The sequence below is a fragment of the Pelophylax lessonae genome, assembly GCF_965119305.1.
Source record: "Pelophylax lessonae genome assembly, chromosome: 1".
In the NCBI taxonomy this organism is placed as follows: domain Eukaryota; kingdom Metazoa; phylum Chordata; class Amphibia; order Anura; family Ranidae; genus Pelophylax; species Pelophylax lessonae.
Window position 1 is genome coordinate 230,213,895 of NC_138768.1, and position 59,285 is coordinate 230,273,179.

Sequence of the window (59,285 nt, forward strand, 5' to 3'; positions counted from 1 at the left end):
TTATTGTAAAGCGCTGTGTAAATTGCTGGCGCTATAGAAATCCTTATTAATAATAATAATCGTCAAAATTAAAAGAAAGAAATGCTTGACATATATCACTCTGTGTGTAACGCATCCATATAAAATATATGAGTTTCACTTTTTGGATTGAATTACTGAAATAAAATTACTTTTTAATGATATTCTAATTTTTTGGGATGCATCTGTATAATGTATGGGGTTTCTGAGTAATTTGCGTCTGACAGCTGTGCAAATATCGTGGCATATAAAAAATGGCAACAGCTGGCATTTTATTCTCCAGGGCTTTTAGAAAATAAATAATGTTTGGGGTGTTCCAAGTCATTTTCTTGCATACCAATGCAGATTTTGCCATGTACAGTATGTGAGAAATGAGACGGTGGTTACAATGAGAGAGGTGTGGGCTGTAATGTGAGCGGGGAGGTTTGGCCCTGTGCGGCTCCCGTAGTTGTAGTTCTTCCTGTAGTAGAATTGTAGTTCCTGCTCGCTCCATGACTTGCAGGACGGAGATGACGGAGCCTGGTGGAGATCCATCTGTTATCACAATGCAAGATGTACAGCAGCTGATCGCTAAAAAGGACGAGCTGGAAGCTCAGATAAAGGCGTACTATGAGGTCCTGGAAGATGTGAGTCCCGCTGTGTCATTGGAATGTCTGTGTACTCAGCCTATTGTATGATCATATAGAGGCATATAGGGGCACAGAGGGCTGGGATCGCAGCATATAGGGGCACAGAGGTCTTCGATCGCAGCATATAGGGCACAGAGGTCTTCGATCGCAGCATATAGGGCACAGAGGTCTTCGATCGCAGCATATAGGGCACAGAGATCCTCGATCGCAGCATATAGGGCACAGAGGTCTTCGATCGCAGCATATAGTGGCACAGAGGGCTGGGATCGCAGCATATAGGGCACAGAGGTCTTCGATCGCAGGGTATAGGGGCACAGAGGTCTTCGATCGCAGCGTATAGGGGCACAGAGGGCTGCGATCGCAGTGTATAGGGGCACAGAGGGCTGCGATCGCAGCGTATAGGGGCACAGGGCTGTGGTTGCAGCATATAGGGGCACAGAGGTCTTCGATCGCAGCGTATAGGGGCACAGAGGGCTGCGATCGCAGTGTATAGGGGCACAGAGGGCTGCGATCGCAGCGTATAGGGGCACAGAGGGCTGCGATCGCAGCATATAGGGGCACAGAGGGCTGCGATCGCAGGGTATAGGGGCACAGAGGGCTGCGATCGCAGCGTATAGGGGCACAGAGGGCTGCGATCGCAGGGTATAGGGGCACAGAGGGCTGCGATCGCAGGGTATAGGGGCACAGAGGGCTGCGATCGCAGGGTATAGGGGCACAGAGGGCTGCGATCGCAGGGTATAGGGGCACAGAGGGCTGCGATCGCAGGGTATAGGGGCACAGAGGGCTGCGATCGCAGGGTATAGGGGCACAGAGGGCTGCGATTGCAGCATATAGAGAAACACGGCACATCCCACACCCTGATATTCAAGACTGTAGGGAGGTTGATTGCAGGTATTATAGTAGCATTGTCCTGTAACATGTTTTCAGGATAGCACTTAGTCATTGGATCACTAAAGCTAGGCTTAGACTTACATCTAAACGCACCGTTACTTTGAAAAGCAATCTGTGTTTGGATCACTTTTCAGAGACAATTGACAGGCAGTGATCGCAGTGTATAGGGGCACAGAGGGCTGCGATCGCAGCGTATAGGGGCACAGGGCTGTGGTTGCAGCATATAGGGGCACAGAGGTCTTCGATCGCAGCGTATAGGGGCACAGAGGGCTGCGATCGCAGTGTATAGGGGCACAGAGGGCTGCGATCACAGCGTATAGGGGCACAGAGGGCTGTGATCGCAGCGTATAGGGGCACAGAGGGCTGCGATCGCAGGGTATAGGGGCACAGAGGGCTGCGATCGCAGCGTATAGGGGCACAGAGGGCTGCGATCGCAGCGTATAGGGGCACAGAGGGCTGCGATCGCAGCATATAGGGGCACAGAGGGCTGCGATCGCAGGGTATAGGGGCACAGAGGGCTGCGATCGCAGCGTATAGGGGCACAGAGGGCTGCGATCGCAGGGTATAGGGGCACAGAGGGCTGCGATCGCAGGGTATAGGGGCACAGAGGGCTGCGATCGCAGGGTATAGGGGCACAGAGGGCTGCGATCGCAGGGTATAGGGGCACAGAGGGCTGCGATCGCAGGGTATAGGGGCACAGAGGGCTGCGATTGCAGCATATAGAGAAACACGGCACATCCCACACCCTGATATTCAAGACTGTAGGGAGGTTGATTGCAGGTATTATAGTAGCATTGTCCTGTAACATGTTTTCAGGATAGCACTTAGTCATTGGATCACTAAAGCTAGGCTTAGACTTACATCTAAACGCACCGTTACTTTGAAAAGCAATCTGTGTTTGGATCACTTTTCAGAGACAATTGACAGGCAGTGAGGAGGCAATCTGAGTCCTCCTCACCGCCTGTTTTATCCCCATTTTTGCCACACAAACGTGGATAGTCCACCTTTGCAGGGCGTTTGCAGCTCACGACCGTGGCATGGGAACACCCCTATTAGCTGCCATTGCAGCTTAACAACTTCAATACCGGGCACTTTCACCCATTCCTACCCAGGCCAATTATCAGCTTTCAGCGCTGTTACACTTTGAATGACAATTGCGTGGTCATGCAACCCTGTACCCATATGACATTTTTATCCTTTTTTTAACAGAGCTCTCTTTTGATGGTATTTATCACCACTGGAGTTTATTTTTTGTTAAACAAACGTAAAAAGACCGAAAATTGTGAAAGAGAAAAAGTTTTTCCTCGTTTCTGTTTTTTGCAAATACGAATTTTTTCTTGTGTGCTGATGAGCCTGCAATGATAGGCGGCACTGATGAGCCTGCACTGATAGGCGGCACTGATGAGCCTGCACTGATAGGCGGCACTGATGAGCCTGCACTGATAGGCGGCACTGATGAGCCTGCACTGATAGGCGGCACTGATGAGCCTGCACTGATAGGCGGCACTGATGAGCTTGCACTGATAGGCGGCACTGATGAGCCTGCACTGATAGGCGGCACTGATGGGCAATGATTAGGCGGCACTAATAAGTTGCACTGTTGTGGACTGATTGACACTGATGGGGCTGCACTGATAATGAGGGCACTGATGATCACTGCCCTGATTATCAGTGTAAAGAATAGCTTTACCGATTATCGGCTCTCCTTTCCTCACACAGAAACAGTGCATAAGGAAAGGACTGCCGATAACCAGCAAGTCTGTTTACATGTAATTGGCCCTTTACCGCGATCTGTGATCAGCTGTGTCCCAAGGACACAGAGGTCACAGAGCGCACCCGAGGGGGCGTGGTTCTGGGAAGACGTCTATGGGTGCCCTCCCAGAACTAGAGAGCCTCCATTTAGCTGTCTTTCGGCTATAGCACGGTACTAGAGTAGTTAATGGGGCAGCTGGAGGGTGTTAAAATGTGTCTCAACCATGTAATTTTAACAACCCCCAACTGCACATCTAAACTATTCTCACCAGTGGTTGGTGGGGTGGGAACACCACACAGTGATATCGCTGTTTTACCGCCCCCCAGCCAGTTCCCTTTATCTGCAAAGACAGCAGAGGGGTGTGAACACATGCCATGACTGTGATGGTTTACACCATGGCGTGGCAAACGTTTATTTCTGCTGTTATATACAGCGGGCAGTACCGCCCACTGAACACCTCAGCTGAATGGGGCACCCCACACCCGTGTGCAATGCTAGTACAGAGTTTGAGGGGTAAAGCAGGCGGTAAGGAGACTATACAAGGTCTCCTCCCCGCCTGTCGAATGATCTTTGAAGAGCGATCCGCGTTCAGAGAGTAACGCTAGTGTAAACTAGCCCATAAGGTTACCATACACATAACAGTCTGACCATACAATCTTTATACAATCAGCTTTAGTTTTACCACAACGATGTAATATGAGGACCTACCTAATCTTTCTAACGTATAACAAATCAGGCAGGCCTTCATTACATAGTCGTTGGTTGATCTACAATCAGACTGTAATGTGTGTGGTGAGCTTCAGTAGAGAGAAATGATGATCTCAGGGGTGTTTAGATACTAGTCCGAGTCTGCCAGGAAGCTGTCACCCCTACCTGGCCAATCATAGACAGCCAAAGGCATTACCCACCCCACAGCCACACGTATAATAGAAGTGCGTATACATGAGGTTGTGGGGCAGGGAATGCCCCAGCCGCTTATGGTTGGCCTAGTACAGTGACAACTTCCTGGAAGTCTCCTGGCATGTCTGTGCATGCATCAGATCTCCAATCAGGGCTGTCTTTAAGGCAGGGCAAAAGGGGCAGCTGCCCCGGGCCCAACCATTGTTGTTGAGCCCAAAGTAGCTGCCCCTTGAGCCCACACTGCCCGCAAATAGTTGATAAGTGGATTTGGGAGGGCCCCAGAACATGTTTGCCCAGGGTCAAATCGATATTAAAGATGGCCTTGTCTCCAATAAAGGTGATGATGCTGGAGAACAGAGCCGAGGGGAGAACCACTGCTTCAACCAAGACAACGCTAGACTATATTGTCTAGTATTCTGAGACTGGGATCAGTGTTAGGGTTCTTTCACACTGGCAATATTGTATACCACACTCTGAAAAGTGATCCACCATGGGCGTTATAGCAGCACTTTTTTTTTTCTACTTTTTTCTTCGCTTGCATTGCAGAACCATGGAGCAGCTGTGGGTGGGCCAAGTGTTTGGCTTGCGATTGCGGTCTCAATGGGCAAGTTTGCTAGTCAAAGTCTAATGCCTGAGCCATGTGCAGCCCGGGGGGAGGTTAAAACTGCAGCTCCCCCCAGCTGCCAATTTGAAAGGGCTGTTAGGAATTTTTGTTTTTTGAAGAGGAATTAGGCAGTAACTCTTTTAGCAGGATGGAAGAGTGATTGGGAATTAGTTTTCTCTATGTGGACATATTTTACAAAATTGAATACAATAATATTAAAGTGCAAGTTTGTAATCAAATTTTGCTTTAATTGCTAATTGCAATAGAGCTCTTGTACACAGGCCGCCTTGCGGGTGTATATCCTCTGCCCGGGCGGCCAGTGCTGTATCTTGGCCTAGGCCAACAAGGCCCAGGCCTAGGGCAGCACTTTGCAGGGGGCAGCAAAAAAGTTGATGGGGCTGCACTGATATGCTGCCCTGATGGGCACTAATAGACTCCACTGATGCCCACTGATGAGGCAAGACTGATAAGCAGCACTGATAGGGCTGCACTGATAAGGCAGCACTGATGGGCACTGATATGATGCACTGATAGGCTGCACTAATGGGCACTAAGAGGCTGCACTGGTTGCCACTTATGGGGCTGTACTGATGGCCACTGATGAGGCCGCACTGATATGATGCACTGATGAGGCTGCACTGATGGGCAGTAATGAGGCTGCACTGATGAAGCTGAACTTTTGGGAACTGATGAGGCTGCACTGATAGACTGTGGTTGTGGTCTGTGGTTTACAGGTGACAGAGCGGGTCATAAACAGGAAAGGGCGTGGCCTTTACAGGAAGGGGGTGGGTCATATTTAAATTAGGGGGTGCCCAAGTTTAGTCAGGCCTAGGGCAGCACAAAACCTAAATACACCACTGCGGGTAGCCCAGGTGCAGCTTGTGGTTGGCACGAATGGCTGCCGTGCTCATGTATATGGAGGTGCTATTGTAAACATGAGTACAGCATGTGGGTGTATGCAAAATATAGACATTTGTTTTTTGGGGATACCCCCCTTTATACTGTACTCTTGTTCTTGATAGCGTCACAAAGTATGGTGCCGCACAGCCATTCATGTCAACCACATGCTGCACGCCATCTCTGGGGTGCCCGAGCAGAGGAAATACACCAAGGAATATGCTGAACGGGCTCAGCCGGCTCATGTGTATGTGCCTTACATGACCTAAAATATGTGTTTACTGAAAACATGTTTTGCTTTCTCTTATACAGTATATAATATATTAACTTTGTGTATAAATTGATGTGCTTTATAATAGAGTTATGTGCCAATTCTTCATTCACAGCAAAAGAATATTGGAATGGATGGACCACTGGTGGACATTGAGGGTTACCCAAGGGCAGATGTAGACCTCCACCAAATTCGAACAGCACGGCATAACATTGTCTGTGAGTGTGTTCATAACTTTCCTTCTGTTCTGCTGCTAGCACTCCATTGGGATTCATTAGATCTTGTTTAGGTCTGGCTCACACTAGTGCAATTTCAGATGCAACTTCTGTCGCACAGAATCGCACAACGTTATTTTCAATGGTAAATGGCCGATGAAGACCAGGTTTGGCTGTTGTGCGGTTGTCCAGGGTACAGTCATCTGATGTAAACTTAGGCCCCTTTCACACAGGCGATCCGCCTGTCAGTTTTTCAGGTGGACTGGATCAGATGCTCTATGCATCCCTATGGGGCAGCAGATGTCAGCGGAGACATCTCCACTGATACCCGCTGCTATCTGATTCCGATCCTGTCCATGTAATCCCAACGGATGGAAACCCTATTTTCCATCCTCTGGCGTATTGGATCGGATGAGAACGGACAGGGGGTCTGTTCTCATCCGATTCCCCCATAGAGGACAGCGGGGATCTCACAGCTTCGTCTCTGCACACAGAGCCGAGACAAAGCTGTCATCCGCCTGCTCTGCGGGGATCGGCGGATGGATCCCCCGCTGAGCAAAACAGACTCCGTTCCGTGTGAAAGGACCCTTAGTCTGTAATTTTTAAGGCTAAGTTCACATGTGGGCATAACGGATCGCGGGCAGAATCACCGCGATTCTGCCCGCGATCCGGAAATCAATGTAAATCGCGAGACGCATGTGCGTTGCCTGTGATTTGCAATGGCACCCCAAACGCTGTGCAATGTTGCCGCGATTTCTGCCTGCCGCGCAAACAAAATCGCGGGACGCATGACGGCCAAAAAAAGGTACAAGAGCTTCCCGCGATTTTGTTTGGGCGATGTTACCGTGAAATCGCGGCAACATCGTATAGTGTTTGGGATGCCATTGCAAATCACGGGCAACGCACAGACGTCCCACGATTTGCATGATCGCGGGCAGAATCCCGGTGATTCTGCCCGCGATCCGCTATGCCCACATGTGAATGTAGCCTAAAGAATTCAATCCAATAACATGTTATAGTCCACCTAAAAATAATTTGATTAGTTATGGAGACATGGTAGTATGTTCAGTCACCCCTAAAGGTTCTTTGTACTCAACAAATATGCTATAGCCTTGTGCATGGCGGTGCCATTCAATGGGAATGGCTTCCCAACGCACAGCTACACATGGTAATCTACTATTGTGCTTTACTGTGTGTTTTCCAAACTTGGTGCATCTTGTTTTCAGCCTGTTGTGGTGCTTTGGCAGCACATTTAAGTGAATGAGCTGCCTTTATGCAACACAGTGGACCACCCTGGTTTGTGTGGGCCCTAAATATATATTATTTTAAAAAAATTTACTCCGTCTCTAAAGTTAAGAGATCAGCTAATATGCATATCAATTAGTTGTCTGTCTCCACTTTAATTTAAAGGGTATTTGCACATCTGGGACCCCTTCTCCCTCATACAAAGCACCTGGAATTACAGATGACATTGCCCACCCTGTCTAGGACCAACACAGATCCAATTAGTTTATTGTTGCAGAACTATGTACATATCATGTCAATTAGAATTGGCCACACGCAGGCCTTTTTTCCATTGTTCCATATGTGTATGATTCATGCAGATCCCACTTTGAATTACTAAAGTCACTTAAGTGTCAGCATGGCTGGGAAAAGGGGTGGGTAGGATGGGTGGTTGCCCTGGGTGCAATGGTTTATTGCAGGGATGGGGGCGCCCTGACCTTAACCATAAGCGAGGGGCACAGTTTGGCATCCTTGCCCTGGGCACTGGATGGCCTTCTCCTGGAGCGTCTGAACTCTTATGTAAAACTCCATGGAGATTCCACTCCAGTCTCCTTCTATGAAATACACTATATTACCAAAATTATTGGGACACCTGCCTTTACACACACATGAACTTTAATGGCATCCCAGTCTTAGTCCATAGGATTCAATATGGACTAGGGCCATCCTTTGCAGCTATAACAGCTTCAGCTCTTCGGGTAAGGCTGTCCACAAGGTTTAGGAGTGTCTATGGGAATGTTTCACCATTCTTCCAGAAGCACATTTGTGAGGTCAGGAACTGATGTTGGACGAGAAGGCCTGGCTCACAGTCTTTGCTCGTATTCATCCTAAAGGTGTTCTATCAGGTTGAGGTCAGGAATGTGTAGGCCAGTCAAGTTCCTCCATCCCCAAACTCGCTCATCCATGTCTTTATGGACCTTGCTTTGTGCACTGGTGCGCAGTCATGTTGGAACAGAAAGGGGCCATCCCCAAACTGTTCCCACAAAGTTGGGAACATAGTGTGGGAGATGGCATTTCACGGAATAAATCCTGGTGGCTGAATATGCTACAGCAGAGGGAGAGATGCCAAAGTGGGTGGTTGAACCTGTAGGAGTACTGTGAAAGAAAAAAATGTTTCAACTAGCCTGGCCCTCAATGCTTTGTGTGTCTAAATAAAGTAACTGTGTAAATGTTTCTTGATTTTGGAACAAGGCAAAAACATAATTGCTCATTTTTGTTACAAGGTTTGCAAAATGATCATAAAGCCATCATGAAAGACATTGAAGAAGCGTTGCACAGCTTACATGCACGGGACAAAGAAAAGACATTGAAAGATGAAGCAGAGGCCCAGGCTGAGGCACTACAACACAACCTGGAGCCTCCTGTGCCCTTTGCTAGAGTCGATGCTGTGACTCCAGGATCTCCAGCTAGCATGTCTGTAAGTTTATTATACTTACCAATTACACTTACTTTACTCAACGTTATCTTCTCTTTGGAATTAAGAAAGTCTTTTTGATGTAAGGGATCAATCACATGGGCTGCCCACCAAAATGTTTTGTTTTAGTATGCGGGCTGCTGTCAGTTTGCCATGCAGTCTCCTGGGCATCTGGATTCCCTGTTTCTGCATCACATCACACTATATATATATATATATATATATATATATATATATTTTTTTTTTTTATTATACTTTGGCCTATCCAGTCTTTTCTTTACAAGATGGAAACTTTTTATAGAGCGATCACTCTCAACTTCAGAAATCGCACAACTAATGACAGTTTAGATAAACTGGCTGGTACCACAAAGTAACCCTCTTAAACTCTTTGGGCAGATTGAAACTCCATTTATTCACCCCCCCCCCCCCAATTCAGAACCCATGACATTTATTAACTGTTAGTTACAGTTTGAAATTAAATCTATGTTGTATTTCTTTTTCTCCTGAGCCAACTAAACCATACATAGTTTTGTTTAACTTCATTTAATATTGATTGTTTTTTTTTTTTTTTTTCCCCTCGCTTAATTAATGTAATGTTTGATGTGGCTCTTATGAGCATCCTCCTATAAATGCCTTACTAAAGCAATCCAAATGCTATGGTACATTACCATAGTACATTATTCCTCCATGCTTCGAGACTAAACATAGTAATATCTCCAAAATCAGATATTATTTTGGTACCCAAACCTTTTGAAACGTTAAGAGCCGGTTCACACTGAGGCGATCCGACTAGCCGTTGCGACCTGTGAAGTCGCGGTGCACAGCGCGCACTGCGACCTCGGAGCGACATGCACGGACTTCATATCATTGAAGTCAATGCAGGTCGCTCCAGGTCGCCCCAAAGTAGTACAGGACCCTTTTTCTAAGTCAGAGCGACTTGTGTCACTCCTATTAGAACGGGTCCTGTGCTAATCTATGGCAGGCGACTTGTCAGGCGACCAAGTCGCCTGACAAGTCGCCCCAGTGTGAACCGGCTCTTAAACTCATGTGTTTACATACACCAGGAAATCCTAGAGAAAGTGACACAAAACAAAAAAATGAACATTCATAAAAAAAAGTCCATATATCATAGGGGACACCCAGGGTGCAGGGCAGACTAAACTGCAGGTGAAGCCTCCATCGACACCACAACACATCAGACCTCTTACCCCAAGATATGGACCACTAGAACATAGGTGGTAACACAAGCATTCCAGAAATCCTCTGACTTGTCTTTGGCCCATTGATAAGAAACAAATGGATCCTGTAGGCCCCTCTAAGTTAAATCTCTCCACAGGTCACATAAGTTAAAATGAGAAAGAACAACTCCTCATGATGCAGTATATCAAAATAGTCAGGAATTTATTGCTGACAAATGCAGAATTCTCACATGAAACCATGTAAAACAAGTGTGTCATACAGTGGAAAAGCTATCAATTACCAACCATCAAGATGGCCACGGTCGTGTTTGGAAAGTGACATGCGGTAAGCATAGTCAACGTGTTTCGTCCAATCAGAACGTTGTCAGAGGTGTACCGTCAGATTGCTTGTTATAGCTTCTTCTTTGTAATTTTATAATATATATTTTCTCTTACGTCCTCCGACAGTCGCCGCCTCTTCATATTCGTCACATATGGGGTATTAGACTTTGCTCCGAAGGAGTAGCTAGGCAACAGAATATGTTAACATTAAAGCTTTTAACATATCCCACCCTTAAGGGGTGGTCCCCTCAGTCAATACCCTCCTACTTCCTGCAACCATATCTCAGTTTCAATGTCTAGCTTGTCAGGAGTGGCTGGCTCTCTCTGTGCTGGGGCTTTGTGCCCCAGACTCTTTCTTCTTTTTTGATTTTTTGTTTGAGTTTTCTCTCTACCTTTACTTAGCTGTTCTTTTTGTCAGCATTAGTTAGTTCTTCTGATGAAGAGGATCATGCGGGCTGGGTCTCGGGCTGATCCCCCTGGTCGCAGGTCGTGGGTCAGTGGCTTCCCAGCCTGCCATCGAGCGTTCAGCCAGGTAACGCTCCTGGCACAGTGAACGACCCATCCCTGTTCGGTGCAGGGATGATTGGTGAGGTGGCTACCTCACTGGACGCTGTGCGGTTTCTGAACCCCCATTTTGTGCGTCTTGTATGCGACTCTCCCTGCCTCATGTGCAGCGGCTTGTTCACCTGTGCGGGTCCCCCACGCCATTGTGAGGTAAGTGTATCTATGTGGGGACCTGTCTGTCTGGGGGGGTGTCAGTCTGGGACTGTGTAACCTGCCTCTGTTCTCACTGTTTGTCTCCCTATCACTCGGCTGCATGCTGTGGGCTGCAAGGGGGGGGGGGGGGGAGCTGTGTGACACTATCTGTGTCAGCTTTGTCAGTGTGAGAAGCTGTGTGCTGTGGGGCATGTTTTGTGGCATGTTTGGGCACTATACAGCGATCGCTGCGGCGATCTACCATGTTTTTTTATATATGGATGAAATGTGTGCATTACTGTACTGTGGAGCGGCGGTTTCGGCGCCAAACGGCGCCATTTTGCCTACACTCGCTCCGGCCGCATGTTCTACATGCATGGCGGCCATTTTCTTGTAGCCTCCCATAGGCTTTGATAGAGCGCCCTGGTCTCATCACTTCCTCTTCTCCCGGGTACACCGATCGAGGCAGCAGCAGCGGCGAGGGTCTCCTCAGGTTATATCCTTCTTATCCATTGCCTGTGTCAGTTTTATTGTCCCTGTGGGGGTCTCATTGTGCTTGTGTGTGGTGCGGTGGGCTGCGCTCGCCGCGCTTGTTAAAGGGGCAGTTAACCCTTTATTATCCGGCATTTGATATTGGGGCAATGGATTCTCAGGAGGGCAAATTTCCTACCGCCTTGGTGGAAAGCCAGGGGACCGCTGTTTCCCCCTCAGGGGGGGATTTGGCCACTATTGTGGCTGGCCTTGCTGCTCAGGTGCAGATGCTGGTGGCTGCTCAATCTACTAAGAGACCCAGAGTTTCTCTTTCCTCTGATTCTGAGGGTGAAGGTGATGGGGCTGTTATGGCGGGGGTCTCCTTATCGGGGTCCCGCTCCTCCCTGGATCTAGTGGGGTCCGAGGTGGAGGCTGAAGTTGAAGGGGTTGATAATTCTCCCCCTGGCTCGCCTGAAGAGCTTGCAATCATGGATGAATTGATTGCTTCCATAAAACAAACGCTGCGTTTGCAGGATGAAGTGTGTCCCCTCGCTGCCTTGGCGGCTTATGGGACGCAGAGGAAACGCAGGACGCCGCAGGTTTTTCCCTGCAATGATGATTTTCAGCGCGCTGTTAAGGAACAATGGCGCAATCTACGCAAACCTTTTGCTGTGCCAAGTAGGTTCAAGCTGCGTTATCCTTTCTCGCCTTCCACTGATGAACGGTGGTGTGTGCCACCCCCGGTGGATCACGCAATTGCGGTTTTGAACAAATCCACTGCGATTCCTGCAGAGGATTCCCCAGTGTTCCGTGATGCCACGGATAGGAGATTGGAGTCTCTTGCCCGTCATACTTACTCTGTTACGGGTTCTATGCTTAAGGCTCTGTTTGCCTCTCTCATGGCGGCCCAGGCTGTTGCAAGTTGGACGTAGATGCTTAGGCGCGTCCTAGTGGCCGATTCGGCCTCGCCGGCGACCCTGGATATGGTGGATCAAATCCACCAGGGTGTCATGTATCTGTGTGATGCGGACTTGGACTTAGTCCCGTTGGCTGCACGTGTGCACAGCGTGGCGGGGTTGTCTCGCCGCCTGGTTTGGTTGAAATGTTGGTCGGTGGACCAATCTTCACGTAAGACCTTAGCCAATCTGCCTTATGATGGATCTCGCCTTTTTGGGGAGTCCTTGGATGTGTTGATTAAGGGGATCACCGGAGGTAAGAGCACTCTCTTGCCCCATTTCCCCAAGGCTAAGGGGGCTTCTGGGAAGAAGCATGCTAATTTTCGGCCCCCTCAGGGGTCCTTTCGTGCCTTTCGGTCGCACTACAAGGGCAAACCGTTCAAAGGTCAAGGCTCTCAGAAGAAGCCCTGGTCTGGGAAACAGAAGTCCGGTCAATCCGGATCCGCAGCCCATAACAGTGCGGCCTGAAGGGGCGCCCGCACCCAGTTTTGGGGTGGGGGGACGCTTGCTCGGTTTTCTTCAACCCTGGTTGGCCCGCGTGCGGGACAGATGGGTTCAGGAGATCGTTCGATCTGGTTACAAGATCGAGTTTCTCTCTCGGCCGGAGAGCAGATTTTTTCCCTCAGATCTTCAACTGTCTCCGGAGCGTTTACGGGACCTGCACCTGGCGGTGCGGGACCTGAGGGCTCAGGGAGTGGTGGTTCCGGTGCCTCATCGGGACAGATTTCGGGGGTTTTATTCCAATCTGTTCACCGTGCCAAGGAAGGAGGGCAAGGTTCGTCCAATTCTGGACTTGAAGGCTCTAAACCACTCGGTGCGGGTTCGCAAGTTCCGCATGGAATCCCTGCGGTCGGTGGTGGCTGCCCTGGTTCCGGGGGAATTCATGGCCTCCATCGATTTGAAGGATGCGTATCTTCACATCCCCATTTTCGAGGGTCACCAGAGGTACCTTCGATTCGCCATTGCGGAGGATCACTACCAGTTCGTGGCGTTGCTTTTTGGTCTCGCCTCGGCTCCGCGGGTTTTCACCAAGGTGCTTGCACCGGTTCTGGCATTATTGAGAGCCCAGGGCATTTCTGTCCTGGGGTATCTGGACGACATTCTGGTTCGGTCTGCGACCAGCCAGGGTCTGGAGAAGGACCTGTCTGTCACGATGCAAACTCTGCAGGAGTTTGGTTGGACGATAAATTTTCCAAAGTCGACACTGAGTCCGTCGGTTCGTCTTCCCTACCTGGGAATGATCCTGGACTCGGTGCAGGCGAAGGTCTTCCTGCCGGAAGACAAACTCAGAACTCTTCAGGAGGAAGTCAGGTCCCTCAGGGACGTTCCGCACTCGTCTCTGCGGACGTGCATGAGATGTCTGGGATTGATGGTCTTGGCCTTCGAGGCGATTCCCTTCGCCCAGTTTCACACGCGGGGTCTCCAAGCGGAGATCCTGTCCATGTGGGACGGGCGACCTCAATCTCTGGATCTTCAAATCTCGTTGAGTCATCGCACCAGAAGAGACCTTCTGTGGTGGCTCCAGTCCCCGATGGTGTCCGGGGGCAAGTCGTTTCGTCCTATCTCGTGGACGGTAATCACCACGGATGCCAGCCTGTCGGGCTGGGGTGGTGTTCTGGGCGTTCTGTCCGCCCAGGGAACTTGGTCGGAGGGGGAGTCCTCCCTTCCGATCAACATTCTGGAATTGCGTGCGATAAATCTCTGTCTTCATCGCTGGACGGACCGGCTGCAGGGCTGCCCGGTTCGGGTGCAGACGGACAACGCCACGGCGGTGGCCTACATCAACCACCAAGGGGGCACCAGGAGTGCCCGAGCGGCTCGAGAAGTGGCCGACATTCTGTCTTGGGCCAAGACTCATGTCCCGGCGATAACGGCGGTGCACTTTCCGGGGGTGGAAAACTGGCAGGCGGACTATCTGAGTCGCCAGACCCTGGATCAGGGGGAATGGTGTCTCCACCCGGCTGTCTTCCAGATGTTGTGCGCGAAGTGGGGTCTTCCAGATGTGGACCTGTTCGCGTCTCGTCTCAACAACAAGGTGAGAAGGTTCGTGGCAAGGACGCGCGACCCTCGGGCAGACGCGTCGGACGCGTTAGTGGCCCCGTGGCATCAGTACAAGCTGATGTACGCGTTTCCACCGATTCAGTTGCTGTCCAGGTGTAACGCTCCTGCGTTTTTATATGGTGTGGATTTTCAGCTGCAGAAATAGTTCCACGTCAGTAGTCATGTAAGAGATATGCTGAGATACCATTCCCAACCTCAATGACTCATCATGTGTGGAAGGTCTTATTTCAGCCAGTAAATACACACAATTAGCAAGCTGGTTCCTAGAGTGACTTTATGTATGTGGTAACACAATGATGAAGGTTGAGGGATAGGTTGAGTGGAGGTGGTAGGTGATAGACACTTGAAGGTGAGACAGTAGCAGATGGATGCAGGAAGGTTTAGCAATGTTGTATGATAGCAGATGATAGAATAGCAGGTGGACATACAAAAGAGATCAACCCAGTGCAGAAAAGTAGCAGTAGTCTCAAGAGCTAGCAATCTAGTTATGCAGATGTGATAAACAGTCTTTACTATGCAGAGCTAGATAGTGTAAGCTTAGTATAAGTTTATAGAGAATTCCCCTGCGGGGTACTTAGCACTATTAGCGATACAGCCGAAGGGTGGTTCAGGAGAGGCGGATGATCCAGTAGCGGGATACAGGGATCAACGCAGCGAGGTTCCGTCAGCGAAGTAAGCTTGCAAGCATGGAAGCTTCAAGCAAGGTTAGCATCCAGGTAAGGGTGTTTGAACGAACACATGTGAGTGAGAACCGGCGCTTTAAATAGCCATCTAGTCCGGCGCTGGGTGATGACAGCTCCAGTCTTAAAGGTGTATGCGCACCTTTCCAAAAGTAAATGGTGGGGCGCATACACTTGTGGAAAGTGTAATTTAGGGTACCAAAGGTACCGGAACATTACAATACCCCCTCCTTAAGGCCTGCTCCTGAAGGCCTCTGGAGCTGGTTTGTCTGGGTATCTCGCATGAAAATTGCGGATTAATCTAGGGGCATGTATGTCAGAGGTGTTTAGCCAGGTGTCGTCTTGGGGCCCATAGTTCTTCCATCGAACTAAGTACTGAAGTCTTCTTCTGTAGATATGAGAATCCAGAATCTCTTTTATCTCGTATTCTTCTCCACCTTCAACTTGTACAGGAGGGGGAGGTGGAATATTAGGCCTTATTCCTTGGTCCGGAACATGGGGTTTTAGTAGCGACACATGGAAAATGGGATGGATTTTTAGGTCCATTGGCAATGTAAGCTGCACTGCAGCTTTTCCAATAAGTTTCTTGATTGGGAAAGGTCCCAAGAACAGAGGTCCAAGCTTTTTGCTAGGGATCTTCAGTCTCAAGTTTTTTGTTGAGAGCCAAACGAGGTCCCCGATAGTATACTGTGGAGAAGGTCTTCTACGAAGATCATAGTACTTCTTTTGTTGACTGTGAGCGTGTGCAATGGTAGTATTTAGTAAACCCAGAGAATCCTTTATTTGGGTAAGATAGTCTGAGGCTACTGGGTTATTTGAAGGAAGGATGCGTGGAGGGAGAGTAGAGGGATGGAACCCACAGTTCAAGTAGAACGGACTCTGCTTGGTTGTACTGTGAGTTGCGTTGTTGTAGGCAAATTCTGCCAGGGGGAGAAGATCCAACCAATCATCCTGTTGGTAAGAAGTGTAACAACGTAAATACTGCTCGATGCATTGGTTGACTCTTTCAGTCTGTCCGTTGGTCTGCGGATGGTAAGGAGAAGTGAGCTTCCGCTCAATCCGTAGTATGTGACATAGTTCTTGCCAGAATTTAGAAATAAATTGGGATCCACGGTCAGACAAAAGAGTTTTTGGGATACCATGTAATCTGAAGACATGTTTCATCAGGAGTTCTGCCGTTTGTTTGGACGAAGGTAGTCTGCGAATAGCAATGAAATGTGCCATCTTTGTCAGATGGTCCACTGACACCAAGATGGTATTAAATCCTTTGGAAGGAGGCAATTCTACGATGAAGTCCAATGACAAAACCTCCCATGGAGTTTGGGGTATTGGTAGACTGCATAGTAGACCGGATGGTCTCGTAGTGTCAATTTTGGACCTGGCACAGACATTGCATGAAGAGACGAATTTTTGTATAGATGTTTTCATGTCAGGCCACCAGAATTGCAGAGAAATCAAATTGAAAGTCTTTGTCATACCCATATGTCCTGCCATAGGCACATCATGCGATAATTCCAAGATCTTGGTGCGTAGGGTAGGTGGTATGTAAAGTTTGTCGTTGTAGTAGAGGAAGCCTTCTGCATCGGTATTTAGTTGTGGTGGGGGTGAATCCAACCTTATACCATGCAGAACCTCTTCCTTCAAGGAACGGACAACTCCAATAATGCGTTTGTGAGGTATTATAGGAACGGAAGGAATTTCAAAGTAGTTTTCTTCAGTTAGTCGTGATAGTGCATCCGCCTTTTTGTTCTTATCTGCAGGTGTGTAGGTCACTAGGAAGTTAAACCTTAGAAAGAATAGTGACCATCGTACCTGTCGATGCGAGAGAGTTTTGCTAGTCTGAAGATATTGGAGGTTTTTATGGTCCGTGTATATAATTATTGGTAATTGGGTGCCTTCGAGTAAATGTCGCCAATTCTCCAGAGCCAATTTTATAGCAAGCAGTTCCTTTTCACCCACGGGGTAATTTATCTCGGGACTGCTCAGGGATTTAGAAAAAAAGGCGACTGGATGAAGTGGTGAAGTGGGGGTAGGTCGTTGGGAGAGTATTGCTCCTACTGCCAGGTTTGACGCATCTACCTCCAGAATGTATTGGAGGGATGGGTCTGGATGGCGTAATATGGGAGCGGAAGTAAACCTTGTCTTTAACAAGTGGAAAGCCTTATTTGCTTCTTCTGACCATTTAAATGGTATTTTTATGCTAGTGAGCTGTGTGAGGGGTCTCACAATAGCAGAAAAGTTTTTTATGAACTTCCTGTAGAAATTTGAAAATCCCAGGAATCGCTGTAGCGCCTTGCGTGTAGTTGGTGTAGGCCAATCCTGAATGCAGGATATTTTACTCATGTCCACCTCGATTCCTGTTTTGGATATGATGTAGCCTAGAAAGAGTACCTCATCTTTATGGAACAAACATTTCTTCAGCTTCACATAAAGATTATGTGCAAGCAATCTCGATAATACAAGTCTTACATGTCTTATGTGTTCAGACAGGGTCCGTGAATATATAAGTATATCGTCCAGATATACCACAACACAGACATCTAGTAAGTCTTTAAAAATATCGTTTATAAATCGTTGGAAAACTGCAGGGGCATTGCATAGGCCGAATGGCATCACAAGATATTCGAACAATCCGTATCTAGTTCTGAATGCAGTCTTCCATTCGTGTCCATCACGGATTCGAATGAGATTGTATGCTCCTTTCAGGTCTAATTTTGAAAAATAGGTAGCTCCACGCACCTGCTCAATGAGCTCAGGGATAAGCGGTAGAGGATAGCGATCTTTTATTGTGATAGCATTCAATTTCCTGTAGTCGATGATAGGTCTGAGACTTGAATCTTTATTGCGAACAAAAAAGAGTCCTGCTGCTGTGGAAGAAGTGGAAGGTCTAATAAAACCTTTTTCCAAGTTCTCATCCAAATAGGTTTTGAGATGGGCAAGTTCATCCTGTGAAAGAGGATAAACATGACCGAACGGCAATTTGCTATTTGGGAGTAGATCAATGCTACAATCATAGTCTTGATGAGGAGGTAATGTTTGAGCATTTTTCTCAGGAAAAACCTCAGAAAGATCCTGATAACATAGTGGTGCAATCTCATCTGTCACCACAGACAGAATCTTCCCGGAAAACGGGAGGTTACACGTTTCCTCGCAATAACAAGAAGGGAAGGTCAAGGACCGTTTCTTCCAATCTATGGTTGGTTGGTGTGTGTGCAACCAGGGAAGTCCCAACACAATGGGAAAGTGGGGTGAAGGTATTAAATCGAAGGTAGAAGTCTCCCTATGAGACTCGTTAATAGTGACTAGAAGTGCTTGTGTCTGATCGGTGATCGGACCAGAGGATAACGGAACACCGGTAATAAGACTTACTGAGACAGGTTTGAGTTTAGAAATAATAGGAATTTTATTTAAAGCAGCAAAACATATATCCATATAATTTCCACAAGATCCTGTGTCAATCATGGCCTTAGTAGTAATCCTGTTCTGGTCCCACTGTAATGTCAAAAAAACAGAAATGTAGGGGTTAGTGAATGAAGTTGTCAATCCTCCTAGAGAGACATGTGAACACTCACCCTTCTTTTTGTTGACTAGGGGACAGACGTTTATCTTGTGATCCGGGGATGCACAGTACAAGCAGAGATTTTCATTTCGTCTTTTGGCTTTTTCCATAGTTGATAGCGGTGGGCGTATGGTTCCTACCTCCATAGGAACGGCCAGACTCCGAGAGGAAACGGATAATGGCATTCCCATCTTTTCAGCCTTTCTTTCTCGTAGTCTTCTATCTATGGTAATACTGAGTTGTATTAATGCATCCAGGGTTTTTGGCAGATCCGCTCGGGCGAGCTCGTCCTTAACGGCTTCTGATAGGCCAAGCCTAAATTGGGTTTTCAGAGATGCATCATTCCATTCTGAATCAAGGGTCCATCTCTTGAACTCTGCGACAAAGTCTTCTACAGGCCTCCTTCCTTGTTTCAAGGATCTTAACTGAAGATCAGCAGTACTCTGCCTATTGGGGTCATCATATAGGCTAGTGAGCTCTGCCAGGAACAAGGCATAGGAGTTGAGAAGCTGGTCGTTTTTCTCAAAAAGAGAATCTGCCCAGGCTCGAGGATCGCTTGATAGGTAAGAAATAATAGTACAAACCTTAATGTGATCAGTAAGGTAGGTACGAGGTTTTAGCAAAAAAAGTAACTCGCATGCGTTTTTAAATTCGCGAAATTTTTTGCGATCGCCTGTAAATACCAAAGGGGGATTTATCTTGGGTTCAGGGGACTGAGCAGAGGTAAGTTGTGTCAGTCTAATTACCTGCTGCGACAGAGCCTGATTGTCTTCATTTAATTCAGCAAGTGCGTGTATTAACGCAGATACTTGCTGTTTTAATTGTGTCACCTGAGTGGTTATTTCTGCTGAATCCATTTTTAGGTTCGTTCAATCTGTAACGCTCCTGCGTTTTTATATGGTGTGGATTTTCAGCTGCAGAAATAGTTCCACGTCAGTAGCAATGTAAGAGATATGCTGAGATACCATTCCCAACCTCAATGACTCATCATGTGTGGAAGGTCTTATTTCAGCCAGTAAATACACACAATTAGCAAGCTGGTTCCTAGAGTGACTTTATGTATGTGGTAACACAATGATGAAGGTTGAGGGATAGGTTGAGTGGAGGTGGTAGGTGATAGACACTTGAAGGTGAGACAGTAGCAGATGGATGCAGGAAGGTTTAGCAATGTTGTATGATAGCAGATGATAGAATAGCAGGTGGACATACAAAAGAGATCAACCCAGTGCAGAAAAGTAGCAGTAGTCTCAAGAGCTAGCAATCTAGTTATGCAGATGTGATAAACAGTCTTTACTATGCAGAGCTAGATAGTGTAAGCTTAGTATAAGTTTATAGAGAATTCCCCTGCGGGGTACTTAGCACTATTAGCGATACAGCCGAAGGGTGGTTCAGGAGAGGCGGATGATCCAGTAGCGGGATACAGGGATCAACGCAGCGAGGTTCCGTCAGCGAAGTAAGCTTGCAAGCATGGAAGCTTCCAGCAAGGTTAGCATCCAGGTAAGGGTGTTTGAACGAACACATGTGAGTGAGAACCGGCGCTTTAAATAGCCATCTAGTCCGGCGCTGGGTGATGACAGCTCCAGTCTTAAAGGTGTATGCGCACCTTTCCAAAAGTAAATGGTGGGGCGCATACACTTGTGGAAAGTGTAATTTAGGGTACCAAAGGTACCGGAACATTACACCAGGTTCCTTCGCAGGTTACACTCGGAACGCAGCACGGTGATTCTTGGGGCACAGGACTGGCCTCGCCGGTCCTGGTACGCAGACCTCGTGAATCTGGCGGTCGACGCCCCGTGGCGTCTGCCTCTTCAAGACGATCTCCTGTCTCAAGGGCCGATATACCATCCTGCTTTACAGTCGCTGGCTTTGACGGCCTGACTGTTGAGACCGAGGTCCTGAAGGAGAAGGGTCTCTCCCCAGAGGTCGTTCATACCTTGATCAACGCGAGGAAGTCTTCCTCGGGGAAGGTTTATTACCGTACTTGGAAGGCCTATTTTGCCTGGTGTGAGTCCAGGGGGTTTTCACCCCGCACGTACTCGGTGTCCCGAGTGCTGTCCTTCCTTCAAACAGGTGTCGATCAGCGTTTAGCGCTGGCTACGATAAAGGGTCAGGTGTCTGCGCTGGCCGTTCTGTTTCAACGTCCCGTGGCTTCCAACTCCTTGGTTGGCACTTTTGTTCAGGGAGTGCGTCATCTGGTTCCTCCTAGGAGGGATCCTCTGCCCCCTTGGGACTTGAATCTCGTTCTATCTGTGTTACAACGTGCTCCTTTTGAACAGATCAGGGAGATCTCGTTGTCTATGTTGTCCAAAAAGTTTGCCTTTTTGGTTGCGATCACTTTGGCTCACAGAGTGTCGGAGCTGGCGGCTTTGTCCTGCAAGTATCCGTATCTGGTTATTCATTTGGATAAGGTGGTCTTACGACCTAATCCTTCTTTTCTTCCGAAGCGAGTTTCGGAATTCCATCTTAATGAGGATATTGTCTTGCCTTCGCTGTGCGCGAAGCCTACACATCCAAAGGAGGTGAGACTACATTCTTTGGATGTTCGGGCGATAAGGGTTTACCTTAAATCGACTGAGTCTTTTCGAAAGACGGACTCCTTGTTTGTTCTTCCTGAGGGTCCTCGGAAGGGCATGGCGGCGTCGGCCTCTACCATCGCCAAATGGATCAGGCAGACCATTGAACAGGCGTATGCCTTGCAGGGGAAGGTTCCCCCTGTGCCTGTGAAGGCGCACTCTACTAGATCTCTGTGTACGTCTTGGGCCTGTCGTCATGGGGTTTCTGTAGCCCAGGTGTGTAAGGCGGTGACCTGGTCGACCGTACACACTTTCACAAGATTCTACAAAGTAGATGTTCAGGCATCGGCGGATGCTTCTTTTGGCCGCAAGGTTCTTAGTGCGGCGATTCCCTAGGGTCCCTTGTTGGGGACCTCTGGCTGTTGGGATAAGTTTTTTATCCCCTGGTTCTTTGTCTTTTCCTGGGTTGTTGCTCCTGTTGAGCAATTATTTCTCCTGTAGCCCAGCTGGTTTCCTTCCTTTGGTAAGGTTCCTTTCTTTGATGCGGAGACTGCGTTGCCTTTCGGCGCGGATGCGTTTCCCACCCCTCATGTTTGCACTGCTTTGGGACGTCCCCATATGTGACGAATATGAAGAGGCGGCGACTGTCGGAGGACGTAAGAGAAAACGGAATTTTTGTAAAATCTTACCTGTAAAATTCCTTTCTCTGAGTCCTCCGACAGTCGCCGCCCCCGCCCCTCTTTTGGGGTTTGGTTGTATACTCTACTGCTATTCCACTGAAACTGAGATATGGTTGCAGGAAGTAGGAGGGTATTGACTGAGGGGACCACCCCTTGAGGGTGGGATATGTTAAAAGCTTTAATGTTACATATTCTGTTGCCTAGCTACTCCTTCAGAGCAAAGTCTAATACCCCATATGTGATGAATATGAAGAGGCGGCGACTGTCGGAGGACTCAGAGAAAGGAATTTTACAGGTAAGATTTTACAAAAATTCCGTTTTTTTATTTTCTTTTTGCTTATATTACTTTGTAATTTCTTGGAAAATAATAAAACTTAAAAAAAAAAAAAACACGCATAGATGTGAAGCAGGCCTTAGGACTGCTCTAAATAGTAAGATAAAATCTTAGGTTTAAAGGATAATTCTAGGTATGGATATTTTATACATAGTTACATTGGTTCAGCTTAAAACCAATGTAACTATGTACAGTATATATACAATACCTGGCTGATGCCCTTGGAAGATGGGAATCACTGTAGTAGACTTTGCTACCCCAGTGTTGTCTACTTTCTTCCAGGTCCTGTGCTGGGCAGCTGCTCACAACAGTGCCATTCAAAGAATGCTTCCTGCAAATGACTACAAAGTGTTCTTTGATGGGATGAGGTGGGGAGGCTAGGTGGTGATGTCACGCTCTCCACCTCATCCAATAAGAGAACGTTTGCAGTCATTGAGAAAATGCAAAGCATTCTGTGAATGGTACCCCTACTGAATGGCCGACCTGTGAATGGTGCCCCTACTGAATGGCCGACCTCCTAAGCAGAGGCGCAGTTGAGACATGAGACCTGGAAGCAAGTAGAGATCACAGGATTAGTGGTGTCTACTCAGTGATTTCCAGCTTCCAGGGGTATCAGCCAGGTATAGTAAATAACTATTTATAGATACCTTGGTCCAAAATAGACTACAGTATGTAAAAATTACCCATGTCTGGATTTATTCTTTAAAACTGGCCATAGACGGTTCAAATCTCAACCTGATCAGGGACTGACTGAGATTTGAACCATGTATGGGCAGGTTGATTGTTCCCAAGTTGATCAATCCTACCATCTATGGCCTGCCTAAGTCTATAAACCCAATTCCACTGATTTTTCTTTCTTTGTGAATGAGGTTGAATATTTTGTGCTGATGATGATTAATGAATGTTGATTATTGATATGCCCTTTAGATAATGAAGTGGGCAGTGCATGAGAGTTTAGCAGCCCTGTTCAGGTGTAATAGGACACATCAAGCCTAACTCTAATATTTAGTTTATCAGACTTGAAAAACCAGTATAAAGCGGTTCTGTGTGATAAGTATTTCACATCTGGACTTCATTTAAATTCTCTGTTCCTCTGACATCTGCTGAGGGGTGGTAAACGGCACAGCCTTCTGTATAATGCAGAGTCATGCTTCCAGCTAAGACCAATTTACTTTATTGACCATTCTTGATGGCTCTGGACGAAATACCCAACTGATACTGTAAGTAATTTGGGTGTATCATAATCCTATGGAATCATTTCTTTCCATCAACTAATGCAGTAGAAATAAGCCATTGTGATTTTTTTTTTTTTTTTAAATATGCAGAAACGACATCAAAAGACGTATTTCAAAGTATTCCTCAAGCCATTGTGAACAGAAACCTATTCAGCAATTTTTTTTTTTTTTAAGAATAAAATAAAGTTTATATATTAGGACAAAACCATTTTTTAGCTTTGGATACGGTAGGAAATTGTTAGAACCCATGAGATTTTATTTTGCTTCCAAGTAGATGTTAAGATACACTATACTACCAAAAGTATTGGGACACCTGCCTTTACACACACATGAACTTTAATGGATTCCCAGTCTTAGTCCGTAGGGCTCAATATTGAGTTGGCCCACCCTCTGCAGCTATAACAGCTTCAACTCTTCTGGGAAGGCTGTCCACAAGGTTTAGGAGTGTGTTTATGGGAATGTTTGACCATTCTTCCAGAAGCTAATTTGTGAAGTCAGGTACTGATGTGGACGAGAATGCCTGGCTCGCAGTCTCCACTTTAATTCATTCCAAAAGTGTTCTATCGGGTTGAGGTCAGAAATCTGTGCAGGCTAGTCAAATTCCTCCACCCCAAACTCACTCATCCATGTCTTTATGGACCTTGCTTTGTGCACTGGGGCGCAGTCATATTGGAACAGGAAGGGGCCATCCCGTACAAAGTTGGGAGCATAAAATTATCTAAAATGTCTTAGTGTGTTAACGCCTTAGGAGTTCCATTCACTGGAACAAAGGGGCCAAGCCCAACCATTGGAAGAACAAACCAATACCATAATCCCCCCTCCACCAAATGATTTGGACCAGCGCACGAAGCAAGGTCCATAAAGACATGGATGAGTGAGTTTGGAGTGGAGGAACTTGACTGGCCTGCACAGAGTCCTGACCTCAACCTGATAGAACACCTTTGGGATGAATTAGAGCGGAGACTGCGAGTCATGACTTCTCTCCAACATCAGTGATGGGGCGATAGCTTTGACAGAATTGAGGGTCCTTGCCTGACTGGTATATAAGCCTGTAGGGATTCTTTAGGAATTTTTTGGGTATCCCTTATGGAGTTATATGCACTTCCAATAACTTTTCCCACGGGTGCAATCTCTGTTTAGAGACAAAAATGCCTGAGGAGCTGCACAATTATGAGAGAAAGAGGGCCCTTCACTGGAGTATTATGGAAAGGGAATATGTCATGCAGTACATGCTTCTCATTGCCCATCAGGCAACCCCTTACAGATAAGTGGGCATTCCAGCATGTGATCTGAGAGTTATCACAATGTAAATGAATGTGTGCAATTAGGATTAGGGAGATTATTGCTGTTGTGAGTGGAAAGGTAGTGGAGGGGATTGGCATGGACTTGAATGGATCATTACCGTTTTGCAGGAGCAACATCCTATTCAAGTCAGAGCTGCATGATTAATAGTTTCAGAATCGCAATTCAACCCCCTCACGATCTTAATCCGGCATTTCCACCATTCAGTGCAGAGCAGTTCCCTGCTCACAGCTGACAGCTGTCCAAAAAAAAAAAAGATCCTGTTCCCTTAAAGCATGTTATACAGCACAGTGCTTGTGCTGTTTAATTTGGCCCCCTGTATCTCCAAAAAAACCTGGTTGATCCTTCCAGTTTCTGCTCTCCTACCTGTACACTGACCATGGTGTATCCTGGCTGCTGAGCCCTGACACCTTGGTCATACGTGCCTCTGTCATTCGCAACCCTGCACTGTCGTCCTCTCTGTTCCTCTCCCCCCTCCCCTCCCTGCCTGTCTGCTTGTCAGTGCCCGGCCCCTCCCCTCCAGCTGCTCTCCTAATTATTTTAATATTCTCTTATCCCCTCTGTCTTATAACATGAACTGCTCCTATGCCTGTGTTATAGAAAAAAATATGCAACCTGTACCTAAAGCTGAACGGCTCCCAGCAATCGCATGACCGCTCAGCTCTTTTTCTCCTCTTTTCCCCTCCTCCTCCACGGCTGACATCAGCTGCAGTGCTCGGGCCCGCCCACTGGAGCGTCAGCCGGGTACAGGAGAGATCTGAGAAGTCAGCAGAGTGTCAGGAGATGCTCGGATTTAGGTACCAATCTGCACATTTTTTCACATAACGCAGGCACAGGATTACTTGGTGTTCTATTACAGAGGGGATTAGATCATTTTATATAAGTGGTTTAACAACCACTTTAAAGACTAAGCCTTTTTCTGACATTTGTTGCTTACAAGTTAAAATCAGTATTTTTTTCTGGAAAATTACTTGGAACCCCCAAACATTATATACATTTTTTTTTAGCAGAGACCCTAGAGAATAAAATGGTCGTTGCAATACACTTTAGCTTTTTTTTTAATTCATTAACCACTTGCCGTCTGCTTACGTTGATAGTACTGCTGCAAAGTGGTCTGTTATCGTCTGACGACGTAGATCTACATCATCAGACACTCCCCTTTCTCGGCGGCGCGCTCCCGCTGTATTCAGTCACAGCGGGAGTCGGGCCAGGGGAGGAGCGGCGGCGATCGCTGCTGCTCTTCCCCGATCGTCGGGGATCTAGTGTGGAGATCCGCCTGCTTGTGTAAACACAAGCGGGCGGATCTCCTAAGTGACAGGCAGGGTCAGATTGCAGGGTTCAGCATAGCTGAACCCTGGATCTGTCCTTGTGTCACACAGTCACCTCCCCCCACACACGTCAGTAAGCACCAGGCATACATAAACCCCTCCCTCTCCAATAAAATTAACCCCTTCCCTGCCAGTGTCATTTTTACAGTAACAGTGCATATATATAGCACTGATTACTGCAGTAATGTCACTGGTACCCCCAAAAGTGTCAAAAATGTCAGTCAAGGGTCCGATCTGTCCGCCGCAATGTCGCAGTCCCGCAAAAAAAATCGCAGATCGCCGCCATTACTCGTTAAAAAAAAAAACACCAAAAATGACAGAAATCTTTCCCTTAGTTAGTAAACGCAATAACTTTTGCGCAAACCAATCAAAATACGCTTATTGTGAATTTTTTTTTACCACACATAGGTAGCAGAAAACAAATTAGCCAAAAATTTAAAAAAATTTAGATTTTTTACATTTTTTTGGGGGGGAATTTCAGATAAAAAATGGGAAAAATATTGTTTTTTCAAAATTTACGCTTTTTTTTTGTTTATAGCGCAAAAAGTAAAAATCGCACAGGTGATCAAATACCACCAAAAGAAAGCTCTGTTTGTGGGGGGAAAAAAAAGGACTTAAATTTAGTTTGGGTATGGCGTCGCACGACCGCGCAATTGTCAGTTAGTCGCACAGCGCCGAATCGCAAAAAGTGGCCCAGACGTAAGACCGCAAAATCCTCTAGTGGTAAAGTGATTAAACAGTTAGCCCAATTTTTTTTTTTTTTGTATAATGTGAAAGATGTTACGCTGAGAATTGTGATCTTTATTCTAAGCAAGAAAATTGTGATTCTCATTTTTTCAGAATCGTGCTGCTCTAATTCTAGTCTGTGTTGGATTAGTGCTTAGTTATGGGCAGCCTGGCACTATAATTATTAGCGTATAGCAGGGAGGATTGGGGATGGATATCTGGGGGGAGAGGGTATGGTTGTTGGAGGATTTCATACGTGGTAGTTTTTTATCTGTTTTCAAAGTATTTCCACATTTTCCAGGTTTCGCTGGTTTGATAGAAGCCTTGTTTTCCAAATAAGGGAATCTACATCACCAATACATCTGCTTCTCTTTAGGATGAACAACTTGGTAGATTTACAGCGTCCTGCTGCTGTACTACACACACATTGGATTCAAACTTAATTTTTCTTGCTAATAAAAGGCCAACACCTATACAAAGCACAAAGACTCAATCCCGTATTACACCACCAATATAGGATAATGTCTTAGCAGCAGCACCCAAAATAGAAATAAATATGGATCTTATTTCATGAAATTTCCAAATGTTATTTTACTGATGATAAAAAGATCAGTGTTCCAGCTGGTTCTAATATTGTGTACCAAGAACATTTCTAAAAACAATTTTTTTTTTTTCTTCATCCACACCAAGCATTACAGAATTGCTACTATAGATTACAGCCAAAGTTGTACAGTCTTGCTGACCCACTGTTCATACACGCTCGTCTAGAGGTGCACTAGATGGGAAATTTTGGTGCTGAAACGGAAAATGCAGGATGCGCTTGGCCGAAACCCGAAACTAAAAATCACAGTTAAAAAAAAAAAAAATGTATATTTTTTTTATATATAATTGTATTCAACTTTTTAATTAATATCATCAATTTCAATGAATATGAATTTATCGTCGGCCATTATTAGCACTTTTAGCGCAAGAAAAGCTTAACAAAAATATATCCCTTTAAATTCTATGTATGTCTTCACACTGGTCCGCTGCGCTTCCATTGTGGTTTTAAAAATCTTGCTTGCTTGCATTTTTGGTTAGTTAAGTCTGGGTTCACACTGGTGTGATATGTGATTTCACACCGCGTTGCTGTGCAGATCACATGTGATGTCTGTGTGATGCGATTTCAGCCATCCAAATTGTATGGCTGAAATCGCATCGCATTCACATAAAAATGGTGCTGGACCTTTTTTTTTTTTTTTGGTCCACACTGGAATTGGATCGCATGGGTGTTCACACCTATGCAACCTGATTCCTGCACCATTTGACAGTTCACTCTTCAATCTGACCTGGGGGTGTCATTAACTTTACATTGATGCCCCCAGCAGTTTGCAAATCTCAGTGTGAAGCAGTGTGCAATTTAGGTGCGATGCAGGAACCGGCACTGAATCGCAGGTTTATCCGCATCGCACCAGTGTAAACCGGGGCTTAAAAAAACGCACAAAAAAAGCACCCCTCCGTTAAAACGCATTGAAAACACAGCAAGAATGCATCATTAACACACCCATGTTACTTTTTAATGCGGTTTTTGAGTCGCATGACCTATGAAAAACACCCCATAAGCAGTCAAATAACGGTAAAGTCAGCACAAAATTGCAGCGAATTTGCAGTAAAATTTCAGCAACATTGCTGTGCATTCGCAGGAATATTGCATGCATTTTGGGTGCCATTATCGACACCCTTTTCTCTTATCGGTCGAATGCCAAAAACACCATTTTCATCCAAATATATTTTGGCGGCCAAAATTTCAGTGCATCTCTACTTTCATCCAAATCAGAAAAGCACATATAATTTGACATCTGTAGATTATCATGCTCTTCTCCCATTTATCATTTGAGGAAGCATCTGCCCACTGCTGCTACTGCCTGCAGGAGTGACATGAAGTCTCCATTCATGGAGATTTCCTACTGCTCTTCTTCATTGAGCTGGTCATCTTTCCTTTTCTTTTTTTTTTTTTGGCTGTGTCCTGAGCCTTCATAAATCAGTGCTGACTCTTCAGTCTGGTAGTCACCTGACTATTCGGTTTGACATAAGAGTCCTTGGGCTGATGATAGCCTCCTCCCTCCTAATTGCCCAGTTCCATGTCAGTCTCATACAACACACAATTCTGCCTTTGTAAGGCAGGTCAGTTCAATCCTTGAACGAACTGATTCGACTGGCACCGAGGACCAGGTTGTCCCTGGCTTTGATGGCTGAAAAAAACATTGAGTAAGTACTTTTTATGGTCGCCTACAAGGGATTCCAGCCTGTCAGGCTGGGAAGGACTCCTGGGCACTTTGCTGGTGCAGGGGACATGGATGTCCAAGGAATCTTGTCTTCCAATCAACATTCTGGAACTTAAGGAAATTTGATTGTCCCTGCAACATCGGGTATTACAGTTGCAGGGTCATTTGATCTGGATTCAACCATTAGGTATATCAACTATTAGGAAAGTACAAGAAGTTTTGTTGCAGCATCTCCTGTCCTGGGCAGAACTTACGGTAATGTTCCAGTCTTTTCTGCCATTTACATGCTAGGCATGGACAGTCAGCAGGCAGACTTCTTCCGTCAGCAATGACTGGACGTGGATAGTGGTCCCTAAGCCCGGACTGTTGCAAGACCTATGTCACAGTTGGGTGGGCATGAGATGTGGCCTTCCTGACCTCCAGGTTAAGCAATTAACTGAACAGGTTTGTCTTCAAGTACAAGGATCATCTGGCGAAAGTAGTAGAAGCTCTTTTCGCTCTTCAGGATTAGTACACACTGATCTATGCCTTCCCTTGAAACTCTTTCCTTATCTGAATTGCAGGATCAAGATGGAGGGCATTCCTATGATCCTTATAGCTCTGAACTACCCCAAGTGAATGTGGTACTCCAACCTGATAATACTTCAGGCAGACCTTCTGCAAACTATAACCAGCTTGTCTGGTTCTTCTGGCTCATAGACCAACTGACCGCCCTACTTCACGGTTGCTGGCTTTTTCAGTTATCGTTAACTTTTTATTAAAGATTATATGCTGGGTTTATTTTCATGTTTGTTGAAGCCCAGGTTCTGAGAGACGAGGTCATAGAAATATAGAAACATAGAATGTGTCGGCAGATAAGAACCATTTGGCCCATCTAGTCTGCCCAATATATCTGAAGCCTATGAATAGTCCCTGGCCCTATCTTGTATGAAGGATAGCCTTATGCCTATCCCATGCATGCTTAAACTCCTTTACTGTATTTGCAGCTACCACTTCTGCAGGAAGGTTATTCCATGCATCCACTACTCTCTCAGTAAAGTAATACTTCCTCATATTACTTTTAAACCTTTGCCCCTCTAATTTAAAACTGTGTCCTCTTGTGGTAGTTTTTCTTCTTTTAAATATGCTCTCCTCCTTTACCGAGTTGATTCCCTTTATGTATTTAAAAGTTTCTATCATATCCCCTCTGTCTCTTCTTTCTTCCAAGCTATACATGTTAAGGTCCTTTAACCTTTCCTGGTAAGTTTTTTTTTTTCCTGCAATCCATGTACTAGTTTAGTAGCTCTTCTCTGAACTCTCTCTAGAGTATCTATATCCTTCTGGAGATATGGCCTCCAGTACTGCGCACAATACTCCAAGTGCGGTCTCACCAGTGTTCTGTACAGCGGCATAAGCACTTCTCTCTTTCTACTGCTTATACCTCTCCCTATACATCCAAGCATTCTGCTGGCATTTCGTGCTGCTCTATTACATTGTCTTCCCACCTTTAAGTCTTCTGAAATAATTACTCCTAAATCCCTTTCCTCAGATACTGAGGTCAGGACTGTGTCAAATATTCTATATTCTGCCCTTGGGTTTTTACGCCCCAGGTGCATTATCTTGCACTTATCCACATTAAATTTCATTATGACCATTCTTCTAGTTTTCCTAAATCCTTTTCCATTTGGCGTTTCCCTCCAGGAACATCAACCCTGTTACATATCTTTGTGTCATCAGCAAAAAGACAAACCATCGAGGCCTTTTGCAATATCACTTATGAAGATATTAAACAAAATTGGTCCCAGTACAGATCCCTGAGGTACCCCACTGGTAACATGACCTTGTTCTGAATGTTCTCCATTGACTACAACTCTCTGTTGTCTGTCACTCAACCACTGCCTAATCCACTCAACAATATGGGAGTCCATGCTCAATGACTGCAGTTTATTGATAAGTCTTCTATGTGGGACAGTGTCAAAAGCCTTACTAAAATCTAGATATGCAATGTCTACTGCACCTCCACCGTCTATTATTTTAGTCACCCAGTCAAAAAAATCTATAAGATTTGTTTGACATGATCTCCCTGAAGTAAACCCATGTTGTTTTTCATCTTGCAATCCATGGGATTTAAGATGTTCCACAATCCTATCCTTTAATAGGGTTTCCATTAATTTGCCTACTATTGATGTCAGACTCACTGGTCTATAGTTGCTCGATTCCTCCCTACTACCTTTCTTGTGAATGGGCACGACATTTGCCAATTTCCAATCTTCCGGGATGACTCCTGTTACTAATGATTGGTTAAATAAATCTGTTAATGGTTTTGCCAGCTCATTAGTCATCCTTTCAAGTGGAGGTCCTTCTCCTTCTTTTTCTTCTGTAAAAACTGAACAGAAGTATTCATTAAGGCAGTCGGCTAGCCCTTTATTCTCTTCTACATACCTTCCGTCATTTGTTTTTAATTTAGTTATTCCTTGTTTTAATTTCCTTTTTTTCATTTATATATCTGAAGAATGTCTTATCCCCCTTTTTCATAGACTGAGCTAGTTTTTCTTCTTTTCATCTCTGAATCAGTGATTCCCAAAATGCTACAAGCTAGGAGGCCTACTACTCACAAGGGCTATCCCTGGTTGTTGTAGGCATACTTTGCTTGGTGCGAGGATTTCACCCCAGGAAATTCTACTTGGGATGAATACTTTCCTTTTCACAGAAGGGTCTGGACCAGCATTTGGGGCTTTAGTACTATCAAGGGTCAGGTCTCAACACTTGTGATCTTGTTACAGAGACTGCTGGCTTTCCAAACTTTGATCAAGACCTTTGTGCAGGATGTTTCTCATGTGGCTCCGCCTGTCCGCTTTCCTGAGTCGGGGATTTGAGTTTGGTTCTCTCGTCCTACCAAAAACTGCATTTTGAACCTATCAGGGATATTCCTCTTTCTGCTATCACTTACAAGATTGTGTTTGTTTGCTTGTTGCCATCGCCTCTGCGGGGTGAGTGTCTGAGCTGGCAAAGAACCCCTTCTGGTCTAACACAAAGACAAGATAGTGTTGAGGTCCAAAACTTCCTTCCCACCTAAATATAACAAAAAATGTGCTTGTTATTTGCTGTTTGTGCTAACAGAACAAGACGTCTTGTGTCCTCGCTGTAAAATCCTTGTCATGGATTCTACTGGGGTTAAAAGGATCTTGCCCTTCAGTGTTTATAATCATCCTCCTGGTACTTCTTTTCCACAAAACTAAAGCCCCGTACGCACGAGTAGAAATTCGGCCGGGAAATTTCGTCCGACCGATCTGCCGATTTTCGGCTTGTTAGTATGGTGCTTCCGACAACCGACTCCGACTTTTTGGGCGAAAAAATCCTGGTGTGCAGGCTATATAATTTTTGTCGACCATCAAAACACGTCCGATTTTCGTCTCATTAGTACAGATTTCGATGGGGAAAAATCTTATGAGCAAGACTAGGCATGCTCAGAGATGAAAGAACACAAAGAAAGCAATCCACATGACATCACTTCTGAAGTAGATCTCTGTCGTGCGGGAAAATTCATGTGCAGTCTAGAGCACATTCCAACCAACAGACACCACTCTGAACAAAAGACGGACGACCGGTCGGCGGAAATTAGTTGCGTGTGTACTAGGCTTTAGGGATGCCGGCAGTAGAAACAGTTATCTTGGGCTAGCCTTCAAATTTGTTTCTTAGTGTCTGATTTTCTTGTTGTGACAGTATAGCCCAATGGTACAAGACTTCTTGTGTTTACAGTGGACTGCAAAAAAAGTTTACAGTAAGTTTTTAAAACTCCCATTTTTATAAGTATAATCACTCTGGCGATTGATACTTTTTGGTTTAGTTGCTTAGGATTTGTTTTATGTGTTTGGCATCCACACTCTGTTGTAATGTTTCTGATGCAAACTCGTTATTCTAAGATTTCCCATTATTAATGTTAGTCTTATTGCTTTTTTATCTTATATTTTTTTCCAAAGGGGCTGCAGGTTGGAGATGAAATTACCGCATTTGGTTCAGTAAACTCGAAAAACTTCCAGAATTTACAGAATATTGCCACTGTAGTTCAGCACAGCGAGGGGGTAAGTGCACATGTTAAATTTTATACATTATCTGTGCCAAAATAAAAAGTCAGTTTTTATTTATTTATAACCAGAAATGCAATCCCGGGTGTACTCTTTGTAAATGTGATGCATTTCTAATGCATTCTTTACGTTGCCATTTGGCTTTTTACTACTGAAGCTGGTCACACAGGCAGATTTTTGTTTTTTTTTTTGTTTTTTTATGCACAGCCTGCAGGCTGAACGCATTCCTCCATCTAAGCTAAACAGTGCAGATGGACAAATCTCACACTATGGCTATTGTGTTCTGACAGCCGGCACTGCAGGCTGTCAAAACACCTGAACAGTGCCTGCTTTATTCTCACTGGCCCTACTCACTCTTTCAAATGTTATTGCTCTTCCAGGTGAAGTGAAAGGTGGTCATTACACAAATGTGCCCTTTCTTGTATACAGAATGGCTTGTTGGTATCACCAGGCCTTTTTTTCTGCCGGAATGTGGCGGAACGGCGTTCCGCCATTTCTGGCAGCCCTGTCCCCTCCATCATGTCCCTGAACGCAGAAGGCGGTAGAGAAAGTTTTTGCACTACTCCCTTCCTCCACCGGCTTCTGTGTCCTATTGCCAGGCACTCAGGACATGTGTAGAGCAGTGCATGTGTCAGTGGATGCCCTGGGTCCCCACACCCCGACCGCTGCATTTTTAAAATTTCTCTGGAGCTTTGGGAGCCGCGGCTCCTATCCCATCCAGCCCCACGGCTCCCATCCTGTCCTGTCCTGCCTCGCTTCGCCTGTCAGACTTGTGTAGCTCAGAGCCGAGTGAAGTGTTCTAAAACTCCAGCTTGGCTCTGTGTTACACAGGTCTGACAGGCGGGGCGGGACTGCACTGTGTTGGAAAAAAAGCCTGCATGCTCTTACCTGATCATTGACAGCTACTTCGCAAGCTATTTAGTGGAGGTGAGACTATAACTCAGAGGAGGTGAAAACTATAGAGGGAAAGGTAGAAAAGAATGGGGGGGGGGGAGTGTGATCTGTGGGGAGGCATCTGTGGGAAAGGTGACAGCTGTGAATTTGTGAAGAGGGGGGTGAAGTTGTGAGAGCTGGAAAGGGGGAGAGGTTGTGCAAAGCTAGAGCTGAGTAGTGGGGAGGGGGGGAAGGTGTTAAAGTGGCAAGAGCTTGGAAAGGAGGGTTGGCAGCTTGTTTAGAGGTGACAGGGGGTTAAGGTTAAATTTGGAGGGTTGAAGAGATGAGAGCTGTGGATTGGGGTAATCTGTAGATGGGGGTGCAGAAGTGAAATGTGGAAGGGGGGGTAGAGACAAGCTATAGTTGTGGACTAGGGGTGTAGGCTGTGGATGGGGGGCAGGAGGGGGGGTGCAGAGTTGAGTTGTTGACAGGGGGTACAAAGGTGAGTTGTGGAGAGTGATAAGGTAAATTGTGGACAGGGGTGCAGAATTGAGGGACAGGGAAAGAAGAGGTGTGCTGCCGATGGGGGGGGGGGGGAGAAGTGGTGAGCTGCGGAGGGGGGTAAAAGTTGTGAGCAGCAAATGGGGGGGGGGGGGGGTAATAGGCTGTGGCGGTTAGGAGGGGAAGAGCTGCGCACAGGGGAGAGAATTAGTGAGCTGCACACAGGGAAATAATTGGTGGGCTCTGCACAGGGGAAAGAAGAGGTGAGCTGCGCACAGGGGAAAGAAGAGGAGAGCGGTGGATGAGGGGCATAGGGGAGCTGTGGACTAGGGTTGTAGAGATGAGGTTTGAATGGGGGCCCAGGGGTGAGCAATAGATAGTTACATTGGGGAAGATATGTAAGTACTGTCCATTGTGCTGATTTTTATTTATTTTTTTCTGTGATACATACCTCATTACTGCAGAGTACACTTTCCTGAGCCCTGTGTGTTATGCGCTCCTAAGTGCGGTACTCTGTGCCTTTTGGGCTTAGGCAGATTTGGCACCACTTTACTTTTCTCCCAGCAGATGGACGGGGTTAGGGGCGGAGGGTTGGCTGGGGAGGGTGGGTTTCTGCACCTATTCTCTGAGAAAAAAACCCTGGGTATCCCCATCACCTAATTATGACTGAGATGTGCAACAGATAGGAAAATGTGAGGATTATTGTTAGTCCAGCTCAGAAAACACAAGCATCAAAGAAAATGAGCGCACACAGAACCATGTAAACATTACTATTATAGAAGTCTGAAATCCTTTTAAAAGCATATGGGAAGTATCTATGACATTTTTTGCATTCTCATAAAAAACAATAGTTTCCTAGCACAGTGCCCTGGGGATAACTTTACCCCCTAGATGCTGACCGCACGCAAATATGTGGCCTCTCAGGAGTTGGGCCGCGTATTTGTGTGCATAAGCACCGAGAGAGCTGTGCCGAAAATGTGTGCGCCCTTAGTGGTCCCGGTTGCTCATGAAAAGCTCCTGATTGCTTCTTACAATCGGGAGTTTTCCAATCATGTGACCACCGGGACAGCCAATGACGGCGATCACGAGCACCGCCTCCCAGAATGCCACTCCCCTTAAAGAACCGGCGGGAGCTGGGGCAAAGGGGTTAATAATCAACAACCTCCCCCAAACCTTCCCTTGAGATACAGTAGTTGTAACTGCTAGTACTCAATCCTGCTATCACTGACAACTCCGATCTCCACTGACAACTGGGAAGCAGCCAGAGTGTGTCCTCTATGACCTAGTGATCACATGCACCCTGGAGGCTTCACTGAAAAAACAAAATAGAAGCATTCAGCCTGCAGAGAAAGATTGCCGGGTTGAGGTCACCGCGCCATTCGTTTTAATTGTAACTGTCCAGTATTAAAAAAAAAAAAAAAAAAAGGTCAGATTAATTGAACAATGTGCCAATGGTTTTGAGTACACCCGTCTTGTGTTTGTTATTAATCTTGAATGTTCTATTTCCAGAGACCCTTAAGTGTGACAGTATTACGGGATGAAAAATCTGTTCATTTAGGATTAACCCCACAGCGATGGAGTGGAAAAGGACTTTTAGGGTATGTTCTGGAAAAAATAGTTCACTTATATAGATGATTGATTAAACAAGCTAAATCCAAGGTTTTTGTGATTTTAAAATGTATTTGTGTACCCCTTTAAAAAAAAAAAATCAATAAACAGACCTCTTTTCATGGTGTTTCCAAAAAATGAACATGCCATTTAGAAATGGATGTTACAATATGTAATCCTGGCTCCCCAAGGTAATAGTAAGAGTAATATTGCATGAGAAGCAACATACACACTGGCAGAATATATTCACTTTTTCTCTGACTGATAGCTACTTAAGCCACTTGTACGGCTCATCCAGTATGATCGACAGTGTGGTCATAAACACAGCTGGCAAGTTTTGTTCTGTGCACAGTGCATTGGGCAGCAGTTAATAAGTAAATGTAATTACTGTAGTTAACAGTAACCATGAGCTTTTGAATGTATTTCTTAAAGTTTTACTAAACTCAAGACCATGTATTCACTATATCTGGTCTTCCACAGCACATGGAACATGAAAATGCAATCATTTTAGTAAACATAAACTGCTAAATACCTTTTCTCATTAGCAGTTTTTGCGTGCGTGCAGGAGCCTAGTGGCCGTTCCCTTATAGCGCATGTGCCAGTGATGTCACTGGCTGCATGTACAGTAAATGTCTCCTAAACGGTGCACATTTAGAAGATATTTACACTACCTATAGGTAAGCCTATTATAGGCTTACTTATAGGTAAAATAAGTTGGAAGTTTACTTCTTCTTTAAAGTAAGTTCACTTTTTAAAAAAAAAATAAATAAATGCACATTTTTTTTTCAGGTAAAAAAATGTCCATTATTTTTTGTTGCAGAAGCCTGTAAAGCATTGCACCAGCGATCAGCACATCTCTGATGCCATGCAGGTCTCCTGCACACTGTCAATGTAGACTCCATGAACTACCACAGTACTGTGGGATGTTGGGGCTTGTAGTTCATTCAGGCACACAAAGCTGTGTGTATTAATGATGCTACTGTGTGGGCGGAGCCTCGTACGGCCGCGCTATTTTCAAACCGTAATAGCTCGTACTGCAGCCACAGGGAGGGGGGCAGCGGGTGGCGGCTGCAGCATTGGAAACACTTTACATATTACATGTTCCACCGTAAAATTGGGTGGAACATGTAACAAGTTCCTGAAGGTGAACTTGTCCTTTAAAGTATTACTAAACCCACATCATAAAAAATCCCTTTATTACATGCTGTTCATACTCCCACTGTCACTATGAGATTCGTTTTTGTATTCTGCAAAAAAACCTGGTTAATCCTGCTGTTCGCTGTCTCCACCTTCTATCCATTTCCCCAATTCAGCTAGGGATTTTGCAGAGCAGTGTTGGCAGCTCTGCACATGCTCAGTTTTCAGTGAGTTTCTATGCTGAGGATTTCCACCTATCACATCTGAGCAGCCCATGTGACTATAGAGTCACACACATGGATGTATACACATTGGTAAATAACAGTCCACTCCCTCCCTCCTCCATGCCCACTAACCAGCTAAACACAACAGGGGTGGGATATTACATATAAAAATTTTAGTTGGGATATTTCATGTAGATTGATGGAGGCTTCACCTCCCTCGTATTCTAAGACAGAGGCTGGAGGGGCGTGACACAGCCCGTGACTGGCAGAAATCCCCCCACACCATGTTATTGCCAAAAAAAATAATAAAGATTAGATTTCAAATATATATTTGTATACCAACACAGTTTATTGATATTGTTTATTTTTACTTTGTATTCCAAAGGCTTTTTTTTTTTTTTTCTAACGTGACCAGCAGCAGAGGACCGAAAGCTCCTCTTGCTTCTGTTTCCCTTCAGACATTCTGGGAAAGGTCTGGATCATGTGACAGCTGTATATTGATTAAGAAAAAGGTACTTTTCTTTTTCGTTCATTGACGGACACAGCGCTCCATATTCAGAACCATAGGATTACATTGCCCCCTACAGGAATAGGACACTAGGCAGAAAAAACAACTTGGCTATGCATGTGGGCAGCTGGTATACATCCCCCTCTCTGCTATTTCTCCCTTCAGTTTTTTTTTTTTGCCTAGTCCGGGGTAAAGACCTAGCTCCCTGCTGGGATCTTTGGTTCTGGCAATTTTTTCCTTTTAAATGGCAATTTTTCTCCTGGTGTTTTTCCTGTGAGATCTACAATCAACTGCTGGGCTGGGCAATGGGCTGGATAGTTAGATCCAGTGGTCCTCCCAGTCTGGCTGTCGAGTGCGTGCAGACCAGAGCTCCGCGCTAGGTCGGTCGAGACATAGCCCCACTGGACGGGGGCTGGCCTGCAAGTTAAAACGTCTCGCAACGTCGCTTACGACCGGTCCTGGCCCGAGTCTTGAGTTTTTTCTGGCCGACAGTCTTCGATTTCAGTGGTAAGGGGTTCTGTCTGGAGTGGTGCCCATCTGGTTTATGTGAGTTTGGGGAGTATGCTATTCCCCCCTCACCTCTTGGATGAGGTGAAAGGTGGACGTGGGCACTCGTCGGGAGGTTTGGACCTGCGGGTTCTACTCCTTGCCCCCCCCCCCTTCCCGGGGTAGTGCGGTGGGACAGTGGTGGACTTTGGTGGTGTGTGCAGCACAGTACCCTTTGTAGTGTATCTTCTGAAGAAGAAGACTGTCCCACCAGTGGTGCAACCTCCTGTTCCAAGGTTAAATAAGGCAACCATGATTCTGGTAGAGGAATCCCCGCCCTTTAAAGATTCAGCTGACAAAAAAGCGGAGTCTGTGGCCCACAACATGTTCACTATTGCTGGTTCGGCGTTATGGGCGGTCCTGGCCATTGCCTTGGTGTGGCAAACTCAAACTGAGTAGGCTAAATTTTTGCACCCGGGTCTGGGGGTGTGAGCAGATTCTCCCTGCCTTCATTGAGTTGGTGACTAGTTTATCCAGGGGCTGCAGTGTGTCTGCGATGCCTCTCTGGACTCAGCCCCCTTGAATTCTAAGCTTTCTGTTTCGACAGTGGTGCTTAGGCGTGTGTTGTGGCTTAAGTGTTGGTCTGCGGACAAAACCTCTAAAAAAAAGCTCTAACTGATTTGCCCTTTCAAGGCGATTGCCTGTTTGAGGCTACCCTGGATGACATCATTAAGAATCTCACAGGGGGAAAGAGCACTTTTCTTCCAGACTTTTCCTTCTCGGCACACACTAAGTTTTTTCGTTCATCGGGGTACACTGACCAGGGTTTAAAACCTTTCAAGCCCTCCTCGGGAGGTTCCAAGCGGCCCTGGTTTGGCAAGCTTAGAGTGGGTTTCTCTAGACCCGCGGACAAGGCCCCTTCAGCATGAAGGTGCGCTCTCACCCATGCATGGGGTGAGGAAGACGTCTTCACTGATTTTCCGGGCCGTGCACCTCCTTGGTGAATAACATATGGATCCACAAATTAATTCTGTCTGGTTACAAGATAGAGTTTCGTTCTTTCCCTCCAATATACATCTGTCCCTGGACTGGCTGTAAGCTCTCTTTGGGGCGGTGCAGGACCTATTGCTTTAGGGAGTGATTGTCCCGGTTCCGTTATTAAATGGTTTCAAGGTTTTTATTCAAACCTGTTTACAGTCCCAAAGAAGGAGTGCAAGGTTCGTCTGATCCTGGACCTCAAGGCCTGAACTATTTTGTGCGGGTACAGAAATTGAGAATGGAGTCTATTCGCATGGTGGTGGCATCCCTACATCAGGGGGATTTCCTAGCCTCTATCAACATCAAAAATGCCTACTTGCATATTCCAAAATGTGCCCAACACCAGCGTTTCCTCCGCTTTGCTGTAGGAGAGTAGCACTGTCAGTTTGTGGCATTACCCTTTGCTCTCGCCTCTGCTCCTCGGGTCTTCACACAGGTGTTGGCCCCGGTTTTGGCATTGCTATGTCAGCGGAGGATTGCTGTGCTGGGCTACTTGGACAACCTCCTATTGAGAGGGGAGTCCTCATCTGTATTAGTGGACGACGTGGAGATCGCTATCCAGACCTTAAAGGAGTTTGGTTGGCTTTTGAACTATCGGAAGTCTGCCCTGATCCTGTCCAGGAAATCGGATTACCGGGGTCTTACTGAATTCGGCTCTGGTCAGAGTTTCTTCCTCTGGACAGACTCCAGAAGTTGCATGCTGAGATTTCCATCTCTTGCTGTCCCACAGGAGGTCCACCCTCTGGACTTGCATGTGATTGCGGGGCCTGATGGTGTCTACCTTTTTTGAGGTGGTCCCGTTTGCACAGTTCCATACGAGGTCTCTTTAGAGGGAGATCCTGGTGCAATGGGACAAGTGTCCAAAGTCTCTGTACGTCATATTCGGCTGAACCAGGAAACCAGGGGTTCCCTGGTCTAGTGGCTTAGTTCTCCGACTCTTCTGCAGGACAAGTCTTTTCTCCCCTTGTATTGCACAGTGGTCAGGACAGATGCCAGTCTGACCTGCTGGGGAGGTGTCCTGGGGCTGAGCTTCGCTCAGGGTTGTTAAACGCTGGAGGAATCCAGACTACCAATCAATGTCTTGGAACTTCGGGCAATCAGGATGTGCCTGGATCACTGGACGGATCAGCTCGGGGGCTCCAGGAATGGATCCAGTCGGACAAAGCCATGGCGGTGGCTTATGTCAATGACCAGGGCGGACAAAAAGTGTGTTGGCAGCTCTGGAGGTATCCAGCATTCTCCGGTGTGCACATTCCAGGTGTGGAAGATTGGCAGGCGGACTATAAGGGAGTGATCCCTTCATCCGCACGTGTTTCAACTGATATTTGATATGCGGTGGGGCACTCCCGAGGTGGACCTTTTGGCGTCTCGGCTCAACAGAAAGGTACCAAGGTTTGTGGCAAGGTCACGGGATCCTCTGGCGGATACCACAGATGCTCTGGGGGCCCCATAGGGGCAGTATCATTTGATCTATGCCTTCCCTCCTCTCAAGCTGGGTTTTGCAGGTTGCTGTTTAGACGGTCTGTTTCCTCTTTGGGGGTGTATTGTTCAGGTTGGGCTTCAGTTGTTTTGTTGTTGAGCTCCTGTTTCCTGGTTGGCTTCTTGTGTTTAGCTTTGGTTTTTTTTATCCCACCCCTCATGTTTTTGGCACTGCTTGGGGACATCCCTATGGTTCTTAATATGGAGCACCTCCATGAACGAAAGAGAAATAGGACTTTTGTTACTTACTGTAAAATCCATTTCTCGGAGTTCGTTGATGGGCAAGGTAACCACCCCTTCTAGATACTTCTGATACTGCTTGTTACTAAAGTGAAGGCTTATAGCAGAGAGTGGGGTGTATTCCAGCTAGGACTGCCCATAGGCATAGCCAAGTTGTTTTTTCTGCCTAGTGTCCTACCTGTGGGGGGCTATGTAACCCTATGGTTCTGAATATGGAGCACTGTGTCCGTCAATGAACGCAGAGAAATGGATTTTACAGTAAGTCTCGGTTCACATTTATGCGATGCGGGAAGGCTGCGAATCCGCAGCCTGTTCCCGCATCGCACACGCACCCCCGGCAGTTCACACTGCCACATGCGATACGCGGGGGTGTCAATGTAATGTTAACGACACCCCCAGTTTGATCGCATATCGCAGTGCGATCGTGCAGTTCGCACAGGATCGGATCGCACAAGTGTGAACCGCTGTGCGATCCGATCCTGATGCGGCTGCCAAAAAGGGTCCCTGTGCGTGTTTGGTGCGGCTGCGTTGCGAATTTAGCCATACAAAGTGTATGGCTAAACTCGCACCGCACAGCCGAGCGCATGTAATGTCGGAGCAGTGCGCTCCGACATTAAATGCGAACCCCGCACACGCACAAGTGTGAACCGGGGCTAAGTAACAAAAATCCTATTTGTTTTTATTAAAATAATTACAGTGCCTTCATTCATATACAGAAATGGTAAGAACAATGTAAATTAAACAATGTGTGTTTAAGGCTCGGTTCACACTGATGCGATGCGGGAAGGCTGCGAATTCGCAGCCTGTTCCCGCATCGCACACGCACCCCCGGCAGTTCACACTGCCATATGCGATCCGCTGGGGGTGTCAATGTAATCTTAACGACACCCCCAGTTTGATCGCATATCGCAGTGCGATCGTGCAGTTCGCACAGGATCGGATCGCACAAGTGTGAACCGCTGTGCGATCCGATCCTGATGCGGCAGCAAAAATGCCTCCTGTGCGTGTTTGCTGCGGGTGCGATGCGAATTTAGCCATACAAACTGTATGGCTAAACTCGCACCGCACAGCTGATCGCATGTCATGTCGGAGCAGTGCGCTCCGACATGACATGCGAACCCCGCACACGCAGTAGTGTGAACCGGGGCTTAGAGTCCCTTTTAAATCCACATAAATACTATATAAGTGTAGTTAGTCTTTATTACCTAATGAGCATAATCATTTCATGGTACCCTAAATGTCTGTTGTCTTTGTTTTAACTTTAACAGGTGCAACATCATTCCAATAAAAAGATAATCTCACTCAGGGTGATCTCACTTTAAGTGTTTGGACCACAAATTAAAGATTTTCTAGTGTGGAAGTTGAACTGGTGTGAAGATAACCCCTGGATTTGGAGTTAATTTGTATGCGTTTATTTTGTAGTGCTTAATAAAATTTGACTTCTTTATTATATTTGTGAAGTGTACTTATTTTTTAGAGATGATCAAAGAAATCAGAAAATTACTTATGCACAAACAAATTCCCTTCCTGTCTATGCATATATCTTTGAGTGGTATTATACAGTACATTTAATTCATGGATTTTGGCCGTTCACATATGTGCGGCCACGGTTTCCATCATGGGGTCCAGTGTGTTTTTGTTCACTGGTTCAGGTGTGATTCAGGTCCAAATTTTTGCCTGAATTAGCACCTGAACCAGACCCAAAAATGCACAGGACGCTTTTGGCTGCCCCGGACATGTGAGAGCCGATCACACTCGCATGTCATGCAAATTGGATGCGGTGAAAACCGCATCTAATTCGCACATATGTGAACGTGGCCGTAACTAATTGTTAAGATTTTTGGTTTGCTATTGTTTCGTTTTTTTTTTTTACAATTTTCACTGCCATAATAGGAGCAGCTCTACACTTTTTTTAGTTGTTGGTTTTTTTAAATTTTTTTTATGATGGTTATCTTATAGACAGCCCCGTACTCCTGTCAGTCTGTTTGGTAGGAGCTAAGGGCTTAATCCACCAGAAACACACTGCCATATTTCAGATAGGTTTAGTCCACAAATGTCTAATGCGACTTGTGGCGTGTGCCTAATAAGAAAACGTAAGTACATAGCAGTGGCAGCCTGTCCATTAGGGGCGCAGGGGTGCTGCGCCCCATCCATGCATCTGGCTCCCTTAATCTACATGCAGGGCGCCGGATGCCTGGATTCCAATGGGGAATTTTTTATTTTTTTTTGAAGCACGTGATTAGAGCCAGAGGCTCCTATAGGCTTCAAAAAAGGGTGGGCTCAGGGCGCAGATACTGCGCCCTGAGCCCACACAGTTGTGTGACAATAGCGAGTGAATATTCACTATTGTCACACTGATTCTCCTCCCAGCCAATCAGGAAGCGGGTCGTGAGACCCCTTTCCCGATTGGCGGAAAGGAGAAGCGATGTTATTGGGCAAGGAGGAGGGAGGAGATGCACGGCCAGAGGAGAAGCACTGGACGCACAGACTTTCCCACCAGCCGCCACTGGTACATAGGTTTTGAGCAATACTTGTATGTAGGCTTCTGACGGTATCAGATTTTCATGCTGCGATTAATTGATTAAGGTTTTGCCACGGTATATGGTATTATCACGGTATTCAATTATTAAATTAAAATTATTAAATTTCTACCTCACTTGAATTTCATTGCTGAATTTAGGGGCTTTGGTTCACTTATGCACATTATTATATAGTCAGTCAGTACAGACTCTGTGAACCAGGCCTAAAATAGGTCATCAAGCAGTGTCTGGCCTAACTGGTGATAACTGGTCCTGGCGCTCGGCTCCAATCCGATGGCCTGTTCATTAAGAGGGCAAATCCATGTGGTCAAGAAGTGGTTAAACCTGAAGGAGGTGTTGTTATTTATAAATTACTTTACTATTGCTTTAGGCCTGGTTCACATGTATGCGGGTTGGCGGTTCACATGTATGCGGGTTGGCGGCCCACATTTGCACAGGCATAGCAGCCCATTGATTTGAACGGGCTGCTATGTCCTCATTTTCCGCAGAAAAAAGGTGCATGCAGCATTTTTTTTAAATTCAGTGGCCTTGAAATCCATCCTGCTTTTGCACCATGCGACTTACCTGCAGTTCCTGCTCTGGCAAGCTTTCTGCATTTTTTGTATACGTGGGCACGGCATTTAAAAACAGTTTGCGTGTGCAGCAACGGCAGGTAAGTCGCATGGTGCAAAAGAAGGATAGATTTCACGGCCACTGCATTTTTTAAAATTCTGCATGCACCTTTTTTCAGCCGAAAACGCAGGCATAGCAGCTCAAGCCCATTCAAATCAATGGGCTGCTATGCCTGTGCAAATGTGGGCCCCCAACCCGCATACATGTGAACCAGGCCTAAAGCAATAGTAAAGTCATTTATAAATAACACCTCCTCCTTCATGTTTAACAACTTCTGGACCGCAAGGATTTGGCCCTTTAAAGACCAGGCTATCGGATCAGAGTGCCAGGACCAGTCATCACCAGGTAGGCCAGACACTGCTTGATGGCTATATAATAATGTAATGTGGGCTGCTATGCGGGTGTGTGTGTGTGTGTGTGTGTGTGTGTGTGTGTGTGTGTGTGTGTGTGTGTGTGTGTATATATATATAATATATGATATGCTGCTATGCCCATGTATGTATGTATGTATATGTGTGTGTGTATCTATCTATCTATCTATCTATCTATCTATCTATCTATCTATCTATCTATCTATCTATCTATCTATCTCTCTATCTCTCTATCTCTCTATCTCTCTATCTATATATAAATATATAGATATAATATCTATCTAATTCTATCTGCAGAAACTTGCTTGTATTAGCAGTGTTTCTGTATCTGAGCCCTGGAAAAAGCATGGGGGTGTGTGCTGAGTGGGAGCGAAGTCTCTCACTCTAGGATCATATTACCAGAGCTGTTTTCTATTGAGTGAGTGAACTGCTGTGTGAGTGAATGAGTCATCCAGCTCACTGAAATGTATCAATTCACAAGTCAGACCCAGGAGCAGAGAAACTCGGTATTTTAAAAATGCCACAATAACAATACCGTGGCTATGCAATACCGCGATATATCGAATTACCGAAAACCGGCATATGTCTACTTGTATGTTTCCTTTCTGTCTCCAGCCTTCTCATTGGACAATGAGTCAAATTCCTCTCCTCTAATGTAGGGAGCTAACCCATGAAGCAGTAAAGCTGACACTGGGACATTAGCCATTGTAATGCTAATAAAGAAGAAAGGGAATGACCCCCTAAAAAGGGTGGGACTTTAAGGGTAACTAATAAGGATCTTTTTTAAAAAAGATAGAATTAATTAAAATAAAATACAGTTTATTGAAACAAGTGTGATTGTGAAAGATCAATCAAACAATAATGATACATTCCAAATACAATACAATACAATTGCAGATGCATGACAGAATCCAACGCGTTTCGAAATTTGTATAGTACCAAAATCTTCCTCAGGGAATCTGCATGTCTTCCTGGAAAGTATAATCATATGCCACAAGTAAATCCAAGAGAACAAAGCAAAATACAAAAACATACATTTTGTGTGTCACATCAATCATATCAAGTTTTTGCATATGCGACAACATATTATTTCATCTTGTGAGGTAATATACCAAAAAAAAAAAAAGGGGGGGGGGGAGAAAAATAATAAACGACAAAATATCACCAGGTAGGTGTTCACATACCGGCAGGTGTCCGGAGCCACTCATACTATCCAAGGAGGGATATATAGGGGTCCCGCAGAGTGGGAGCTAGAATCAGGTATTTGTATTATTTGTATGTCCTCTATTACCTGTAAATAACAGTGCAATGTCAAGAAGATTCGCTCCAAGGATAAATTTCCTTATATCTATGATTACGGATCACTTCACCTGTTATGATGATCAAAAATCTGAGGACTTTCTAGATATCACTATTCACAAAAGTGACGAAGGTCATATATCAACAACCCTATTTAGGAAGTCCACAGCAGGGAACACCTTGCTGCATGCAGCCAGTTTTCACCCTGAGCCACTCAAGAGATCAATTCCATTTTCGCAATATTTACGAATTAAGAGAAACTGTTCCCTAGAAAGGGATTTTAGGGAAAAGGCAGGGGAACTAACACAGAGACTCCTCGAAAGAGGATATTCCAAGACGTGTCTTAGGAAAAATTTCAATAGGGTACAAACTATGAAAAGACAGGATCTACTTTTTAAAACCTCTAAAAGGGAAAGGGCACCTTTAAAGAACCCACCAAGAATTATTCTTAACTACTCCAATGAACATAACCAAATTTATGGAATTCTCAAAAAGCATTGGGCAATACTGAGGGAGGACCCTATCCTTGAACAGATAGTAACTCCTTCCCCTGCCATCACATACAGAAGAGCCACCTCCATGATGGACGATTTAGTCCAAAGTGAATACAAGGGCGCAGAGAGAGGAGACCCTTGCCGCGACAAAGGGACATTTCCCTGCGGCAACTGTGACCAATGCAAGGTGATAGTCCGTTGTAAAAGTACAAAGCTCCCCAATGGTGAACTACATCATTCAAAACATTTTGTTAATTGTAAAACTAGGGGGGTCGTGTATCTGATGCGATGTGAATGCAAGGCCTTTTATGTTGGTAAGACCAAACAAGAACTTGGGAAACGCATTAGCAAACACATGCAAAGCCTCGACATCGGCAATCTTTATCTACCACTGGGCCGACACATGGCCATCGCGCACAGATACAGGACCCCCAAAGTTACATTTTATGCCCTTGAAAGGGTGCACATTCCGGCCAGGGGGGGCGATTGGAACAAGCAGCTTCTCCAGCATGAAATGCGCTGGATTGCTAGACTTGGGGCAACGACCCCCCCCGGCCTGAATGAAACAGCAAGTTATAGACCCTTCTTGGAGGGATTCGTCTCAGGGAAGACAGATTAAGGGTCTTCCCTTTGAGTAGCCCCTCCTCTTTTTGTTGGAGGTCTAGTATTGACTTTCCTTTTACCCTTTTTGTCTCTTTTTTGTTTGATTCCCCCCCCCCTATTCCTCCCTCTATTTTGTCTGCTCTATATGCTTTCAAAATCCCCTCTGATAATCTCAGAGTTATCTTTGGCGTCTCCTCCTCCTATCCCTTATCCCTCTGGAGGGCTCTGAATTAAGCACTCTGAGGATATATGTAGTTTGTATTTAGCTTTATCCAGGCTAATGCATACCTCTAAGTGGGTTCATTATATTATTTTGATTTATTAATGAATTAAATTGGTATATTATACTTTGTAACCCAAATTATGTGATTGCATGATGCGACTAACATTTGTTTCTCCAAAAACATCCAATCAGGTAATTATCCCCCCTTTTTTTTATATATATTTCCTTCCATTCCTTCCCTTCCCCCTTCTTCCCCCACTGTTTTCTTCTCCCCTTTCCCCCCCCCCCTTTTTTCTTTTCCCCCCCTTTCTGTTTTTTCCCCCCTTCTCCATTTCCCCCCCCTTTCCCCCCTTTCTTTCCCCCTCCTTTCCTCCATCCCCTCCTCTGTTTCTTTTCCCATTCCCCCCCCCCCCCCCCTCTTTCCTCCTGGTGGGTCTACATCCCGGCAATCTGGAAATCACAACCATGCAATTGCACGTTTTCATATCTTTTTTATGGAGAGATATCCCGCAGGTTGGGAGCCCGGCACGGGTGAGACCGCTCTCCTTGGGACCCAAAACTGATTTTGGATGTCCCACTTTCATCTGGAGAGTTTATGCGCTATATAGCTGGATAAATCCCCTACAACAATTGTGGGACTTCCATGCTTGAACCCCCGACCATCTGGGGGTTAAACGCCACCACCCGTGCCGGGGCGATATCTGATAGGATTTCCCCTTCTGTATCTATTAGGCCAAGTATCTTCCCCACAATAGGAAATTGGCATATCCCTTGAAATTTTCATATAATCTTTATTATTATGGCTCGGATACACATATAGTTGGAACTACGTTCTGCTAAAATGCCCTATATTCCTATTTGCATCAATATTCACGAACTATTAGAATTAAGGGCGGATATTGTAATCACGCCCTTCTGTAAGTGAGGGCGGAAGTCCATCACCGCGGTCATGTTCCGTGTAGTGCTGGAATACACGCCCAAACCGGATGTGATGTCACCGTCCAAAACTCGCGGCATTTTGCGCGAGACTAAACAGACGGAAATGACGACATCACTCAAGGCCTCGCAATACTCATCGGTAAATTACGGGCCTCGCTGTGATACTTAAGGGAACGCCGAGAATCAGTCCGGTGAGTGATCTCTCCGTGACAGGACAGAATTGTTGTTCCTCCAACCCTCCTTATAGCTCAGTAAGTACTCTTTTTTTGGGGGATCTTTGATCGTTAGAATGCTTTCGGCACCTCAACTTAGGTGAACCCTATCTTATACATATTTACTCCTTCAGATCAATGGGCTAACTCCACCAGCTGCATTATCAGCCGTGGGGGTTTTTATCCATCCCTGTTGGAAGATAATGTCTTTGATTGTCTGCCGCTTTCTTTCACCTAACGGTATTTATATTTATATTTATTTTTATTGGGGTCATTCCTGGCTTATATAATATCCTGGATAGGTAATCAGATAGATGCAATATAAAACTTTCTATATTTTAGATAAAGCAGAATACCAACATCAACATTGAACCACTCTGGGACAAAAGTGCATCCCCAAGTGGATATTGCATCTGCTGAAGTGGCACCGGATTTGGCTGTCATTTTTTATATTTATACGGAGGTAAGGCAACTAAATAGAAATCACTTACTATTTAGTGGGCACACGCCCCCACCCCTTAAACACACCTCTATAAGCATTGTCTCTTTTTCAGGCAAACGATATTTATCTGTTGGAATATAATATACCATATATATTCCTACATATATATATATACTTTTTGGCCACATCCCAACGTACCATCTATCTAAGATATTTGAGGCATCTTGGATGTCCCATTACAACACGGAGGTAAGACACCCCAAACAATAATAACTACAATACATCCAATTGTGGATAATTTATGTTCTGAGCCTTCCGCTCTTTAGTACTTCCTCTTCCTGTGTTTCTCCATCTGCTTTCAGGGGTCACCATAAATTAAGTTCCAATAGGCACCTCTAGTTGAGGATCACCAACGGGAAGGTGACTGGAATCTTTTCCGTCACTTAAAAGGTTTTTTTCTTCCTCACTTCTACATATCACTCATCCCCCTCTTGGATCATCATAACAGGTGAAGTGATCCGTAATCATAGATATAAGGAAATTTATCCTTGGAGCGAATCTTCTTGACATTGCACTGTTATTTACAGGTAATAGAGGACATACAAATAATACAAATACCTGATTCTAGCTCCCACTCTGCGGGACCCCTATATATCCCTCCTTGGATAGTATGAGTGGCTCCGGACACCTGCCGGTATGTGAACACCTACCTGGTGATATTTTGTCGTTTATTATTTTTCTCCCCCCCCCCCCCTTTTTTTTTTTTTTTTTGGTATGATACCTCACAAGATGAAATAATATGTTGTCGCATATGCAAAAACTTGATATGATTGATGTGACACACAAAATGTATGTTTTTGTATTTTGCTTTGTTCTCTTGGATTTACTTGTGGCATATGATTATACTTTCCAGGAAGACATGCAGATTCCCTGAGGAAGATTTTGGTACTATACAAATTTTGAAACGCGTTGGATTCTGTCATGCATCTGCAATTGTATTGTATTGTATTTGGAATGTATCATTATTGTTTGATTGATCTTTCACAATCACACTTGTTTCAATAAACTGTATTTTATTTTAATTAATTCTATCTTTTTTAAAAAAGATCCTTATTAGTTACCCTTAAAGTCCCACCCTTTTTAGGGGGTCATTCCCTTTCTTCTTTATTAACTTATCAAGGGATTATGGTAACACAATATCTGAGAATCACCTACATACCTGTTTCAAGCCATTGTAATGCTAGCCCAGGAAGCAGGAGAACAATCCAGCTAACATTAGAAACCCTTCGCATGCTTGTGTGCAGCAAACCCTGGTATAGGTCATTTATTAGTGTTTTACATATACTTCTGTTCATGGATGATGCATTTGCTGGAAACCATAAAAAAAATGCAGAATGAAGGATTAAATAACACAGTAGACTAGAATTGTGTCCTCAATAATAAAACTGCAAAACTCTCAATGCGTTTTGCACTTTTTAAGAAACCTAAAGGCCCTGTTCACACCTGAGCGTTTTTACAGCTCGTAAAACGCTCATCTCTGAAGTCTCAAAACGCCCAACAATCAAAATCCCATTCATTTCAATGGCTCCTGTTCACATATAAGCATTTTGTCACCTGAAGCAAAACACCTAAAGCTCAAAAAGTACATGAGCTTCTTTTTTGGCAGATTACAGGCGTTTTGTTAGATGTCAATGCCTGCCTCCAAACACCTGCAAAAAACTATGTTAAAAAAGATTCAGCGCTGAATAAATTGTCAAGGACCAGCAGCTAACACTAAAAAGGGTAATCCAACACCTTCACAGTAATATAATAGAAAAAAGTGTAGCGCAGTCCATGTAGATAAATTCAATTGGTAATAAATATATTAAAACCAAACAATCAATAAATAAGCATTGTGATGAGAGTTCATATTGGTGATAAAATTAGAAAAGATGATAAGATGATAAAAGACACAGTCCACTGGTGATCCGGTGAAAAAATAGCAGCAAGTGTGACTTCAGTGCTCATACAATTCCCATCACCTGGCACTATCTACCTCTCACCTCCAAAATTCGACCTCAAAGGGTCAAACAGCATGAACAATCATCCAATGATAATCCAATGGAGAACAGGACCACAGCCTCCAGCATAAAGCCGCATAAGAATCAATTAAGGCAAAGGATACAGCTTCCCAGATCGTGCCCAAACATAAGGAAAAAAAAGGAACAGATCTAGTGCTCTCTGTTGCGATTTAAACGATTTATTTGCTCAAAATGAAAGGTATTGCACTTACATTGTATTGCACATATACGAGCATATATTGCAGAGCCTGCAGCGTGCTGGATGGTGCCTGATTTCCGGGTTGTAAGACAGCCTACGGACCGTGTGACCGTGGACCGTGTGACCAATCCCCCGTACGCGTTACGTCATGTGGGCGTAGACTTCCTCAGCGAAAAACGCCTGAAAATGATAAGCTCAGGTGTGAATGGAGCCAAAGTGGGAGCTGACATTGCTGACTTTTTTGAAGGTATAAGCTCCATGGCTTTTGTACTCCTCTTTTATTCACTACTTGGTGAGGCTTAGTTAACACTTGGGCTTTAGGGGCAGTAAAAAGAGGTGTTTGAGCTGCAGTTTTACCCCATCCACTAGGCTTCAAAGGCATCCACATGAAGATCCCTCACAGATTGTTCTTCAGAGGGCTACCACATTGTGCAAACAAGCCCTATTGGCTTGAAACAATTATGTGTGTATCTACTATTGAGACACGTCTAATTCACGTGTGTATTCTGGGTCAGTGACTCAGTAAGTAATTTAAGATAAGGATGACAAATCTGGAGGAAGCACAAACACTTTCCCACAGACTGCTGGGTGAGAGGGGGTGTGTCTGACCTGATCTATTAGTGTATGTGGAGTGCACTGGGAATGTGGTCAGACTCTGGATCTATTGGACTGCACAGTAATGTGTGTTTGGCAAGGATCCTTCAGTGTTTTTCAACAGGTAAGCCTAGTGGCTAAGTGGTTAGTACTTCCGCCTAGCAGCACTAGGGTCGTTGGTTCGTATCCCAACCACAACACTACCTTCCTGGAGTTTGCATGTTCTCCCTGTGCCTGCATTGGTTTCCTCCGGGTACTCCAGTCTCCTCCCACACCCCAAAGACATGCCCGTAGGTTAATTGGCTCCTGTCTAAATTGGCTCCAGTATATGCAGGGGTGGACTGACAACTCATGGGGCCCCTGGGCAATCAGAGATCATGGGGCCCCCTGTGTCCACACTCGAGCCCCACCTACAAATTGCAGCTCAGCCACATAGAGTGGGCATTTATATATCTACCACAGCATAGCCTGCATGGAAGGTCCTGGCTTCTTTCTGTAGTGTGGAACCTCTCATGGGGCCCCCTACTGACCCTGGGCCCTCGGGCAGTGCCCTAATCCCAAAATGGTCAGTCCGCCCCTGAGTATATGTATGAATGTGAGTTAGGGATCTTAGACTGCAGCTCCTTCAGGACAGGCACTGATGTGAATGTACAATATGTAAAGCTCTGCATAAATCGGCAGCACTATATACGTACCTGATATAAATAAATGAATACAGGTATTTATGACTTCATGTCTGTTATGCCACCTCTTCACCCAGCTCTGCCACGTGAACCTTGATTACCATCCAGTCAAGCAGGCCCTTGGATGATATTGCTTTTGGAGCTCTAAAGGAGCTTGTACAGGGCGATTTATAATGTGTGCAGTCAGATTACCAGTTGTACACTTGTGATATTTTTTTTTTTTTTTTTCTTATTGAAAAGGAAATCTGAGAGTATAAAACAATCCCTAAGTGGTAGGCTTTGTTGGGTTCTTTACAGTAACAAGTCTGTTCACAAATATGTCTTTTATTAAAAATACAGAGCAAATATACTGACTATACATAACAATAAATAGCATCTGCTAGTAGTCCAGTAATAAATTAAAAAGTCTAACTGAAGCTGAATCATTGGATAAGGGTGTAATCCAGGTTGGTGTTAATATCACACTCGTAAAGCAGTAAGTGTTCAGGGCTGGGATTATTAAAAAAGAAGATCCAGGGCTGACAATGTTTGTCAAGAGTTTAACTGTCATTTCTTATTAATTCTTTCATAAAGCATAATGAGCTTGATTCAGACTTAATAGTAGTCAAAAACTGGTCATACTTTTTTTTTTTTTTTATTCAATCAAGGTAGACCACATACCCCAGGGGTGCTCAACCTTTTGAAGAGCAGGGGTCACTTAAGCGATTGGTAACAGGCCATGGGCCACAATTAAATTAAAAATTTCCCAATTTTTATTTTGAATAGCATAATGAAGATTTTAAACAAGAATCAAGGTCGTCATTTTTTTTGTGGGACCCATCCCCACTGAAAGTTTACCCATTGTTTAATCACAAACACGAAAATCACATTTTTTTTTTTTTATTACCTAGATCGCCATTAATCCCACTCTCGTGCTGAGGTGTGATCAGCCCAAAAAGCTCCAAACCAGTGTTCCAGCCTTCACTATATTGGGGTCTTTGCAGCCAAAACAAGAACTCTGGACAATCTAAAAAAAACACACAGATCAGGGAAGTGCATACCCTTGTAGTACGATAAACTTATGAAGGTGCATATCAAAAAGGTCATTTATTTCAGTAATTCAATTCAAAAAGTGAAACTCGTTAATTATATAGATTCATTTCACACAGAGTGATATATTTCAAGCATTTATTTTTTTTAAACTTTCATGAATATGGCTTACAGCTAGTAAAAACCCAAAAATCAGTATTTCTGAAAATTCGAATATTACATAAGACCAATAAAAAAAAAAAAGATTTTTAATACATAAATATAGGATAACATGCATAGAAAAGTATGTCCATGTACAGTATAGTATGCACTCAATACTTGGTTGGGACTCCTTTTGCATGAATTACTGCATCAATGCGGTGTGGCATGGAGGTGATCAGCCTGTGGCACTGTTGAGGTGTTATGGAAGTCCAGGTTGCTTTGATAGCGGTCTTCAGCTCATCTGCATTGTTGGGTCTGGTGTCTCTCATCTTCCTTTTGACAATACCCCACAGCATCTTTATGGAGTTTAGGTCATGGGAGTTTGCTGGCCAATCAAGCAGTGATATCATGATCATTAAACCAGGTATTGGTAGTTTTTGCTGTATGGGAAGGTGCAAAGTCCTGCTGGAAAATGAAATCCGCATCTCCAAAAAGTTGGTCAGCAGAGAGAAGCATGAAGTGCTCTAGAATTTCCTGGTACAGGGCTGCGCTGACTTTGGACTTGATAAAACACAGTGGACCAACACCAGCAGATGACATGGCTCCCCAAATCATCATTGACTGACTTCATGCAAAAGGAGCCCCGACCAAGTATTGAGTGCATACTATACTGTACATGGACATACTTTTCAGTAACCCAACATTTCTGTATTAAAAATCCTTTTTTGATGATATTCAATTTTTTTGAGATGCGCCTGTATATTTAGCAAAGATAAAATGACACATAATGCACTCATATACTCTTGGAATGACACCAAGCTCATCACACAACTGTGAGAATCCACCTTCAGAATCCCTGTATGGATGCCACTAGATGTAATCCACTTGGGTAAAGCCTCCTCTCCCTGTTGTCAATGTGTTAAGAAAAAAAGAGAAGAGCAGGGAGCTGACCGCATTAGCGGCTTGTGTATGACAACCACCAGGATTACGGAGGACTCGCAATCATTCAGTAGAGCGGCATACACCTAAAAGAGGCTGAGCGGCTTGCTATAGGTTTGAGGTCGTGGGCCATGGGTTGAGCATACCTGCTGTACCCTGTAAATATTAGTTGCTATGTGACTTGGGAACTGTCACCAATGATGCTTGTGCTAAAGAGTTTGTGTGAAGTTTAGGTGGTATTTAACCATATTTTTATTTTTAATACATTGGCCCCCAGGTGGGTTATGCCATAATGTGCTAGTATGCAGCACATATTAGCACATTATGGCAGACTTAGGCTGGCCATACACTATACAATTTTCTTGTTCAACTTTCCTTTAGATTTACCAAAACCATATAATATAAGTTCAAAGCTGAACACTTTCAATTTGTATGCAATCAGGCAGGCCCTTGCACTACATAGTTGAAGGTAAATCTAAAGGAAATTGAATAAGAAAATTGTATGGTGTATGGCCAGCCTTAGCCAGCCAATGATGCTCTCCAGGGCTGCACAATCACTGCTCCTGCTGATCCCATGCTTCCATCTTCACCTGATCTTCCTTTTGGATTCTGTCTCTTTGGCCACTTGAATGGCTGGGTCATGATGACATTACTCCTGAGCATACGCTTAGGAGTCACATCAGCATGGCGCAGATCGGGTACCATAAACATACGCTGAGCTGCGCATGTGCAGCTCAGTGTACATGACAGCTGACAGGCAGAGAGAAGCATTTATTACAGAAGAAATCAATAGGGTCTCTTTTGTCATAAATACCCTATCTGTCAGCAACGTTTAAAAACTAGAGTTTAACACCACTTTCATTTAGTGTTTCCCTTTGCACCTTACTGCAAAAGGAAATTTGTGTACTTTACTGTAAGTGCTAGTTATAAATTGGGGTGTTTGACATTTGTTGTCATTGGACACCTTAAGTTGCCATTGTGCTCTTGCTGGGCGTCCAGTATGCCCCTGTGCCTTTTCAGAAGAAGTGCCCCCCCCCTTTTAGGCATACCTGTCCTTAATTTATCCACTTCTATACACAGTGCTGCACATTCATGAGTACACCCCAACAGATTTGTCAGAAAACCTTTACTTTCCTTTCAGAATGAACATTTTCTAAAGGACACTATACCCCAAAATACTCCCACAAAAGCGGATCATTGATTGCAACCAAGATTTGCACACAAAATTATTTTTCCTAACAAGTTCATTTAAGAGCATGTTGCAAAAATAAATACACCTTAGTGAAAGTCTAAAGCTGGATACACACTATACAATTTTCTTTAGTTTTTTTCCTTTAAGCTGGATACACACTATACAACTTTTGTTGGTAGGTTTCCTTTAGATTAAAGCCCCGTACACACGCACAGATCGTCGTCATACAAACGTCGGCGGACGAAAGATCTGCCGATTGTACGCGTGTTAGTATGGTGCCTCCGACAGCTGTCTGCACACAATCCGCGGACAAGAGTCTTTCTTGCAAACATGAAAATTTTTGTCTGCGGACACCAGAACGGACGATTGTTCGCCTGTCAGTACAGAAATCAGCCGACAGACCGCAGATTTGCAAGACTGGGCATGCTCAGAAAATAAAAAACACAGGGAAAGTTAACCATTACATGACATCACTTCTGCAGTCAGCTGAAGTCTGCGGACAAAATTCTTGTGCTGTCCTTGTGCTGTCTTTGCACTTTTCAACAGACACCGACATCCCGGGGAGAAAAGACGAACATTTGTATGACGACGATCTGTGTGTGTGTACGGGGCTTTACCTTCAACTATGTAGTGCAAGGGCCTGCCTGATTGCATACAAATTGACAGTGTTTAGATTTGACCTCATATTATATGGATTTTGGTAAATCTAAAGGAAAAAATCTAAAGACAATTGTATAGTGTGTATGGCCCATAAGATTTACCAAAACCCTAATAATATGAGGTTAAACCTAAACACTTTCAAGTTATATGCAATCAGACAGGCCCTTATACTACATAGTTGACGGTAAAGGCCCGTACACACGTACCGATCGTCGGCATACAAACGTCGGTGGACGAAGGATCTGCCGATTGTACGCGTGTTAGTATGGTGCCTCCGACAGATGTCTGCGCACAATCCGCGGACAAAAGTCTTTCGTGCAAACATGAAAATATTTGTATGCCGACACCAGAACGGACGATTGTTCGCCTGTCAGTACACAATTCGGCCGACAGACCGCAGATTTGCAAGACTGGGCATGCTCAGAAAATAGAAAACACAGGGAAAGTTAACCATTACATGACATCACTTCTGCAGTCGGCGGACAAAATTCTTGTGCTGTCCTTGTGCTGTCTTTGCACTTTTCAGCAGACACCGACATCCCGGGGAGAAAAGAGGAACATTTGTAAGCCGACCATCGGTACGTGTGTACGGGGCTTAAATCTAAAGGAAATCTACCAACAAAAGTTGTGTAGTGTGTATCCAGCTTTAAGAACAAAGCTACATTTTAGACAACAAAATCCTAATTAACAAGAATTTAACTACAGATGAGTTTAATTATTCAATAAACAGATGTCCAGCAGACAGTGGATTATAAAAGAGCGTTACGTAAGAAAGAAAACTCCTTCCCATTTCATGTTGTCAGCAATGGCACCACATGGAAGAGAAATGTTACAAGGCCTGAGAAAGAAAGTCATTTCTTTACACTGGAAAGGTGAACGCTACAAGAAGATCAGCAAAGCTTTACTTATCAGTCAGAATACTGTAGCAAAAGTGATACAAAAGTTTAACAAAAAATGGAACTACACCCATCTCACAAAGGGTTGAAGAAAATCGCCATGCAAGTTCACTGCAGTTAGCTAAAAAGTAGAAAGCCAAACTGGAGTGATTGTTTCCCGTGCCACAATATAGCGTACACTGCAGAGGAATGGCATGCATGGGTTTCATCTACGAAGAAAGCTTCTCCTAAAGCCCATGCACAAAAAAGCCCACCTAGAACTTGCCAGGGCCCATGCTGAAAAAAAAGTAGACTACGGGGACTTTGTACTCTGGAGCGATGAGACCAAGATAAATGTTTTTTCAACGGATGGCTTCAAAACTGTATGGCATCGCAAAGGCGAGGAGTACAAAGAAAAATGCATGGTGCCTACAGAGAATCATGGTGGGGGAACTGTCCTTTTGTGGGGCTGTATGAGTGCTGCTGGTGTCGGGGAGCTGCATTTGATTAATGGTATCATGAATTCACAGATGTACTGCTCTATATTGAAAGAAAAGACTCCATGCCCTTGGTGGTTGTGCACTTTTCCATAATGACAATGATCCAAAACACATATCTAAGGCCACTGTTGCTTTTCTGAAGAAAAGGGTGAAAGTAATTAGGTGGCCAAGTACTGTGTCTCCTGATCTGAACCCAATGGGAGAACACCTATGAGGCATTCTGAAGATAAAAGTTGAGCATCACTCTCTATCCAGCATCCAGGCTCCAAAAAAGGTCATTCTTGAAGAATGGAAAAAGATAGATTTTGCAATATGTCGCCAATCAGTTCATTCCATGTCTAGAAGACTTGGTGCTGTCCTTACAAATCATGGAGGTCCTACAAAATACTAGATGTAGTAGTTTTTGTTTTGGGGTGTATTAATTTTTGCATCAACTAATTTGAGTAAAACTGAAGCTTTTGCAAGCTAACCACTTTACGACCAGCGACGTAGGCCTACGTCGGCTAACTTTGCGTGGTTATACCGGGATGATGCCTCTAGCTAGAGGCATCATCCCGGTACCATTTTTTAGAGCCGGCGGTCGGCTTTCCGGCGGTAATGACTGATGCGGCTCGGGAGTCGCTAGATCGTTACCCCAGCGAGCGGGAGGGGATGCCCCCCCTCCTGCCGCCTTCCGCAGCTCTGCCTGGGTCTCCCGTCCCACCAGCACGTCCGCCGGCTGGATGGAGTCCCGATCAAAGCCGAAAGCGGCTTAGATCAGGTCTCCGATGACGTAACCCGGAGGCGGCGTTCGTGACATCACGTCCGAGTTACTCTGCTGCTAAAGGCGGCAGTTTCAAAAAGTGAATGTATTCAATAATGCAGTTTTCGGCGTTTTGAAGACATGGAAGTGTAGGCGAGGGGTCGAGGGTCTTTTAGACCCTCGACCCCTCCATAAAGAGTACCTGTCACTGCATATTGCTGCCACAAGGGATGTTTACATTGCTTGTGACAGCAATAAAAGGGATCAATTTTTTTTTTTTAAAACCTGTGTTAAAATTAAAAAAAATAAATAAATAGGAAAAAAAAAATGTAGCTGCCCCGTCGCCGTTAGCTCGAACACGAAAGAAAACGAATATGGAAGTCGTACCGCAAATAAAATCGCTGTTCAAACCACACATGTGAGGTATAGCCGCGATCGCCAGAGAGTGAGCAATAACTTAAAAAAAAGAGCTACACTCTAACTCTAAACTGGTAACCGTTAAAATGTTTTAAAGCGTCGCCTTTTGACCGTAGTTTGTTGCCATTCCGCGGGTGTGTGCAATTTTAAACCGTGACAT

At 45.0% G+C, this 59,285-nt stretch overlaps 1 protein-coding gene across 1 annotated transcript; it reads left to right on the forward strand.

The window, feature by feature from the left end:
• Window positions 1-495: 495 nt before the first annotated feature.
• Window positions 496-42,694, forward strand: PSMD9 (proteasome 26S subunit, non-ATPase 9). Its single transcript, XM_082260758.1, has 6 exons — window positions 496-644; window positions 6,079-6,181; window positions 8,686-8,879; window positions 33,161-33,262; window positions 36,149-36,237; window positions 42,628-42,694. The coding sequence occupies exons 1-6, from the start codon at window positions 510-512 to the stop codon at window positions 42,653-42,655; spliced, it is 651 nt and encodes a 216-aa protein (XP_082116884.1). The 5' UTR covers window positions 496-509; the 3' UTR covers window positions 42,656-42,694.
• The last annotated feature ends 16,591 nt before the right edge of the window (window positions 42,695-59,285 follow it).

Bases quoted from the DNA above. Each gene is read 5' to 3' on its own strand.
- PSMD9 (XM_082260758.1), top strand. From the start codon at position 510: ATGACTTGCAGGACGGAGATGACGGAGCCTGGTGGAGATCCATCTGTT. The intron at 6,182-8,685 runs GTGAGTGTGTTC...TTTTGTTACAAG, and splicing joins AGCACGGCATAACATTGTCT to GTTTGCAAAATGATCATAAA. The intron at 33,263-36,148 runs GTAAGTGCACAT...TTCTATTTCCAG, and splicing joins TAGTTCAGCACAGCGAGGGG to AGACCCTTAAGTGTGACAGT.